General features: G+C 33.7%; 2 protein-coding genes across 2 annotated transcripts; one reads left to right on the top strand and one right to left on the bottom strand.

Moving 5' to 3' along the window:
- Nucleotides 1–1247: 1247 nt before the first annotated feature.
- On the bottom strand, nt 1248–2057 carry LOC111899896 (uncharacterized). The gene has a single exon (XM_023895793.2). It carries the CDS (start codon nt 2055–2057, stop codon nt 1248–1250), a length of 810 nt encoding a protein of 269 aa, XP_023751561.2.
- Nucleotides 2058–41735: 39678 nt separating this feature from the next.
- Nucleotides 41736–43892, top strand: LOC111899847 (extensin-2). Its single transcript, XM_052768619.1, has one exon. It carries the CDS (start codon nt 41782–41784, stop codon nt 43597–43599), a length of 1818 nt encoding a protein of 605 aa, XP_052624579.1. The 5' UTR covers nt 41736–41781; the 3' UTR covers nt 43600–43892.
- Nucleotides 43893–72089: the final 28197 nt, after the last annotated feature.

Below are 72089 nucleotides of genomic sequence, written 5' to 3'. Positions count from 1 at the left end.
TGAATCTGAACAGGTTTACAATATGAATCTGAACTGAAATATATATATATATATATATATATATATATATATATATATATATATATATATAAACATGAATATGAATCTAAGTTTAAAAAGTGCAAAAAATATGAATTTTGATATATTTATTAATTTTTTTCTATAAAAAATAGACCTTAACTTTTTTCATTAAAGAAAATGAAATGAGTTTTTTTCGAAAAAAAAATCGTTTTTTATATATCATCGTGGATCTCTATGGAAAGATGACGAAAAATCGTGAACAACGGTATATTCGGTTTTTTTTTTGATAAAAAACATGTCCTAAAAAAAATTTTAAAGTGGTGAGTTTTTTTTGTAAATGGTAGATTTTTTGGTATAATCCGGTGTGTGTGCGTCCAATGTAAAAGTATACATCTATTTCCTTGGCCGTTGATCGTTATGATTTACGATGCTCATGATTGGTTCCTTGGTTAATTATGGTTCTCTATTGAACCTCACCCTATATATATATATATATATATATATATATATATATATATATATATATATATATATATATATATATATATATATAGGTGTAAAACTCGTGGGACCCACGGTTGATTAATTTAAATAGAATCATAATTTTTATTACATAATAAATGAAGATACCATAGTTAAGAAAAAAAGGATAAATACATAATAGTATATTTATTTTATTAAGATTGTCATTTGTAAGTATTTAAAATTTATAAATTTTAAGCAATAATGAATTTTTAATTATAAAAATTTATTTAAAGTAATGTAATTAACATGAATAAAGCAAAAACAATAAAATATTATAAGTTAATTAACATGAATAAATCAAATACAATATATTAATATAATTAAATCAAGTTATATAATTTAATTAATTAATACTAAAAATAAATAAAAGATGATACAAAATAATTGATTATAAATTACCAAAAACTTCCTTATAAACAACATTGGAAGTTTTATTGGTTAGCTTATCATCCTTATCTAAAATTAACAATTTTAATCCCTCTCTGCTTTGAACTCTAGATAAGGCAACATAAAATTGCCCATGTGAAAAAACAGGATCTTTGAGGTACAAGCCAACCTTGGATAACGACTGTCCTTGACTCTTATTAATAGTCATAGCAAAACATATAGCCAATGGAAACTGTCTTCTTTTGAATTTGAATGAAATTTTTTTTTCTGATGGCGTTAAAGACATTCTTGGAATAAAAGTCCGATTTCCAATATTAGTTCCAGATAAGATATGTACGTGCCTCGATAACACGTTTGCCCAATGATATCACTTGGAGTCTTGTTCCATTACATAAGCCATTTTTTTGATCAATATTTCTTAGTAACATAACCGGAACACCGATTTTTAAAACTAACTTATGATTTGGTAGACCCGAAACTTTGAGACCATTTAAAACATCCGGTGAGTATAAATCTGCATCAAACTGATCATGGACAAATTCAGATTGGCATACACTATCTGAACTTAAATATTCAACCTCATCTCCTGGAAACTTCAATAGCAAACGATCATTTATTTCCTGAACCGCTTCATTCTTTGGAGCTAGTATTGCTCTTTCTTGAAAATAACTTGTATTGTTGTAATTATCCAAAATCGAAGGATATACAAACTCAATTAATGAACCTATAGGATCATTTGGATCACTAATGAGAATATCATCCGAAATATCAATAACCGTTTCGCCGTCATTCTGACCACCAAGTTTGCCTTCTCCTATATCCAATAGCCATTCTGCAAAATCTCTTATTTTTTCTACAACAGACTGATCCCTTCCAACCGTTAGCCTCATGTTTTTTGTTAACTTGTGGATTTTGCAATGTTGCCATAAATATGAAGAGCTTAAAGAAGCATTAACAATGTTTTGTCTGCTGCCACCCGGAATAACATGCAAAATTTGTCTGAAATCTCCTCCAAAAACAATAACTTTCCCTCCAAATGGAATATTCGACTCGGTAGAATTTTCAGACCTCAATACATCTTTTGAACTTCGATCTAAAGCTTCAAATGCATGCTTATGGACCATAGGTGCTTCATCCCAAATTATCAAAGATGTTTTTCTCAATAAGCGAGCTCACTACTTCGATTAATTTTACATACACTCCTCAGTAAGTTCAAATGGAATTATAAATCGAGAGTGGGTTGTTCTACCTCCGGGCAATAATAACGAAGCAATTCCACTTGAAGCAACATTTAAAACGATATGACCATCACATCTAACTGCTGCAGATATTGTCTTCCATAAAAATGTTTTACCTGTTCCACCATAACCATAAACAAAGAAAACACCTCCTTTATTTTTTGTAACTGCACCCATGATATCAAGGAAAATGTCACGTTGCTCATTTGTTAATGCAAGAAACATACAGTCAAACTCAGTCTTTATAATGGAAATGTCATAATCTAGCTCCTCGGTGATAAGTCGATTGTTTGAAGAAGAAACAGAATCAATGTCCGGGTAAGGCATGTTTTTATAATTTTTGAGAGTGTTGTTGTTACGAAGTAAAATCTGTTCTATCTCGTACAGAGTTAAGTTCATAAGCCGATCTTCACTAAGAGTTAAGCCTGGAGGACAAAATATCAAATTAATTACATATATTATTAACAATATTTACTTATAATTAAAAATTTATCAAATGCATGTTATAAAATAAATAATTTAATTTTTAAATAAATAATAATAATAAAATTTTAATACCTGATAACTTTAATCTCTGTCATTGATTATAAAGAATTCCATCCACCAAATACTCCCATGTATTTTCCCAAACAACTTCTGGTTTAGACATACTGTTACACATCAACAATGTGGCAAATAAGAATCGTAGATAAAAACCAGATCCAGAATGACTTGCTTCTTTAATTGCATCGATGTATTCTTTGTCATCATCCAAGAGCCCAAGAGCATAACAAGCATCTCTAAAAGACAAATATTCTTCACCATTTACTGTGCGAATCTCTTCAAATGATCTTGGACCTTTCACCTTATTTAAAAGAATCCTTAAGAAATAAGCTTCCTCTAGATTAGGTGAAACCAAATGAATTCTACCAATGCACTTTCCTACTTCCCTAGGCTTCCAAAACCTATCCTTACGATTCCAAACAAACTTTGTAGGAAACTCAACATATGTAAGTTTTCGTGCATCACGAGAAATTACATTACACTCCATCCAAGCTGTGAACATTGAAGCAGCAACAGAAGGTTTGTCCAAAACATCATCAATATCATCGTATTCCCCATATACAATCTGCTGTTGACCAGGAAGATGAAAAGGTAGTCTAACTACAGAAGGCTATCTGTAATGAACATCATATGTAAAAATTCGCCATGATGCTTCACATGCAGATAAATATCTACAATCGCAATATTCATTTATTTCATCGACCGCTTCATGATTATCACAATCATTATTGCTTCGTACAACGGCAATTGTAGCTCTATCAGGTCCTTTGTTTATGTATTTGAACAAATACTTTATAGATGATCCCTGATTGCACCATTCAACATTAATATGTGTTTGATATCTTTTCAATAGATATTTGTTGTAGGGGACACCATTTCTATTATCCAACTTGACACCTGATTTTTCAACAAAATGACCATTGTTTCTTCTCCTATATAAGGGAAAACCATCCTGATCAACAGTTGTATGATTGCAGAATTGCTTTGGAAAGTTTTTAGAGCACTTTTTGTCCACCATGCATGGGCAATTGATATTTTCAGCTCCACATGGACCATGAATCATGAACTCATTCACAAGTGAATACAATTCAGGATCTTCATCTTTGTTTGGTATTTCGGCGGATATTATGGGATTGATTAATTTAACAGTAGGTAGCTTGTAGTCAGAATGCATGAATAGACATATATGACTATGTGGCAAACCTCTTTTTTGAAATTCAATTGTATAAACAACTGCAAAATATTTTGCACAAAAAAAATATGGTTAGACCATAAGCAAAATGTTAAAAATATGAAATAAAAAGCATTTAATCTCATGAATTATGAAATAAGTTAATTTTAAATACCTGCTTGAACTATGCCGAAGATATGATTCTTCCTTAAGTCTTTAATAAATGCATCAAGCTTGATCCTGAACAACCTACATAGTATATCAGGTCTATCTTCTGGTTGAAGTGAAGTATCCTTAAGAAACCTTTTCACCTCTGGCCATTTGGGATTACACGTAAAGGTTATGAAGAAATCAAGATATCCAAACCATTTACATAACGACATGGCATCCAAATAGTTTTGAAGCATATAGCGTGCACCACCAGTAAATGATGAAGGTAATATCACACGTTGTCCGACGTTGGAGATACTTGTAGCTCCTTGAGCTTTTTGCTTACGTAAATTCTCATAAGACTCGCATCTAAGAACATGTTGTTGTCTGCGTATGTAATGCAATCTCTCACTTTCAATCATAGTATACGCATCTACCAGAAATTGTTGAAACAACCTTTTTGAATTAAGAGTCAGTGAAAACGAATGATCCCTGTCTTGAATTCTAAAAGCGAAAAATTCTCTCATTGTACATGTCGCCCGCTTGCTGTTGGTTGTATCTGTAAAACCTCTATGAAGAATGTCAACACTGTAACCATCATCCCCATATGGAAATAGTAGTGGATATTGGAGAGGAAGGTAAGAAGGGTGCAATTCACTGATACGTTGTAGAAAACCCGATTTTGTTTGAACAACGATATCTCTATTTTCAATCGAATCTGAAATGTCACCTACAATTAAAGCTGCAACCTCAGAAGCAGTTGGTAGGTTATATGTTCTTCCATCACGATTCCTTTTCCCGATAATTCTTAACTTTATATCAACATGAGGATTTTTTTTGAAAAGCATATCTTACCATTCTATAAGAGCTAACCAAGACATTATTTGAATCTAGCATGACCTTCAAATCTTCAATAATATCATTATCAAATGATGTATATTGATGGTTTTCCCCACTAAATGAATGGAAAATATAAATAACATGAACAATATATATATATATATATATATATATATATATATATATATATATATATATATATTAAAATAGAGTATGAATAAGAAATTTGAAAATTTACTGAAAACATCTCTGCCTATTTGAATTTTCATTATCAATATCATAAATGTATAACTGAGAGAATTTTGGTTGCGATCCTTTTGCTGGTAAAAGACTTCCAATACTATGATAATTTTGGCCACCAAGTCTGAAAATGTATGGAACATTTCCTCTATTGATTGAAGAATCAATCTTACCACCCATCAATGTAAAAGAAAACATTGAATTGTAACGTCGTATATTTTTCCTGAAGTTTTTGCTTTTACAATCGTTTCTTTCATAAGTTGGTGGTGCCTTTTTTAAATCTGGTAGTTGAACCTTGCCATAACCACAACATAATGAAAAATTTGTGCTCTTTTTTTGTTTGCCTCTAATGGATTCATTTGTCCATAACTTTGCACGACATGTTTGACATACAACAATCTGATCACCATGATCCAAATATTCTGTAAAAAAATTAAGTGTTATTAATATAATACTAACTTTATAAATATATACCATATAGGATTTGATTTGTAAAAAATAATAAAAATGGATATATTTTTGTTTACCTTTGGAAATACCAACGATTAAGTTTTTCAGATACGACCTCATGTATATTTTCTACATCTGCTGTCAGGTCAATTAATGGAATAGGAGATAAATGTTTCGATTTCCTTTTTAATTTATGACATCCTAGATTTAACATGATCGATGATGAAGATTGACATATTGTAGATGCAATTCTGGATGTCATATCTGCTGAAAGCACAGAGTAGTTACTTTTATTTGCTAACGTTGAAGTGGGGTAGTTATTGAAACCAATGTTAGCTAAAACAAATAATAGTAAATTAAAAAAAAGATTATAAATTTATTAGAACATGCATCATAGTAAATTTAAAAACAAAATTATTACCATTAGTAATGTTAGATAACGGAGTTCTAATATTTATGTATGAAGGAGAAAATTGTAAGGGCGTATTTTCATTTCCTCGAGATCTATGCGAATGAACATTTTCATTTTGAAGAACAACGCTCTTAAATTGATATGCAAAAAAATATATTATAAAAATTGAAGACATGACGTAAAAAACAAAGTAAGAAGGTAAAATTATATAAGATTATAGGGTAATAACATAAAAAGATGAGAATTTATGTATTGTATTTTTCAGCTAAAAGAAGTGTAAAACGTGGTTGATTTTAATAAGAAAATTACAGTTATCCATGTTTTTTAAGACATGTGGAGTTGATGGATTTAGAATGCTGGATCTTGTATTTGATGTCTTCAATCGCTTATTATCCAAATATAATTTTCTCCGTCTTCTATTCTCTTTTGCTTGCAAGTAGTAGATATAGTTGTTTTTTTCTGCATAAGGAATATAAGCATATGATATAAAGTTAACAATATGTAGATAATTGTATTGATATAGAATATTAATAATAGTGAAGAAATAAATGTATCTTTGTAACCTTTGTTAAAAAATATTCCAGATGATGAAGATTCAACGTACAACGAAGCAGATAATATATTTGCTTTTTCTTGTAATATTAATACGGGTTGGTGTTAGAATAATACATTTTTTTATGTTATTAAAAAATATACAAAGAACTTAAAAAATATGTAAAAATAAAATTATAATAATGGTAAATGATAAACATACCGTTGTTAATTGAAGAAAGAACACTAGTAGCGGTTGAAGATTGTTGGATTGATGTAGCAGACAAATTAACGTGTTGTCTATTTTCTAAGTAAAAAGTATTTAATTTTCTAGTCTTTTTAGAATTAACTGACTTCATGATCTGCTTGCGTTCTGAACAATTAACACCATTTAGTTAATATAATAAATGCTATGCACATAATTAATAAAACAACACAACCGGATTTATTATTTAAAATTAGAAGATAGCCATGGAAAAAAATAATTAAAGTAAATATAATATAAGTGGGACCATAGTTGTAATGTAGTTACAATTTAATATTTTTATGTCAAGAAAACATAAATATAAAATAATGACAATACCACTAAATCATTTGTCTTAAAAATAATTTGTACATCAATATTATATACATCAATACCACTAATTTTTTTAAATTATAAATTGTAATATAGAATTGCAGTTTAGTATTGTCATTATAGTCATAGAGTTATTATATGTTAATAATTTTTTTACTTTATACACTTTGAATTGTATAATTTATCATTAAGATCCCCTATTTTCAAATATTGGCAGCCACGTATGAAACCCCCCTAACCTCCCAAACCTAACGTACGAATCTACATTTCTACATTTCTAGGTAATCGAAAAAGAAAGAAATGATGAATGGATGGGTACAATTAAACGTAGCCTTAAACATATCTATCCAATTGACTACAAATCTCGTATGGGGCGTACAAAAAATGAAATGGAGCTATTATTCAGAATGTGTATGTAGGTCAGAACCTTGACGATTAAACAACATAGAACGATTTGTCTCGATATTCTCCAAAATTAGGAAATCATAAGGATGCGATTACTTACATATCATCGTGTGTTTTGAAATGGAATGTGGAACGATTAGGAAGAGGATATCGTCACCGACATGAGTCAACATAAGCAATGATGAATCAGAATAAAGTATGAAGGCGAAGAAATGATGAATCAGAGGAAGTTGTCAACGTTCTACAAGTTTGTCCATTTCTATCGATGAAGGAAGTGACGAAGGTAAGAGATGTCGAAGAGAAACTTACAACCAAAGTCGATGTTGAACTCAGAGAGTTACATCAATTAATAGTCGATGTCGAACTCAGAGACTGAAGAAACGAAAAATTGGGGGTTGAAGACAGCAAGATTGAAGGTAAGAGATGGTCAAGTGTTTGTTAATCTTAAGTTTTATTAACAACACATACATTAATGGGAAGAAATTCACCTGATTTTGTTTTTGCAGAAATCTTGTTTATAAAGATATTAGCGAAAACTGAAGAAGTTCAAAAGAATACCTCGAAATCGATTAAGAATGGAAACACAATCAGGTATCTTTCAATTTGCTAAAAGTTTTGAATTTCAGATTGTGTGAGTATTATTTTCAAATTTTGAAATTTGAATTTGTTAAACATTAGGCTTAATTTTGTGCAAAATTATTCACTGATTTATATTAATATGAGTAAATAAAAGAATACCTTGAAGTTTCATTTTTTTGTGATATTTGTTAATATTATTCAATTAAAATTGTATTTTAAAATTTTATTTGTACAAAAATAATTTCATATTAAAAAAAAATCACCGTGTGTTGAAAACAATATATATATATATATATATATATATATATATATATATATATATATATATATATATATTTAGTATTATGTATAATTCTTGTATTTGGAAACTAAAACTTATTAATTTGTTTATTGTACCTTACATTTTTCTTATTTAGTCAAAACAAAAGAACCTAAAAAACTAATTATTATGTTATCATATTTGATTCAAAAGTAGATACAGAAATCTCAAAAGTAATTATATGCTCAATAAATTAATTGTTTTAATCCTGAATAGGAAAATTATGATCAGATACCAGAAAGGGATATCCAAAACTCTTAGCTTTTACTTTCAAATATAATAATCTTATAAATCACAATGAACAAACAACTGTCAACCATCTTTTGTTTAACCTATTAAACCCTATTGATGTGTTGATTGAAAAAGATTACAAACCATTGAGCTGGTGTTTCTCCTAGATAGACTATTTTGCCCTTTTGGTTTTGCTATAAGTTGGAATGTTTTTCCCTTTTGTGTTGGGTGGCTTCATTTATGTTGTTTACTACTTGATTTTGTTGTCTTTTTCTTGCTAGACCCTGGTATACTTGGTTTCGGATGTCTGCTGATTCTTGCTTCCTTCATATGAGGTTTATTGGCCTTTTTGCCCTTGTTGATGCTCCTGGTATGTTTTATGTCGCTTTATAGTTGATTGCCTTTTTTTGGTTCATTCCTATCAGTCCATTGCCCTTTATGTCGCTTTATATGAAAAGTAGGCCGCTCTATTATGAAATAAGTTATTTGGTAAAACGGTCCATATAAAAGGGCAGAATTGTCCTTTTCTATTAAAAAGAAATAATGATAGTATTTTTAGTATACGACCTAAACAGAAAAACAAACAATGATAGGAACAAGGCAAGATTAATAGGAAAGGGCATAATTGTACTTTTCTATTAAATAGAAAGAATAATATATTTTTATTTTTATTTTTATATTTTACACGACTTTGAATTTTTGCCATTTGGCTAAAAAATTGCAATAATGAAAAGTAAATAGCCATGGAATGTATATGAATCCATGGAAAGTCACCTGTGTTAGGAAAATAATGAAAAAAGGTTGTTGTAAAGAACTGTTACATAAATAGTGAATATGGCTATTGTTTTAACACAAACGATCCTTTTGGTGATAAAATGTGTAAGAATGTTACATGTGGAATGAACATGAAAAAAACCAACCAATGATAGGAAAGGGCAATATTAATAAGAAAAGGGCATAATTGTATCTTTATATAAATAATAAATAATAACAATTTTATCTATCCTTTTATAGAGTTTTGTCATTTGGGTAAAAAACTGTCATTAACGATAAGTTAATTGTCATGGAATGTATATGAATCCATTGAATGTCAACTGTGTTAGGAAATTATTGAAAAAAAAGGTTCCTTTAAGGAAATGTTACAGAAGTAGTCTATATGGAAATTGTTTTTACACTAATGGTCCTTTTGGTGATAAACTGTGTAAGAATGGTCCCTATGGAATGAACTCTATGACGAATTATAGAACACAAGTAGAATAAACAGGAAAAATATATGTTCTTCAACTTTTTCCTCTAATATTTTATTTCATGTTTCTATTAAAGTTGAAAGATTCATGTTATGTTGTGTGTAGAATTTACATTGAATTTATATATGCCTTATACCGTTTAAAGAATTAAACGGTCAAAGCTAATTTAACACTGAATTTCAATGGTTTTAGTTATTTTAATATACTTCTTATTACTTGCAATGTAAAAAATATTCGTTATGCCCTTGTACACAAATACATTGCTTGTTTTGAATTTAAATTTAACTGTTTTTAAACATACTATGTTGAAAGATTAATTTCAGTGTACTATTTCATCTTCATAATAGGTACGTGTATGTCTACAATAAAACGTTTCTCGTGCTATGAGGAGTGGAAGCATCAATGAGGTCAAAAAGTTGAAGACAAATATCATACATGCATCATATCATTTACTGGTATTATTACTATTTCAAATTTCAAATTACATTTTTGCATGTTTTTACATAGGTATGGATGCAATAAATAGCAAATCACTTTGAATAATTCAAGCAATTTTAGAAATGTAATTGTGATACAAACAAATTTTAAAGCGAAAGTGTCAAATAAGTGAAAATGTACTGTTAAGCCACTTCAAATAAACAAAACAAACGTATAAAAAGAAACGCAAGTCCCCAAAATACTTGAACGAAACAACGAAATAGTCTTTAAAACAAAACAAAAGTTAATAATTGTTTTTAAAAACCATAATCAACTCACTTCTCCACTTTTGGCACCAAAACTGGAGTATCTTCACCCAAAGATTCCCTATTTGATTTTATAGAATTTGCATCACCATCATCTTCTACATCATAAACGTCATCACCAAAACAACTCACTTTTCCACTTTTGGAACTAAAAGTGGATTTCCCTCTCCCATTGATTTTCCTTTAGATTTTATTGAACTCAAATCACCTCCACCATCAATATCATAAATGTCATGGAGGTTGCGCTTCAAATTACCTGATATTTTCAATGGACTTGTTGCGGATGATTTATCAATTGTTGAGGGAGTAAAACTCTCATCCGTTTGTGATATGACATCTTAAATTAAAAAAACATAAGTTGACAAGCGATCTAATTAAATATAAATAAAAGTTAATATGAGAATATAACATACCTTTTGAACATTTTGAACGACATCATCTGATTCCAGGGGTACTTCATTTAAGGACACTCGTTGAACACTCTAGAAAATAATATGGAAATATGTAAAACGTTATGTATGTAAATAAAAAACAAATATAAATATTGAACATTAAAACATTATGTACCATAAGTTCTAGTTTACTTTCCAATTCTAAAACAACGGACTCATCTTCTGTAAGTTTGACAATGGTGTAGATATTGTTATAGTTGGTGACATTGTAGGATGTAATATCTACAAGAAACGCAAATTTTCGGTTTTTCAAGACGTTCATTTGATTTGGATATAGTTCCAAACTGTTGCCAGCCTGTAAGAAGATTGTTTAATATATTAAAACAAATAAAATGTTATTTGATAGAAAAATATGAATAAAATATTATACCACTTCATGTATTTTTTTCAACTCGAATGCACTTATATCCAACAACCTTTTTGCTTCCCTATCAAAAAGAGTAAATCCGATGGTGCCAGTATGATCTTGTACGTTGATTGGAATTATATACCTAAAAAATATTAGATTATTAGTAATTTTGTTGAAGGATTGAAATGATTAATATAAATGGAGGTATGTGTATACTTTATAACAATATGAAAATTCGAATCGTTGCAAGCTGCATTTTACACTTAATTACAACACTATCTTCCATCTTGCGAGGGCGGTATAGGAAAGATTGGTTTTGGGCACATTGTTTATCCTTCTTCCACATTTGTAGTACGCATCATAATACCAAGGTAGATTCTGTCTTATATTGACGATGGAACCAACTAATAGAAATTTCATTTCCTATATCAAATAAAATGTAAAATTAAAAAAAAAATACAATGTTCAAATAAAAGTAAAGGATATAAAGTAAAGAACATATACCTTAAGTGGTTCTGTGATCTCACAAACAGTTTTTAAAGGGAAATCGCCTTTAAAATCATCTATATAAGAGGAAGAGTAGCTTGCGAGTGTAGTAATGCTTTTTTCAGACATACCTCCTTTTTTATTAGCCTTCAATCTGCAATGTTTAAAATTAATTTATTAAATATAAGAAATTGTATTCATTTAAATAAATATAATAACATAAAATAAGTTTAAATAAAAAAAATACTAACTCTTTCTTAAACTTGTTAATTTCAACAATGTCTGAATTAATGAACATTTTGGTTACATCAAAATGACTTTGGGCTTGACCAATTCCTGTAAAAACAGATTAGTCAATAAAAGTAGATTGGAAAACAAATCCTCCCTAATAAATAAAGAAGTTTTTGCCACTTGTCACACTCTCATTGATTTTGGCACATGTCATTTTGTGGTTATTTTCAATTAAAATTTTTCCACATGGCATTTTATGGTTGTTTCATTTTTATTAAATGTATTAATGCAATAAATATAATAATAAATGTATTTCAATTTCATTAATTGATTTTCCTTCTAATTTCAAAATTTCTAAATTAAAGCCCAATAATTTTTTTTGTTTATTTATCTAAATTATTTGTTTAAATTTAAAAGAGAAAAGACACTTTAATTTAATAATTCAATATTTTTCTATTTTAGTTATAAATTCAATTTATCAAATGTTGACAATTTTATATATAAATTTTTTTTAAATGAACCCATGTAATACATGGGTTTTACACCTAGTTAAGTAATAAAATACAAACCATTCCAAACGTTAAGTTTCACGAACTGCATCACTATAACAACACAAGTAATCGTGGTGTTACTTTTCAGGTAATGTGACATCTCATGTGCCTGACTTCCAAATATAGTGACATTGAGGTGTACAGACCTAAATAAAAAATTAATTTAATTATTATGAAAAAATATGACTAAAAATAATAAATAAATGAAATAAATATCATCTCACTCTAAGTTGCTAATAGTCATCTTCATGTAATGTTTTGATGGATTAGGATTGGTTGTCTCAAGTGGCCTAAATGAGACAATTAGCCCAATAACATCTACACAATTTTAATAAAAAAAAATATATAAGATTAAGTTAAATACTAACATTTATAATTTATTCCATTTAGTTATAAAAGTGAATGAAATAAAATTAAACAACTAACCAAATAATGTGTCTCTTGGGCATTCCTCTTCGATGATAGAGTTGAAATCAGCAAACACAAAACCATTAACGGGACCCGAAAAATCATCACATTTTTTTACGATACTTTTCCAATCCAAAGTTAATGTCTGTTTCTGACAGGTAACACTAAAACCATTTTTAACACCCGCCAAGTTTGGTTTTAAAATGATATAACTTTCACCTTCCTTTAAAAGGTCACGAAATCTTGAAAAATTTTGGTGGAAAACACAAGATTGGTATTTTGAACCCTGTTAAAACAAAAACAAAAAAAATATTCTTTGAAACATATGTAATATTTAGTGGGTTTAAAAAAAGTTAACTAACCTCCTCATCCATGACGATCATTTTAATCGATAAACGTGGTTATTTTTTATAAAATTCCAAATCTTTAACACCCGTAGTTTGAGATGTGAATCATCAACAATATGTTCAATGTCTTTTAGATATAGTTTATTGCCGATATTCATTATATGCGAACAATTGATAGCATATTGAAATTAATATCAATTTTGCACTTTTCATTATAAATTGAAACAGTTAGTATTAAATGCAAACAATTATAAACATATTACATCATATATTACATCACATATATAGATGGAAAACATTATTGTTTCAAATACTGTTAAAAATACATTCACTTTGTCTAAAATATATACATTCACAAAGTTGAAATGGGTAGAAATAGGACCTAACATAATTTTGTAAACATTTGACAAGTTAGAAATAGAGCAAAAATAGTCTAAACAGAATATACACTAACCTATCAAAAAACACAAATTATATTAAAGAAAAAAAATAAAGCAGATATGGAAAGTAAGATGTACACAAAACTTAATGTATCCAATTCAGATGAATAAAGCTGAATTTCGTACATTGTTAAATTTGGAACATGTTTACAATTTTTTTTTTATGTATTTTTTTCTTATTCTTATTTCTGGAAAGTACTTTGTGTATATACTGAAAAAAAACGGTTTAGCATGACATTATGCTAATTGCTATATTATTTCCAGCAAAGTATTATGCTATTTGCTATATTATTTCAAAATAATAAAATTTGTTTTATCTTAATAAAAAACAGAATGTACATTAACCTAACAAAAAACGCTACCATCATTCAAGAAAAAAAGAAACCAAATACGGAAAGTAAAATGTACAGAAAATTGAATGTATCCAAATCAGATGAATAAAGCTGTAATTCATAAAAGTACATTGTTAAATTTTGAACGTGTTTACAATTTCTTTTTGTCTGTTTTTCTTATTATTATTTTCTGGAAAGTACTTTGTGTATATGCAAAATAAAAAAATGGTTTAGCATCACATTATGCTAATTGCTATATTATTTCCAGCAAAGTATTATTATTTCCAGCAAAGTATTATGCTATTTGCTATATTATTTCCAACAAAGAAGGATGAATTGAATGTTTAATGCTAATTGCATTAATCATTTATAGTAGAATAAAAACAAAAAAAAAACGGTTTAGCATCCCACTACAATAATAGCTATATTATTTCCAGCAAAATATGATGAATCAGAAATTCTGAGATGCATTTGATACAGAAACCATGAAGAAGATGAAGGAGAAGCAAATAAATTCAGAAATACATCACGATAGAATAAAGACTAACCTTATGCGTTGAAGTTTGATGAAGCAGAATTTCAAAGATGCAGTCGATATAGGAAGAATACGAAGCAGAAAGCATATATCCAAGTAACCGGTGAATATATAATTCAAAAACTGAAAGAATCGTGATGTTTACAATATTTAAGGTAAGATGTTCTGTTATCTTTTAAGGTGATTATACGGAATATAATTGAAAAATTCTTCCTGATTTTATGTGATTTTTAATGCAGGTTTATTGGAATAGGAAGATTTGAAATTTGAAATCCGAAAAATTAAGGTAAGATGTTTCATTATCTTTTAGGTGATTACATTTTGAGTGCTAAATTTGTATAGATTATTATTTCCGAAAAGTGATACTGATTTTATGTACAGATATATACGAAAAATAATTGTACAAATCTTCCTGATTTTATGTGATTTTTAAATATGAAATCCGTAAATTGAGTATTGAAGAATAGTTTTTTTTTTTTCAATAAAGGGCAAATAAGGAAATTAACTTTCACTTTTGAGCGGGAAAAATTGTTGGAGGGAAGCTTATTGATTGCCACATGGCGAGTTGGTACCGTTTTATTAGATTAGGAGATATATATATATATATATATATATATATATATATATATATATATATATATATATATATATATATATATATATATAAAAGAATCCTTTAATGCCACGTGTCATGTTTTAAGCCTAAAATTTTACAAAGTAAAATATCGACTTTGCCCTTTGATATGAAGTTAATTAGTTGATCTTATTTTTAATCCATTAAAATCACGTTTAAATCTATATCTATCTATCTATATATATATATATATATATATATATATATATATATATATATATATCTACATCTATATCTATATCTATCTATATCTATATATCTTATAAAGCTAGCATTTATCCTTGAACCTCATTCATTTGAAACTCCCAAGACACCACATTCATTTGAAACTCCCATGACTTTTCAATTTCTTTCTAATAATGTTGGTTAATAATGTTAAATAAATATCAAACCTAGAGTGTAATCATATATAAACTAATTCAATGTTAAAATAATATCTTTACTTTTATTAATAAACTTATGTTTTTAACTTTTAACATATTATACTTTATTTATTAATTTTAAAATGTTGTTGTTTGTAAACCATTATCATTTTAAAGCTACAACTTTTGAAAGGTTTGGATAAAATACTTAAATTGTTAATTTAAATATAACATTACATGGTCAACTTAAATACAAATTTTAGTTCAACTTACACAACACAGAGAATATTTGTAAATAGTTAAAAGTGACAAATTGTAGTGTCTTTCTAATAATGATTATAAGTTGGTTAATAAATTTAAATAAATATGAAACATAAAGTGTAATCGTAAACAAAATAAATTTTAATATTAAAATAATATCTTTACTTCTACTTATAAAGTTATATCTTTAATTTTTAACATATTATACTTAATTTATTAGATTTAATATGTTTCTATATGTAAACTATTATCTGTTTAAAGCTATAACTTTTGAACAGTTTGGATAAAATATTTAAATTGTTAATTTAAATATAACATTATATGGTCAACTTTAATATAAATTTTAATTTCACTTAAAAATCCCAAATGGTATTTTGTGAATAGTTAAAAGTTATAAATTATAGTGTTAAATGCAAAAACTAAATTGTAATCTCAATTTAACTAAAATATTTCCTAAAGATATTTTTATAATCATTAAAATTTTCAAATAAATAGCTTAAATTAACTTAAAATAACAATAGTTAAAACTAACTTTATATAAACGATTATATCATTACCTTTAAAAATAAAATAAAAAATTTTATATTAAATAATTACAACGATAGAAATAAAAACATTAAACAAAAGAATTTTAAAAAATTAATTAAAAATAACAAATAATATTAAACCATATATTATTTTATTTTCATTTGAGTAACCCGCGGGTAGAGATCAGTCAAACGATGGAAATTATGTGGTTTTAACAGATGTATATATTATAATATAATTCAAAATAATCAATATATTATATCAATTTTGTATACGAATTATTATATCAAATTTAAAAACAATGTTATTGTTATATTTAAGAAAACATATATTTGTAAAGTTTTCAACTATATAAATGTTTATGCGCAACGCGCAGGCATTCACCTAGTGATATGATAACCATAGCCGATAATTTAGGAATTTAACTCGAATTCACTTTCCAATTATGAAATGACAAATTAAAATGCAATTCGCCTATGTTCAAAGAAGGAAATCTTCTTTGATTTTGAATATATTATCGATCCTTCATATATACCCACCATAAATTATGGGATTCAAATTTTAAAGTCTTAATTTCTCATCTCTGTTTTCCTATAAAACACTTTTTCTCTTCTCTATCACCCATAATGTAGGGTTAAGATGTAAAGATTTGCGTCGCCCTTGATATTGTTGATTGATTCACTCATATTCTATGAATGGTTTTGTTGCTAAGGATTTGCACCGCAGCCTCCAACTTTTGAAGATGAAGAGCGCAATCCAAGACAAACTCCTTTTTTCTATTGCAGTTCGATGGAAACACCGGTTTAGTATGCAAATTTTTTTTTTCCAAAATATGTGTTTTATGCTCTTGTGTGTGTTGTTTCTTGTGGTTTTTTTTGACCCCATATATAAATATCAAGAGTTCTTCCGATAAACATTATTTTTAAATAAAAGTTTATGTGTTTTTTTAGAAATTCTATTCATTAGCTTTTTTATCTACTGAAACTGATATTTAATGGGGTTTGTTCTTTAATTTTGCTATGTATATGATTTTGTGTTTCATATCCATTACTACTTAGATCTTCTCCCCTCATCGGTAAGGGGTTATTGTTCTTTAAGTTTGCTATATATATTTATATTATTTGAATTCATCTATGTGATATTTCCTTATCTTCTTCTTTATCTCTTTACAAAGTGCTTCAGGTGTGTGGAATTTGAAAACAAATGTGTTTGGAATTTTATATCTTATGGAAATGTTTTGGTTATTTAGAATGAAAAATTTTATTTGAAATTTGGGCTGTTACACAATCAACATGCCATTCAACCACCTGTGATGTCAATTGTACCCACTCAACATAGTTAACAAGCAAGTCAACAAAATAGTCTACATGCTTCAAGTTCTAACACTGACAAGAAAATGAGGAAATTGGGTTTAAGAGGTCCAGGTTTCAGAGTTGGTGGCATTGCATATGTGGGAAGTTACTCAAATGAACTAACTATTCCAGGTGTTAGAAGGATGAAATTGGGTGTAAGAAGGCCAAATCTTACAAAGTCATCAACCAAATTTCAGGATGATGTCAACAACCAAGTTCCAGTTGTTAATGATATTCCAAATGATGTTGCTCAAGCTCCTGCTATTAATGATGTTCCTTTGGTGAATGGGGTGATAAAAGAGGAAGAGATTGAGGTGTTAGTGAAGGTGCTAGAGCCAGTTGTCAATGAAGTTCATTTGGTCAATGAGGCTAATGACATTATGGTGCTAGAAGAAGAAGCAGTTGATGTTCCAGTAAAGGTTTCCCAAGATCTAAAAGAGAGTCTTGATGAAGTTGGAGATGCAATTGATCAAATTCTTGGTTCTGGAAATGCATCATATGCATATGATGTTCCGTTGGTGAATGAAGGTGGTGCAGAACCTGAATTCACTGAAGGACATGCATCAAATGTTCTACTAGAAAAAATCAAGATAAGTGTAGAAGGAATAACAAATTTACTTGAAGCGAGATATTCCATGTCTGAAATAGAAAGCATGGGGAGGTTGGAAATTGAACTTGATGACACTTCACCAGTTGAGATGGTAATTTATTAGCCTTGTAATTTTAAATATATGTTTTTTCCCTTTATATAGGTTTGTTATTGCTTGCATCAGGACTTAAATGAGGATGAGCCTGATCTTGATGAAGGTGAAGTTGACTTTGTAAATGATGTTCTAAATGATGAAGGTGAAGGTGTTGAAAATGAAGTTAATGGTGATGTGATTAAAGGTTAATGTGAAGGTGTTAATGATGGGAATGAGGTTGATGATTATGTTCTAAATAATGACGTTGCTGATGATGGGAATGAGGCTGGTAATGAAGGCCATTTGATAGTGCCTAAGACAAGGAAAAGAAAGTCATTAGAGAGGATCACTAAACTGAAGCTTAAAAAGGTAATTTTTGATAAAGATTGGGGGTTGTCCCACATGTTCAAATCCAGTGAATATGGAGTAGTTAGCTATGTATATGGGGGATTTAGATGGGGATGGTATACTTGGGCATTTGCGTTGGAAGACCTTTTTGGTACATTTTGTACATCTTAGTTTACACACCCTCTAAGTGCACCTTTCATCCAGTTTTTCTCATGTACCTTTTAGGTTGCCTTTTTGGGATATATTTTAGGCAATTTTGTCACACCCCCGAACTAGACGGCGGAAACGTCTGAGGGCTCGCATGACTTAAATTGAAATATCATCACAATGAATATACATGAAACATAACATAAACATTACCATGCATTAATATATTACAACTAACCTTGTTCACATCAAGTACATTGTCTAAATATTACATTTTCATAGCATAAATTGTTTGAGAGTTTTCAAAACATAACATCCTAACACACTTGTTATTGTTCTTCAGTTTATCTGTTACCTGAGAATACAAGTTATTTTGAAAACGTCAACATATACAATGCTGGTGAGTTCATTAGCAGGTTTGATATGAAAACGTTTTGTGTAGTTTATAAAACCCAGAAAATCCGATATTTTCTAAACCGGCAATTGTTTATACAAAAAGTGTGAAGATCCATAGGTATATGCATGAATGATTTCAAAATGTGTATAAATGAGAAGTTTTGCATTATAGTTATTGGAAGTACAAATGAATAATGTTGATTTCCCCTGAAAAACCTAATGTCTTCTGATAAATAGTATGATCTTTTTGTATTATTATATCGTCACAACGAATAAATATGATTTCTCCTGATTACTTAGATGGTATTGGATTTTTATGTGAGTCGTTATAACCACGCATGATAATGACTAGTTCGTCTCTCTCTTAGAAGGTAAGCCTAACAGACAAGGAGAAGAGGACCACGAGGTCCTACAAATCACGTATGTTATTTAAGGCTGTTGAGTATACGAAGGGCACATTGGCCTACTTCGCATATAATATATTTGGACCTTACTAGCAATGTCAGTGGGCCACTGAGGCCCAACAGCATGTAAAAGCCATTGAGGGCCCCTTAAGCATGTAATTGGGTCACATGAGGCCCAATAAACATGTATTATTATTGTTAGGCCCAAAAGTCATATTAATGGGTCACGAAGGCCCAATAAGCATGATTATAATCTTTCAAGCCCAAAAATTTGAATATTTACTTCTTTTAGGTATAGTATAAATGTCGGAAAGTCTGATTGAACAATTGTTAAATCGCAAAGGCACGAAGTTTGTCGATTGTTTTATAACGATATTTAAATTTATGAAATATATGTATATTTTTCATTCTAAATTCATAAATTATAATTTGGTATTTTTAACCCAATATCTTAATAATAAAATAATTGACTCAAAAATATAGGTTTGACCTATTCAACTCTTCATTAATAAAAATGACAATTTTAGTCCCTTTTTATAAAAAAAAGACATTTTAGGTCCTTAAACTATTTTTCTTGACATTTTGACCCAAAGACTTATTTAAATAATGTTTTCAGCCCAATGTTTACTTTTTGGCAGTTTCAGCCCCTTTAGTAAAAAGATTTTCATTTATAATCCAAACTTTTTGCAACTTTTACAAATTTGACCCAAAATCCTTAAACTTTACATTTTTAATCCCTTTTGGCAAATAAGGTCATTTTAACCCCTAAAATAGATTTATTTACTTTTCTACCCATTGTTTTGAGAAATTTACCATTTCAGCCCCTTAAAAACCATATTTTTCGCAATTTGGGCCTATGGGCCGAAAAGCCCAAAAATTTAGCCCAATAGGCTACAATTTACATTTTTAGTCCTTTGGAAAGCATAATGTTCATAAAAAACTTCTATTATAACAGTTATGACCTTTTGAGCCTTGTAAAATCCGTAAATGACAACTTTTCCCCCAACTCTTGTTTATTTGACAAAAATAGTCCAATAATGAGTTTTATGTTCTACATGCTTATTATAACCCTCATATGATAGTTTTGCTTTAACTTGTTAAGTGTAATACATCCTAGATCACGTATGTTTCCTCCTTGAACTATAGATCTCAAAATATCTTTCATTTTTGGTACATATTTACCACATAAACACAAGAAATCACACATAACATACAAATACATATAGATCTACACATTTTACTTGTATTCTCCCCCATAAAACATGCGAAAACCGAAAATAGAGGGGGTATGAACTCACCTTGGGTTTAATGTTCATGGTTTGGAAGAAGAAAGGATGAAAATGATGAGATCTTTCAGCCTAACAAGCTTCTTTAGAAGTCTTTGGGCTTAGATTGCTTCTAAGGAGTATGATCATGAATTTGAATGTGTTAAAAGATGATTTTTGATGAGATATAGAAGTTAAAATTTGGATTTAAGTAAAAACTTACCAAAGATTTGTGTTATGAGCGAAAGATCTTCTTGGCATGTAAGCAAGTCTCGAAATTTTGAAGGAAGAATGGAGATGTTATTAAGAGAATTTGATAGTATTGGAATGAAGTTTGGTATGTGTCTGTGTGTGTTACTACCTTCGGTCGTGAGTGATAAGAAGAGAAGGGAGAGAAGAGAAAGGATTGAAGTGACAAATATGGATGTATGTTGGACCATGAATGTTTATTTGGTGTATAATAAGAAGGTGGCACATAAAAGTCAACCCTTCTTATTCTTTATTTTATTTTATTTTATTTTATTTGGGTCGAGAGGGAGAGAGAAGAGAAAGGATTTGGGCCTTTAGTGCTTGAGTCCCTTAATGTGAAGCCCAAATTGATGGTTTTCGGCCCATTGGACCCTTAAGAGGTTTTACGGCCCAATTTGCATCAAAGAATGAGTTTTATGGCCCATTAGGGCTTATTGGATTTGTTATGGCCCAATAAGGCCTATTTAGGTAAACTAATCCATTTTAGATCCACTATGGCCCAAAATGTTAAGTTTTATGAAAGTGGGTCCAGTTAGGGCCCATTTAAGGGTCCTAAGCCCAAAATAGTCAAATTGGAAGCTTATTGGTCCACTAGGCCCAATAAGGAAATCCTATTCCATAATGGATTTAAACCAGGATTTTTAGGGTTTCCAATCTTTTATTGACCATTTGAAGTGTTTGTACAGGGTGTTTGAGGAAATTTTGTTTTCATTAAATAAGCATTATACATGCTTTCAAGTTTCAGTACAATGTTAGCCTTGTTAAGTGTTTACAAAGCATTAGAATTCCTAGTTGTGACAAATTTGGTACAAATGGATGGTTGATACATATCAGTTGATCTTTTGTAATATTTTATAATGGTACATGAATATGATGTAATGAATCCCCCTATTATAGCTATAATATGTTTGTTATGGATCAATATGTTTGTTATGTTTATATTATGTTTTTTTTGATCCATGCCATTTGCATCTATATTATGTACCATTTGTAACTACATTTAGCCAATTTCAACATTGTACTTTACTATTTAGCTAATTTTAGCATTGTACTTTACCATTTGCATCTATATTATGTACCATTTGTAACTACATTTAGCCAATTTCAACATTGTACTTTACTATTTAGCTAATTTTAGCATTGTACTTTACCATTTGCATCTATATTATGTACCATATGTTTTTTATGTACCATGTCATCATTGTACTTTACCATTTGCGTTTCACAAATAATTTACAACTAAAATCTTTATCCACAACAACAGTTATATAAGCATAAACACTTTTACATAGCCAATCCAAAAGTCGATCCAAACATTCTACCAAAAAGTCAATCCAAAATGATTTACATCTTCAAAACAACTATTGTCAATATTACAAATATAAGAACTAAGCGCCCTACAATTATTTCTACCAAAGTCTTCAACTGTCCATGCCCTTCCCCTGCCCCTGCCCCTGCTTTGTGTCAGTTGGGTCGATAATGTGGCCATCTTCTTCATTATACCATTTGAAAAAACCAAAATCCTCTATTTCCACCTAGAAAAAACAAAAATTGGTATAAATTACATATATTTTTTCAGGATTTCTCAAGAAATTTAAAAATTACGGCAAATTGTTTACTTGGTAATTAGGGCACCCATAAAACCTTTTTTCCATAGTTCTCAGGTGTTCGAGCAAAAAATACCTTACACACATCTCCACAGCCACATCTAACTATTCTTTTTTTTTTTCTCGATCTTGGACCACCTTGGAAGCTTGATTTGGCAGATGAAGTCGAACATTTTACAGAGACAGAGGGTAGAAGACGGGGGAGAGGATAGAAGACGGGGGAAAGACTTTGGATCAATGTTAACGGAAGGCGATGATGTTTGAGGGTTAAAAAGGGGGGATGTAACCGATTGGTAAAGGGGAACCAGTGAAAAACGTTAAATGAAACATGAGGGGAAAATGTGAGACATCTGTGACAAAAAAATCGATTTGAGAATAACCGTTTTTTAATGTAAATTCAAGGGTTTTTATGACAAAAACCTTTATTTGACATATGTATGAGGTTTAGATTTTACTCTTAGAAGCTTGTAGTGGGTGGTTAATTCCTTTTTTGCCTTTTCAATCGGCTTGTGCAGTGTAGTATTAGGTGAGGACGGATGTTCATAGTTATGTTTACAAATACCTTATTCCATCACATTCAACTTTTTTCTCATTATACCTTGTAAATTCGACAAAAATTTACCTATTATAACAAAAAAAAACTTGTGTTTATTTGCATGCCATTGATCTAATGGGAAAATAAATGTACATACCAGTGGATGCGATAATCAAATCTTCCTGTTCTAATAAAACAACAGTTTCATTCTCCTATTAACAAATGTCATAGTATTATAACTCCTTATTAATATTAATTGTCAACTATCATGCCACTTGTCAACATATTAATTGTCCATTTCAAATTTCAAATTTAAAATTTCTCACACTAATTAAATTAAATTAATAATTGATTCTCTATTATAAATTTCAAATTTCAAATTTTCTCACTCTAATTATATTAAATTAATAAAATTAGATTAAGAAATAAAATAAAACTAATACAGATTATAAGGTGATATAAATTCACGTATTTATTTAAATCAACGATTATAATTTTATATAACTAAAAATATATCCCTTAAGTAATAATTATTTAAAATATTTATTAATAATTTTGATTTTTCAATATGAAAGTTTAATTAATTTAATAACCGTGATTCTCACAGGGTATAAACTAGTATTAAATAAGAGTATGTTGTTATTCGTGCATGTACTAACATTTCTTCCAAAATACATTGTGTTTATCAGCAAAATTATCATTTATGATCGTCATAAAACACGTGATACCCATATCTAAGTAAATATAATTTTGAATTTAAACTCTAACTCATTCAAAGTAACTGGGCAAAGTCAAATACCAACTAATATTTAAGTTTAATCGAGTCATTGGAAGTATAAAATGGAATAAAAAGCTTTATGGAACTTTTGCGATTTTGGAACTAATAACCATTTGGTACTGCTAATTGAAATTTAAAGCTATAAGTTATTAACGGCTATAACTTTATTCATTAATTTTTTTTTTGGGTAAGGAACTAAAATGGTGTTGGAGGAATGTCTTTTTCTTCATTTATTTTTTAGTACATTACACGAATGATCCCTATGGTTTGGGGTAATTTGCACGTTTGGTCCATAACTTATTTTTTTTAACTTGGAAGGTCCCTACAGTTTGTTTTTGTTGCACGCTTGGTTCCTTTCTTACCTAAAAGACTATTTTGTCCTTGGTCCTTATGGTTTGGGCCACATGTCATTGTTGGATAGATGCTCCCTCTATGAGACATGGTGATGTGGCACCACAACAATCCAAAACATGGCTCGCTAAAATCATGACACGTGGCGATCTTCTAGAAGGGGTGACGTGGCCCCATAGGGTTGCGAGACATAGGGTTGCGAGACGTGTCATCATGATTTTTGTGATTGGCTATAAATTCTATGTTTTTCTTGCTCATTTGTCACACATTCCTCTCTAAATCTCCCTTCTTCTCTAATTTCCACTTTAAGGGTTTTAGGGGTCTGCATCGAATCCTTGGAAACATCAGATAGCCCGACATAATAGAAGCTTTTGGTTTTGGAGTTCTGTCTGCACGTTTTACCAGTTTTCGCTAAAGTTCCTGTAAGTTAAGCTACGCTTACTAGGATTTTAAGTGTAACATATATTTATAGTCATAGTCGTTATTATGAACCTATAAATAAGATTTATTAGTAATTCCAGTTATAATACGGATTGATCTACTTACGAAAAAAGTGTCTAGAATGGTCATGTTGGCTTGGTTGTTGGATTTTAGAAAAGGCTATACGTCAAAATAGTCATGCCTCCTAACTGACCGGCCTGGTTGATCCTTATTTGATATAACTCTCAATATTCATTGGGATTAGTGAAAGATCTAGTTTCATTACCAAATCATCATAGAAATTAATAGGCTAAAGTATTATAGGTTAATACTCGTTAGGCGCGTTGACCGCTAGTAGGATAACCCAGAAAGTTGTTAATCTTCTGAGAAACTATCCTGGTGAGTTATCTCACTATACCATGTAGTAAAATATTTTATATATATATATATATATATATATATATATATATATATATATATATATATATATATATATATATATATGTTAGGAGAGCTAGTAGAGTAGAAAGTATAATTGTGCTTGTATTAGTAGAATCTAAAGTGCAACCTCTATATGCATAATTGTTGTGATATTAGACTTCGGTAGGGGTTGATGAGGGAACGGATAAAGAGGTTGGGAACCTATAGACCCATGTAGCTTTAGTTAAGGGATGATGGTGGAACGGTTAAAGAGGTCAGGAACCTACATGCCCACACATTCTAAAATACACACCTTATTGGCAGATCATGAGCCATTATATGTATGCATGTATATGTATTATGGTATATGGTATTTTAGGGAACTCACTAAGCCTCGTGCTTATCCGGTTGTTATTAAATGTTTTTTCAAGAGCTTTAGTGATTCTTTAGAAGGACAAGTCTTGACTGTACACACGCGCATTTGCAACATGTTTCCGCATAATACACTCTGATATATTTTATATAAAAATGAAAAATTTTCTTTGAATTTAGGGACGTTACATGTTTTCAACATACAGTTCAACAAAGAACTGGCTCTTAAGATGTCTGCATTAACTAAAAAAATAAACATATGTATATAATACTTATAGTTTATTAAGTGCATAATGTAAAAAGAAAAAAAAATAACCATAATTATCCTTGATTTTGATTCTCAATGCAAAAACACCAATTTACCCTTAATTATTTTACCAATTTAGCCACATAAGTATTTTTTGCAGTCATTAAAACCATCATACTTGTATACTTCCATTCCTTGTTCTCATACATTATTTTTCTTGTGATCGTGTTGTAATGTAGTGTGGACATTGTTATAGCTTGGTATTTATTTCCATGTACCATGTTTTAATGTAAAGAGATGAAAGTATGATGCTATGAAAAACAAATCAATGGAAGTAAGTTGTTTTTTTCTTGCATTTAACCCTTAATTATAATATACTAGGCGAATGCCCACGCGTTGCACAGAAACACCTATATAGTTGAAGCTAACAATATAATCATTTATATAGAGTTGTTTTTAACTGTTGTTATTGTAAGTTATTTTAAGCTACTTTTTTGGAAACTTTTAACGATTATAAAAATATATTTAAGAAATATTTTAGTTAAATTGAGATTACAATTTAGTTTTTTTTTTATCACTATAATTGATCACTTTTACCTATTTACAAAATATTCTTTAGTTTTTTAAATTGAACAGAAATTTATATTTGAGTTGACATTGTAATGCGTATAAACACTTATATAGTTGAAGTCTTTATAAATATATATTTTAAAATATAACACTAACGTTGTTGATAAATTTGATATAATAATTTGTATATTAATTTGATATAATATATTGATTATTTTGAATTATATGATAATATATACATCTATTATAACGTCATAATCTCAATCGTTTGAATGACTTCTACTCGCGACTTACACATCAATAAAATTAAATATTATATATGATTTAATATATTTATAGTTGTTGTTATTTTTAACTAATTTTTTAAAATTTATTTGCTTAATGTTTTAATTTCTATCGTTATAATTATTTAAAACATCAAACGTTATTTTTTGATTTTAAAGGTAACAATATAATCATTTATATAGAGTTATTTTTAACTATTGTTATTATAAGTTATTTTAAGCTACTTATTTGAAATTTTTTAACAATTATATAAATATATTTATGAAATATTTTAGTTAAACTGATATTATAATTTAGTTTTAACATTTATCACTATAATTTATTACTTTTAACTATTTACAAAATATTATTTGGTTTTTTAGTGGAACTGAAATTTATATTTAAGTTGACACTGTAATGTTATAGTTAAATTAACAATTTAAATATTTTGTCCAAACTGTTTAAAAGTTGTAGTTTTAAACTGATAATGGTTTACATGCAACAACATTTTAAATCAAATAAATTAAGTATAATATATTAAAATTTAAAGACATAAATTGATAAATAGAAGTAAAAATATTATTTTAAAATTGAAATTTAGTCTATTTATGATTACACTTTAGGTTTGATATTTATTTAACCTTATTAACCAACTTATAATCATTATTAGAAAGACACTACAATTTATCACTTTTAACTATTTATAAAATAATCTTTGGGTTGTTTAAGTTAAATAAATTTTATATTTAAGTTGAGCCTATACTGTTATATTTTAAATAATAATTTAAGTAATTTATACAAATTGTTCAAAAATTACACATTTAAAATGATAATGGTTTACATCCAATAATATATTAAAACTAATAAATTAAGTATAATATGTTAAAAGTTAAAAAACATAATTTTATAAGTAGAATCAAAGATATTATTTTAATATTGAAATTTAGTTTATATATGATTACACTTTAGATTTGATATTTATTTAACCTAATTACCAAATTATAATAATTATTATAAAGAAATTGAAAAGTCATGGGAGTTTCAAATGAATGTGGTGAAAGGAAAAAAGAATGGAGGTTTCAAATGCATGAGATTCAAGAAAAAATGTTAGCTTTATAAGTATGTATGATTTAATTCGATGCTCACAAGAAAAAGATCCAATATGAAAAAGAAAAGAATAAAGATAACAAACGGTACCTTGGATGGTTCTATTCTGGCAAGATAATCCTTTTTCAACATACAAAGCCAATGTAGTTTGACTTTTTTTGTGGTCTATCACATGGAGTGGTTGTGTGAAGGGGTATTTTATTTCAATCCAAATTTATTATTCATTCTTTTTGGATTAAAAAAACTTCCAATTTTACTCTCTCAAGGACCTTCATGTCTTAACACAATTGGTTTTCTGTTAATTACAAGTGATTGGTAATGACACTGATGAAATTTTACATAAATGTTGGTGTTTGACTGGTAAGAAAGTTCATTTCAGTCAGAATCAACTTACTTTATAGCAACACCAGCAAAGTTTCTAATTGCTACTAATTATACACAAGTTTTGGTTTTTACTGCATTCTTTTTAGATGACAACATATCTGAAATTACTAATGTTCTATTAGTATCCATCATTGCTTTCTAATTCTCCTTTAGTATCCATTAGTTTAAGATCAACTAATATGGTGTCTTGTGTAAGGAAGATGAGTGTAATTTATAGACTAAATAGATTACATGTTGGGGTATGACATGCATGTCGGACTAGAGCCATTCAAGAAGGGGGGGGGGGGGGGGGGGGGAATGGAGAAGAAGAAAAAGAAGGATAAAGGAATGGTAAAAGCTAATTTATAGTTGATTATATATCATGTTTTTTTGTATAATGTAGCACCATTTTGCATGTTACACTCCCAACATCGATGTACCATGTCTACCTAAGAATGTTATAAAAATCTATGTTTGTGTTATTATAATCCTAGAAATGTCATGATATTTACAAATTACGACCAAGTCTCCACATATTTCGCTAATTTTATTCCAACATGTGACATTGCGCGAGATTTTTACTAGTTGTTAATAATGCTCATAAACTCTTTTTATACATGAAAATATTTTGTTGATATAATGTAACATTCCTTTAAAGAGTTGTATTTTGTGTTGTGTTGATGATTTTAGTGTCACCATGTCATTTTAGTATAACATAATTTACAAATTATCAATGGAATTTAAATATTGAATTTAGACAAGTTAGAATATGTGAATTCTACACTTGTATAAAGAGACATGACGCTTTCATCAAAAGTCATCTATAATAAGAAATGAAGATCTTAGTCATATTAAGTCAACTAAATCAAACTATGTTCACAATATTGATGTTCTATCAACTCACCTTTATGTGTAATTTTTACCATAAAGCTCCCTTAATTATTGGAAGATTAATCAACACCTAGAATGGCTACATACACATAATATCATTGTGTTACCAATCATAAGCTAATAATTAAGGTTACATATAAATCATTTAGTCTCATCAAATCACCGAAAGCAGAAAATAATCACTGAACTTAAAACAGACAAGATAGTTATTTATTACTCACTTAGACAATTACACAACTTGTTTGAATTCTTCCTAGCAAAATACATGTCCATGTACTTGCCCATTAGCTCACCTTACGAGTCAAAATCTCAAAAACAATCTCCAAACACATTTACATAGTTCTTAACTTGAATATAATTTGTCTTCATAGTCGGGACACAAATTCTAATGGTTTTTTACATTTGTCTGAATCACTCAAGAGGTGCAATCATCTTCTATGTATAATGAAATGTCCCAAAAGTTTCAACTAACAATATTTATTAAGCATGCCTTATAAATTAAGGTTTTACATACTCTTAACTATTACAAATATCCAATATATCTCATGTTTTACCTCTACTCTCAAATATATGAATACAATTCCATAATAGCATACTGCAATATGGTGATGGGATATTTTATATCTTGTTTTTGTAGGATGCAAGAATGTACAGAATGTATCCGTAAATATAATGACATTGACGAACACTCTTAACCTTACTTCTCATTTTCCAATTTCAATGTAAAGTTTGACTTTCCTAAGTCAAACTTGTCAAATCCCAATAAGGAGCATCTTACCGTACTAAGTCTAGGATGCTTTCAATTTCTCTCCCGAAATAATCCAAATTTTTTACTTAAAGGAGTTTATTCCAATATTAGTTCTTAATTATAAAATTTAAAAGATTTAACTTCAACTTTGATCTAAACGATTATAACTAAAGTTGAATGTAGTTATTTTTATATCAGTTAACTTTAAAAATTTTAACTCCATTATTTTTAATTATTTTTTGATTAATATATTTTATATAGAAAAACTGCAATAAAGTCTTTATATATTGGCCTCATAATCGATTTAGTCCATATATATATTTTTTTTATTCAATTAAGTTCCAAATATCGGTAATCGTATTCAATTTAACCATTTGACCCGGTCAACAAGTCATCCAACTTTCAAAAATTATATTTTTGGCCTAGATTTCAAAATTTATTACAAATTTGGTCCAAAATTTACACTTTTGGCCCAGATTTTAATTTTTTTTTTACAAATTTGGTCCAAAATTCACCCTTTTTGCCCAAATTTTAGAACTTTATTATGAATTCATCATAACTTTAGTTTTTTACAACTTTTTTTTTTCAAAAAATTGTTTCTAATATGTTTTTTTTCTTTTTAAACTCATATTTATACAAAAAAAAAACATATTTTCACATAAAAATCTTATTTTTTCTATATAAAAACTTTTTTAAAATTTTTTTGTATATAAAATATCTAGTTATAAAAATAGGTTTGGATTATTTGTGTGATATCTTAAAAAATCAATTAAGAAATTAAAAGTAACCCTAAATTATAAAAACAAGTTTGGATTATATGTTCTTTAATCATATTTATATGAAAGTTTAAACTAGTTACATTATATATGAAAGTTTAAAATATATATAATATAATAATATCATATTTTATTCGTAAGAATTTTTTTAAGAAAAAAGTTAAAATCATAACTTTGATATATTTTTTATAACTTTTTAATAACTATATTATCTAAATAAAACATATCCATTCATGGCACGTGTCCGATCTAGGTTGTGATTTTTTTTATTGTCAATCAACCTATTCTTACTTGGATTATTTATAATCTTGTATTTCCTATATTTTTTAATGTCTGTTATACAGAATACCGGTTGCAATTTATTATCGATAAACATGTTTTTAGGGGAGTGAGAAATGACCAAAAATACAATAGCAACATAAATATATAAAATATTATAACTATCAATAACACAATAAAATACTTTAACTAATGTTCTAAACAATTTACACATGAGTTTGGTTAAAAAAAATCACTCAAACACCTGAAATATGCTTGAGTTGAGCTTCACAAGGAAAGTATCATAACCTACTCAAAAACATGATTTCGGAATTTTTTTAATAAAATGGTTTTTTTCTATGAACTACAATTAAGAATTGACATTATTTGTCCTATAAATGTGATTAAAAAACAAATAAATAATATTAAAATGAGTGTAGCTAGTTTTTGACAAACTATAATTTGATAGTATAATTTAGGGTTACTTTTAATTTCTTAATTGTTTTTTTAAGAGAAATCACACAAATAATCCAAACCTATTTTTATAAGTAGAAATTTCATATACAAAAACTTTTTAAAAAAAGTTTTTATATAGAAAAAATAAGATTTTTATATGTAAATATGTTTTTTTGTATAAATATGAGTTTATAAAGAAAAAACATATTAGAAACAAATTTTTGAGAAAAAAAGTTGTAAAAAAAACTAAAGTTATGATGAATTCATAATAAAATTCTAAAATTTGGGCAAAAAAAGGTAAATTTTGGACCAAATTTGTAAAAAACATAGAATAAAATTTAGGCCAAAAGTGTAAATTTTGGACCACATTTGTAATAAATTTTAAAATATGGGCCAAAAATATAAATTTTAAAAGTTGGATGACCTGTTGACCGGGTCAAAGGGTTAAATTAAATACGATTACCGGTATTTGGGACTTAATTGAATAAAAAATATATATAAGGACTAAGGCTCCGCTTGATAGTTGCTGACTAAGAAAGGTCTGTCTGAGTAATAAATTCTGACTGAGGAAGAAACCATTCCGTTTGATTGTACATCTGACTAAATGTGCTGACCGATGCAAAATGACCATTTTACCCTGATGCTCTAGTTATGGATAATAATAATAATAATAATAATAATAATAATAATAATAATAATAATAATAATAATAATAATAATAATAATTGATTATAAAAGTTCAGGGTCCAACTAGTAATTTCCATAAATTAGTTATGCAAGACAATTTAAAGTTGTGGTAGATTTGGTCAAGATGGGTATCTTCAAGGACCAAAACTGTTTAATTTCAATTTTGAGTTGTCTTCTTCCCCTGATCAAATGCAACCTTTGTTCGTGTATCTTTTTTTTGTGCGCCTGTGTTCTAGTTTCCTTTTCCCTTTCTAGGTATTAAATTGATGGTTGAGGAATGAGGATGGGGGTGGTGCAGGGGCAATGGTGGAATGAATTTCAATCAGATTCAGTCAACAATTGTTTTGGGTATGAGCGAGTCAGACATTGTTGACCGGGTCAGATGCAAAGCTAAGGCATATCAAACACATGGAGCTAACCGAGCCAAACATTTTTGTCTGGTCTGACTCAATCAGATCAAAATCAAACAGGGCCTAAATCGATTATGAGGCCAATATGTAGGGACTTTATTGTGGTTTTTCTTTATATATATATATATATATATATATATATATATATATATATATATATATGTGTGAGAAAAGTGAATATACACTTAAGAGTATATAAGCTTAGGTACCCAAACTCACCATATTAAGTCGTTTTGTATCATATAATTCATTCTTATTGTCAAATGTTCTTATAATTTAACTTCTAACTTGATTTACTTTCAAGATTTTTATAAATTACACATTTATCTTCCTCTTACATAATTTTCATTTTCAACTATAATATATATAGCCTAGTAGGTGTTCGGCAAAAAGATCTTATGCAAGAGAAAGATAATAGTGAAATTTCAAATATCTTGAAAGTAAATTAAGTTAAGGTTGAAGTTTAAGAATATCAAACAAAACGATGTATTATGGTGTTTTTGGGTACGTAAGCTTATATACCTTTAAGGATATATTCACTTCTCTCTCTCTCTCTCTCTCTCTCTCTATATATATATATATATATATATATATATATATATATATATATATATATATATATATATATGGCTAGGTTATAATATGGATGAACAACTATTGTACGGACGTATGTACAATAATATTCTATGAGAATTACTAAAAAAATAAGTTGTTTAGTAATGTGAATACGTTCAACCTCACACAATTATTGTCATTTCCATGCATTCTCACTAATTCTTATTTATTTTTGTTTTCACGCATCATTTTTCACTAATTTTCATTCTTACAGAATACGACTTAATAAACATCCTGACAACATTCTGACGGAATGAGAATAATAAAAAAAAATCTATAATAACCTTATACACGATTTAATTTGTGAGAATGTCTAATAATGAAAATAGTTATGTAAATTTAACGTATTCACATTATCAAACAACATATTTTCTTTGTCATTCTCACAGAATAAAATTGTCCACATGTTCGTACAATAGATGTCAATCCACATCTGAACCTAACTCTCTCTCTCTCTCTCTCTCTCTCTATATATATATATATATATATATATATATATATATATATATATATATATATATATATATAGAGAGAGAGAGAGAGAGAGAAATTCCCTTAAGGTTTGAAAAAAATAGATTGTGTTACATAATCTAACATAATGATTTCATAAAATACTTGAATCAAAGTTCACAAGATAAACCCTAATATTGATATCTAATGATTTAGCCACACACGACCACTAAATTATCGACAAAGTTGCAAGTTTGGTCCCTGTGGTATGTCAAAAATTGGATGTTTGGTCCAAAAAGTTTTGGGGTTGCACCAGTGGTCCAAAAGCTTTGATTTGTTGTGGAATTGGTCCAAAGGCTTAACAGCCGTCTACCCCCTCCGTCTGTGTGAGGGTATTTTTGTCAATTCACGCCCATTCCATTGATATCTTATTAAATTAAACCCCCCTAACTAACGTCTACTCTCCTTATTAATAGATCGGACGTTTGTTCCATCTTTTCCCTAAATCGAAATCTCCTCCTCATCTTTTCCCTAAAATCAAAATCGTGTCTTCCAAACTCAAAATCAACAATGGTGAGGTGTTTCTGTGGTCAAATGGCGATAGTGCGAACGGCTTGGACTGATAAGAACCCTGGTCGACGTTTTTGGGGTTGCCCTAAAGAGGTTAGTATTCATGTGGTTGGTTATGAAGATTTTTCATGATCACTCAATTCCTTCTTATATTTTGCTAGGATTCGACATGTGGGTTTGTGGTATGGATCGACCCTCAAATGTGTGAACGATCAAAATCAATAATACCTGGGTTGCTGAGATCAATCAACAAGCTAAAGACTGAAGTTGGAAAATTGAAGGAAGAAAATCAAATGTTCAAGCATGATATTGGAAAAATAAAGGAAGAAAAATCAAAACTAAAGTTGTACCTGATATGTAGCTGGGTTTTTTTTGGGTTTGTATTTGTTCTGATGAAGTAGTTCGTCCATGTTTTAGTGGTTTATTTTGTGGTAGATTTGGAAAAATTGCTATGTTTGTGAATGTACTCTTTTGGACATGCAAGTGAATGTATTGTTATGGTTAGTGGGTAATGAAGATATTTGTTTCAAACATCTAAATATTTTGGTTCAACTAGACATAGCAGTGATGGGACAAACTATTAATGCTTAACATAACCTAATAGTAACATAAAGATGCTAAAAAGTAAAGGACAGTGATGCATAAACAAAAGAACATCCAAAGTTAATAACCATTGTTTGCACATACCAAATTCTTGTTACATGACCAAAAAAACATCATTCTAAACGGAGGGTAAAGTTGTCCAAAAAACATCAAAACCATAAAACAGACACCCAAAAGAACATCACAATGGTTCCCATAAGTAACACATTACATAGTCTTAATCCAACAAGACAACACATCAATTTCCTCCTTGCCCCTTACATGTTCTTGCATTATGTCCCTTGTTTTTACACTTGCTACAAGTGACAGTAATGAACTTCCTTGTGAGTTTTCCACTGCCCCCTGGACCATGACCATCTATACCACTAGCACCAAATGTTTGACTTTGACTTTGAGTTTGGCTATGACTTTGAGCCTGACTTTGAGATTTTTCCTCCATGGATCTTTGCCTCTTCTTCTTGGGCCTACCAGGCTGATTACGATGTCGAGGAGGGCTGATCTTTATTGGACAATCACTAACAGGCCACATGATATGACCTTTGATTGGTTCTACCTTGTAGGAATAAGCCTCTTTCCAGGTTTCAAGCCAATGCACCTTGTGTACATAAGTGTAAAGTTCACCCACATCCTCACCATTGTCAGCTTTATCAAATAGGACTGCAATCACATGCCTACAAGGAATTCCTGTTAATTCCCATTTCCTACAGCTGCATACCCTTTGGCCCATGTCAACAACATGTTGATCTTGCCATGGTCCTTGTACTTCATACTTGTCTGAGGAATTCCACCTGGCTATGTAGTTAGAAGCATTTGTTGTGTTTGTTTCCATGATCTTTGTTGCTGTTGGAGTCAATGGACCTACACACTTCTATTGAACCTTTATCACATTGCAAATCCTCTTCATCATGTACTCCCAAATGTACTCTAAGCATGTGATTATTGTTTTATCCCTACCTTCTATCAGTTTACTGTTAAACACTTCACATAGGTTATTCAAAAGCATGTCTGTGATTGGTCTACCTGCAAGACAATTGTAATTTAGAACAGCATACAACAAATTTGTGTAACTTAGCACTGAATTGAGAGTTGTCTACCTGTGAAATGGCTTCTAGCCCAGTGTTGTGGTGGGATCTTCTTCAACCATTCATAAGCTTCTATGTCATATTCACTAAACTCTTTCATCAAACGATTGAATTCTTGCACTATTGTTGCTTTGGCACAGTTCCATAACTTTTCTTTGTACTCAGTAGTTCTCCATCTCTTCCTCATGTTTTCATAGATATGTCTAAGACAGAATCTGTGTTCAGCAATAGGGAACAACTGTGCAATGGCTGGAATTAAGCTCTGCAAAGTCATTAAACTGTGGTTAGTATTATACAAGTGTAATAAGAAAACTAAAATACATCAAGGAAATCTATTACCTTTTGTCTATCACTTATGAAAGTGAAGTTTGAAAGTTGTGACAGGTCCAAATCATCTCCCAGGTACTCTAGAAACCATTTCCAACTTTGTGTGTTCTCAGACTCAACAATGGCGTATGCCACTGGGTATATACCATTGTTAGAATCTAAGCCAACTGCAGTCAAGATCTGTCCTGGGTAAGCTCCTTTCATGAAGGCCCCATCTAAACCAATAAAATCCCTTAAGCATGCTTTGAACCCCTTCTTCATTCCACCCAAGCAAATATAAATTCTCTGAAAACATCTTGAAGTTGCATTTACAAGATTTGGTTGTTGAACCAGTTCCAGTTTCACAGTTGTGTCAGGATTTGTGGACTGCAACTCTAATATGTAATCTCTCAGCACATCATATTGTTTTGTGTAATCTCCCATCACATGTTTTTTGGCATCTGTTATAGCCCTAAATACCTTGTCTTTGGAGAAGCTCACCTGATATCTTTTCTGAAGTAGTTCTTGTACAGCTTTGATTGGCACGGTTGGGTTAGATTCCACTAGATCCATAATCTGTTTAGAGATGAAGTTTGTTGTGGCCGTTCTTACCTTTCTTGTATTGAGACATGAATGCTCAGGTTGGTAGGTTTTCACACACCAACTTTTTTCCTCACTTTTCCTAGATGCTTGTAAAACCCACTGACAAGACAGTTCAGTACTTGTATTTGTCTTTTTACTTTTGCCTTTACTTTTCTTCCCAGTGGTAGGTCCATCCACTTGCCCCTCATTGAATACTACTTTTCCTTTGCATGTGGCCCGCAACCTAAGTTTATCATTTTTCTTAATAAAAAGATTCTTCCTGGTTTCCAAGGCATGAAGGGCAATTTTGTCTTTCAACTCTTTTTTACTTTTATATTTTTTTCCTATACGAAATGTTGGTTTATGAACTTCTCCTAAAGAACACCTTTTTTCCTTACCTAATTCTATAATAACCTGTCTTCTCTTCTTGCCCATCTCAGAATCATCATCTGTTGAATCCCATTCATCATTGTCAATAACATCCAACTCCATATCCTCATGCTCCTGATTTCTATCTTTCTCCATGCTATTTCTTAGTCTTTTCTCAAAAAACTCTGCTTCAATGTCAATGCTCATGTGGAAATCCCTCATATCCACTTCAACTTCAGGAATGATATTCTCCTCATCCACCCAATCACTATCCTCACTATCCTCACTGTCATCTTCCTCATCATAGTGACTACCCTCTCCCCTATCAGATATGCTCCCATCTTCTCCATCAGATTTGCTCCCATTATCATGCTCCATTTCAGTCTCCATGTAATCATCCATGTTGTTTTCTATGTAATTATCCATGTAATTATCTAAGTTATCTTCCATGGGAGCCTCATGTCCATGATCCAGTTCCACTTCATCTTGTACATTTTCTTCTACTTCTACTTGTGCATGTTCTTCTACTTCATCTTGAACATGTTCTTCCACTTCTACTTGTACATGTTCATGAACATCTGCATTTGATTCTAATATCTTTTGATACAAACCAATATCAAATTATGTAGCTGCCTCCATAAAGTCATTGGCAATAAGGTCTTTTTGTCTATCATGAACCTCGACATGTAATGGTTGTACCTCAACCTCAACAGGGGATAATCTAGGTGGGCTTGGTAAATCTTGTACCTCAGCTGTGGGGTTTTTATTGTCATCATTTTCATCTATTTCATCCATTTGTACAATAGTTACCTTCCTAACAGGTTTAGGATTCATAAAGAAGGTAAGTAACTTTGTCTCACCATGTTCAGTATATACCCTCATGATTTTGTGATCATACACATATTGGGCAAAAGTTCGTAAATCATCATCATTGCCTAAGGGTTTAAGACCAAAGTGGAAATCTCCACCAGGCACAAGAAAGTGATAGTAAATCACAGGAGGAACACCGTACCTGAACCCTTTCATGATAGCATCCAACTCATGAACTGAAAACGTGTCTATATCCACCATGTCAACATAGTTCACACTTCCGTCAATGTATTGAACATCAGGAAACTTGGTGAACTCACCTCCATGGTATAGCTTGATGGTAAATAATGTTGGGTGGCCATCTTCAAACCAACAACAAAAATAAGTTCAGAAGCATGATTTCACATACAAAACATGTAATGTATAGAGTAATTACAAAATCCTTACCATAAGCCACCTTTGCGTTGAACGGTTTATCTAAGAGCCTTATATTCCATATTGGTATGTTCATACACTGAAATAACAACGATCACAATAAAAAACTCAACTTGGAGGTTAGGGCTTCTGGGTAACGAATGAAGATGAAAGTGACATGAGAGTCAATCGACGAAATGCATAAAGGATTTGGCGGTAGGTATCAATTAATTAGGAGGATGAGGTTTAATTTAATAAGATATCAATGGAATGGGCGTGAATTGACAAAAATACCCTCACACAGACGGAAGGGGTAGACGGCTGTTAAGCCTTTGGACCAATTCAACAACAAATCAAAGCTTTTGGACCATCAGTGCAACCCTAAAACTTTTTGGACCAAACATCCAATTTTTGACATACCACAGGGACCAAACTTGCAATTTTGTCCTAAATTATCGTTACAAACAACATTAAAACAATAAAACGTGATCCAAATATCTTATAATAATCAAAACTAAAATTTTTTAGTTAAGAGTTCATCTCTTGTGGTAGATAGTCATGTCATAGGTTTTGAAAGTGATTCCTCCTATATTACCCCCAAAATAGCACTTAAAACCAAAAACAAAAAAATATTAAGCTGAAAGACAGTTAACAAGGCCGTACATATATTGTCATACCTATGAAAAGACGCGCTCTTGTCACTCAAAATTATGACAATATACTTTTGACATGAGAGTGTCATGTAAATGCTACAATGTGACATGGTGGTGACACTACAAATTATGTCGTCCTTTCCCTGATTTTCAAGTAGATGGCCACCTTAAATATAACATGGTACTGCTAAATCCTTTTCCAAGTTTTCTCCACTTACTTTCTAACTTTTGCTTAGCTTTCCTCTAATCCTTTGTCCATCATTTTGCTTCAAATCCTTTAATCATAAGCCTTATTCATCGCATTGCACACCTATCATTAAACAATTCACACAAAGTAACTCATAACAAGATTTCAAGTATAATCCTGACTCCCGAGCATATGATGCAATGCATGATTATTAATTGAATATGTACAAAGAATGATACAAAATGATATATAAAACGTAATAACAAATGCTTATAATGCAAAACTAACACAGGACACTAGAATATATAAAGAAAAAAAAAAATACAAATCTATCGGTCAAATATTAAGCTAGTGTGATGTGGTGGTATTATCGTCCAATACAAAATTATCCAAACGACCAAACGTGTGTCTTAAAACCCATAATTAACGTAGTAAACTACACCATAATTATCACTAAAAATTATTACCTAGAACCTCATTCTATTATATCAGCTAGATACAAGTTGGGTTAGCTCACTTAGTTAATATAGAAATTTTAAACTAACAACTAGTTAGGTGGTCATGGATTTAATCCCTAACAGATGAGAAAAAAAAATTATTTGTCATTCCAAAAAGAAAATAAAAAAGATGGAAAATCCTTGCGCTTACTTTACACAAACACGTCCAATAACGATTCATCTTTTTATTAATTTTAATTCTAAAATGCTTATAGTGGTATAAAAAAAATCCAAGCATTGACTTAGTCATAAACATTACTCTAATCATTTTTCTAATAAAATCTAATAGAAAACATGTTTCAGTTTTAGGGTTACCATTTCCCCCCATAAACGCGTTTATTACATATATAGTGCAATTTAAAACACAGTGACTTGCAGGTAGCCTGGCATCACCAACTCCTCTTTGACTTTCTTGATCTGGACATCTTTGACATATTAGTTTATGAGTAAATTACAGTTATCGTCGCTGTAGTTTACATCCATATGCATTTTTAGTCCATGTTTTCAATTTTTGCCATGGCTGGTCTTTATGGTTCTTAAAAATTGCATGCGTGGTCCTTGAGGTTTAGGGGTGCAAACGAGCTAAGCTACTCGTGAGCTACTCGAGATCGGATCGTTAAAAGCTTGACTCGAAACTGATTTTAAACGAGCCCGAGCCGAGCTCGAGCTTAATATTAAGCTTGTTTATTAAACGAGCTCGAGCTCAAGCCTATGTCACAAAGCTCGATTAGGCTCGCGAGCCTAAACGAGCCTTTATATAATATTATTTATTATTATTTATATATACTAAAATAAAAATATATCAGGGAAATTATGAATTTCGGGTATTAGTAAACGAGCTTTTTAACGAGCTTGATCCGAGCTTAAGCTTATTTAGGCACGCCCGATAAAAACGAGTCGAGCCCGAGCCCGAGCCGAGCTTGTATAACTCTTTACGAGCTCGAGCCGAGCTCAGTAAAAGAAAGCTCGATTCGAGCCGAGCTCGAGCTCAAGCCTCATATAACTTAAACGAGCCCGAGCCGAGCTTGACCAGACTCGGGCTCGGCTCGGCTCGTTTGCACCCCTATTGAGGTTGTTACCGTTTAAAAGCTCGATAAATGCATATTAAATGACGAATTTGCCATCATTGTTGTCTTTTTTTTTTCTCATTATTTTTTAAATAAAATGACCACCAATGAATGGAATTCATTAAAAACAACATAAAAGACAAAGTAAGAGTAACTTATTCATTTAATAGGCAATGAATGGAATTCATTAAAAAAAAAAGACAAAGTAAGTTTAACTTAATCATTTAATTGGCAATGAACAGAATTCATTAGACCATAACAATCTCAGGGACCGAATATATAATTTTAGAAACTACATGGACAATTCGATCTTGAAAATCAAAATGTTTAAATAAAACTGCAAAATGAATATAAACAAAAGACAAAGAAAGTAATTTACTCCTGGTTTATTAATGGCAAAACGTGGGAAGTGGGAACCCATTAATTCCCATTTTCGGAAAAAATGTGCTTCTATGATTGAATACTAGATTTGGATTTCCAAATGTATACGGAGACTTTCTGAATAAAACAAAAAGATAAAATATGATGAAATTCATTTTTGTTTAAAATACATTTACTTATTTACTCATCTTATGATGTGCAGAAACTTATAATGAGCTGTTTATTGTACAGTATGTTACCATCGTCAATTGGGTGAATTTTTTCCGTAAATGTAGATCTATAACTATTGCTTGCTTATGTATTTGCGAAATATTAATTAAAAAGACATGTATAAAAAAGCTCTAGCACACAAATTAAAATATATAAAATCAATCTAATATATCAGACGAAACTAAGTGGGGGGTTTCCTATTAATCTATAAAAAAAAATAATAATAAATTAGCAATACTATGACAACCTGTTTTATATATTAAAAATATATACGACGTCTATAAAAAGGTTCAAATCAAACCATTTTAGCACAACAAAACAAGTCTTAATCTTGTAAAGGAAGAGGGTATCTTAATATGGGAAGCCTTGGGGTGTTGAGGCGTTGGCCTCAACTAGTTTATGCTTTTGCTTTCTTCTTGTTAGCCACAATTATCATTGCTGATAAACCTTATGCTTACAATTCACCATTGCCCAAAAATTTTAAAGTGACACCACCGGTGAAGGATCCATGGAAAAAATCACCTTATGTTTACAAGTCTCCACCACCGGTGAAAAAAACATGGCCGCATCTACCTTATCTTCACAAATCTCCTCCCCCTTCATATATCTACAAGTCTCCACCACCACCTAGCTACATTTACAAATCTCCACCACCTCCTCCTAAGTACATTTACAAGTCTCCACCACCACCTAGGTACATTTACAAGTCTCCACCACCTCCATATGTTTATAAATCTCCACCACCACCTTCTCCATCACCACCACCTCCATATGTCTACAAGTCTCCGCCACCACCACCACCATCCCCACCTCCTCCTTATATCTACAAGTCTCCTCCGCCACCATCACCATCACCACCACCTCCATATGTATACAAGTCTCCACCTCCTCCATCACCTTCTCCACCACCTCCTTATGTTTACAAGTCTCCACCTCCTCCATCACCATCTCCACCACCTCCATATGTTTACAAGTCTCCACCTCCTCCATCACCATCTCCTCCACCTCCATATGTGTACAAGTCCCCACCTCCACCATCACCATCTCCTCCACCTCCATACATTTACAAATCTCCACCTCCTCCATCACCATCTCCACCACCTCCTTATGTGTACAAGTCTCCACCTCCTCCATCACCATCTCCACCACCTCCATATGTATATAAGTCTCCACCCCCACCATCACCATCTCCACCACCTCCATACGTTTACAAATCTCCACCACCGCCATCACCATCTCCTCCACCTCCATACATTTACAAATCTCCGCCTCCTCCGTCACCATCTCCACCACCTCCTTATGTGTATAAGTCTCCGCCACCACCATCACCATCTCCTCCACCACCATATGTTTACAAGTCTCCACCTCCTCCATCACCATCTCCACCACCTCCTTACGTCTACAAGTCTCCGCCTCCACCATCACCATCACCACCACCTCCTTACGTCTACAAGTCTCCGCCTCCACCATCACCATCACCACCACCTCCTTACGTCTACAAGTCTCCGCCTCCACCATCACCATCACCACCACCTCCTTACGTCTACAAGTCTCCGCCTCCACCATCACCATCACCACCACCTCCTTACGTCTACAAGTCTCCGCCCCCACCATCACCATCTCCACCACCTCCATACGTTTACAAATCCCCACCACCACCATCACCATCTCCTCCACCTCCATACGTTTACAAATCTCCTCCTCCTCCTTCACCATCTCCACCACCTCCTTATGTGTATAAGTCTCCGCCACCACCATCACCATCTCCTCCACCTCCATATGTTTACAAGTCTCCACCTCCTCCATCACCATCTCCACCACCTCCATATGTTTACAAGTCCCCACCTCCTCCATCACCATCTCCACCACCTCCTTATGTGTACAAGTCTCCACCTTCACCATCACCATCACCACCACCTCCTTACGTCTACAAGTCTCCTCCCCCACCATCACCATCTCCGCGTCCTATTTATGTCTACAAATCTCCTCCTCCACCATCACCATCCCCACCACCTCCATACAGCTACAAATCACCCCCACCACCATCACCATCTCATCCCCATCCATACATTTACAAGTCTCCTCCCCTACCATCACATTTACTCCCACGTCCGTATTACTATAAATCACCACCCCCACCGTCAAAGTCTCCCGGAACACCAAAGCATTATTAAAGCACAAAGTTTTTAAACGAACCAGAATGAGACTCATTGCATTATCAAATCTGAATTTGTCTTCTTTATTTGTTTATCTTATTCTTATTCAAATGTATTCGTGAATCAGCATGGTCCCAACATGCAATGACTATTGGGCCTTGCTTATTTATGTTCTACAAGTCGTTTCTGTTTATTCTTTGTATTAATTATGAAAACAAATGTTTCATAGTTATATGTTTCCTTTTCACATGATAAGGTTACTTGTTTAATCGAATCTGTAGTTTGATAAATATTTGAATTGTCTTCTTTTATATTGCTTTTTTCCTTTTGGATGAGACATTTATACATGTTTTTCCTTTTATAATAATTTAGTTAAATATGTTGTAATAATTCTACATAGTCACAGTAAACTCTTTTCATCATTGATTTTTAATTGTAAATAATGATAGTTTTTTGCTTGAAAATAAAGATTAGCAAAGATAACAATGTTGTTGTTATTCCTACTGTTAATATTTATGAAAACTTTTAACATAAAATTTTTAAGGGCTTAACTCCAAATGCTCACAATTTTTTTTCATAGTAATAACATAAGATTAACGTGCATGCATGTACCTTAAACTATTATGATAACTATCTCTTTGCAGTAGAAAGGTGGCATTGACTTACTAATCATGTCTTTGCATATAAACAAAATAAATGAATAAACCAAAGCCTTACTGGCAGTCGCAAACTCTTGTCGAATTTCTTTTTGACTTTTTTGAAGGAACATCTTTGACCTTTTCCATTGTCGCCACAATCACGTCCTCCTACATACACGTAATACGAAACAAAACAAGAAAAGAGCAACAAGATTGCTGGTGGAAATGTTGGGAGGGGTAATGTGAGGGTTTCGTTTCTTTTCTTTTATTTTTTTATTATTATTTTATTTTGGTAAAAATTGGGTTATTTTATTATAAAATATTTCTAAATAGAGTAGCTTGAGGATTTAGAATTTGAGACTGATTTATAATAATAGGCTTGTTTTTGAAATTGATCTCACATTTTCATCCAAGATGGTTTAAATGTTACTAATGTGCTATTTAACCATTTAAATTGCATCTTATTTTTATTTGCATTCTAACAAAACAAAACAATTGTTATTTATATGAATATTATATTTTATGTACAAAAATTCCTTTTATAAGAGTATATAGTAAAAATTTAAGAATAAACTTTAAGTAATTATATACTTAAAAAAATTAAAACATACATATATAAAGAACAAAAAATATATAATTTTATGCATTAATTATCAATTATAAACATCATAAAAACAAGAGTAAATTACTGAAATCGTCCCTATGGTTTGATCAAAATTACACGTTTGGTCCCTAATCTTTTTTTTGCACTCGGATCATCCCTATGGTTCGATTTTGTTGCGTTTTTCATCCCTATGGTTTGGTCAAAATTGCACATTTAGTCCCTACATTTATATATATAAGGGACGAAAAACGCAACAAAATCAGACCATAGGGACGATCCGAGTGCAAAAATAATATTAGGGACCAAACATGTAATTTTTACCAAACCATAGGACGATTTCAGTAAGTTACTCTAAAAACAATTGTCATTATTATCTGAAAATCTAAAAAAATTGGTTGCATGTGGTTTACTTCTTGTTGCTTAAACTCTATTTTCTTTTTTGTCAATTTTAAAATGTATTCATTGTAATAAAAAACATAAATCACGGTAATTAGTGCTAGCCGTTTACTCACTTCAAGCGGTGGGTGTGAATAGTTTTTTTCATAAATTATTTTCTAGAGGCGATTAGTTATTGTACGCAAATAGTTTAAAAAAGAAAATATTGTTATGAATTAAAAATACTTGTACATTCGACTTTTTATATGAATGTACATTTTTTTATTACAAACCCGATTAAATCTTCGTTTTTCAGTATAATTATGATTTATGTTGTTTTTGCTACAACAGATGAGTAATGGATAAACCGACGCCTAGGTGGAGACCCTTAATTGGTCTAGGCGGTGGACTGAGATCAACTGACTAATTGATTCCTAGACGGAGATTCTTAAATTTATTTATTAAAAAGCTATTCAAATATTTAAATATTCTAATAAAATAAATATATGGAATTTTGAGATTTTGGATGCAATATTTAAAATTTTGAAATTTTAAATTTAAAAATAAAAACTTTAGACTATTAAATAAGGGTTGATAGTTTAATCCAAGAGTACTACCATGAAAAAAGGTTTCTACATACTTTCTTGCAATTAGACGATAAAAATAGAAAAGAAAGTAAGATGCTATAATAACCAATTTTATAAAAGTGCCTTGTTTTTTTTTGTTTATTATAACATAGTACTTTCAAGTTTTTCGATTAACACATACTTTTCACATCAAAAGTATGTTATTATTTCTTGCAGTTAGCCATAATAAAAAAATGAAAGTAAGATGCTAACATAAACAGTTAACTGAAAGTACATTGGTATAATTTGCAATTAGCTAAAACCAAGATGTTGTGAAAATAAGATGAATCGTTATCAAGCAAATGGAAAAAATAACAAAAAATACAAAGAATACCAACATATTTTGATCTCGCTACTAATTTGGTAATGTACTTTAACTTTTACCCATTATAGCAACATACTTCAATCATTTTACTAATTACACAAACGCCACATAATTTTTCCCTATAAACACAACCAAATACACAGTAAAGAATCACATGCAACCAAACACATAGCCATTAAAGGTATAATATTACAATAAAAAGAAGTATACTGCTATTTCTTGAAATTATTTAGAAAAAAACATAAAATGAAATTCAATGGAGTAAAATATGTACCTTAGTTCTTTCATCATTTGTTTCAATAGTTGCTAATAATGATGGTATTAAACAAGAGAGTGAACCATAGGACTACATAATTTCCTTAACATAACCTTCACTCGAAACCAAGTTCTTCTTATCAGAACTTGGTTTTACAAAAAAAAAAAAAAAAAAAAAAAACAACGTCCTTAGAAGAGGCACCTATCAAAATGCAGGAAATGGTTATTATTAACTTGTCTTAAACAAAATATTTTTAAAAAATGTTAAATTTTAGAGCTGGTAGTTAGATGCTACAATGCTAAATGCAAGATACAACAATGCACTTTGATTTGTTTGTCTAATCTAACATCATACTTTCAGTTACAGTTCTTAATGTTTTCAAAATTTAATTTTTTTTCCCTATTAAACCATTGTACTTCTAAAATACAAATAAGAAAAGAAAAGAAAAAAAATTAGAATTAGAAATAAAAGTTAGATGTTATAATAAGTAAAAAAATGAAGTACATTTCTATTCTTGCATTTACATCAATCAGAAGGTAAATGCAAGATATAGCAACGTACTTCCATTTGTTTGTCTCATATAACATCATACCTTAATTAAAAATTGTTAACTTTAAAAAAAATCCCATGTAACAAATAGACTATTGTCTACTGAAGCTACAAAGACAGAAAACGAAAAAAAAATCACGAAAAATCATGGAAAAAGGCCACCTACATTGTTTCTTTATCTTGGCCATGACCACCATTCCAATATGAAGAAGCTGAGCCTGTTTTATCAGAATTTTCCTTGGATGATGTAAACTGCCATTTTTTACGCTGCATTCTGGGAGTATAAATGTGAATCAGATATATCCAACTCAGCTTTAACAATAATTTGTGTATTCAAATGCTAAAATCACAATTACACCCTTTCAGTTTTGACTATTCTTTACTATTTGGCACAACCATAAGTTTTAATTTCCAAGGAAACTTCATAATATTTTGTGTGCTCAAGTGTTAAATTTTTTAGGAATGATATTAAACAAATAATGAAAAGAAAAAACAAAAAACCATCATACTACAATGTTAATAATGGTGTTTAAAAAGGATATTACATTCGTCTATACAAATCAGGGAAGATTGGGTGTAACGTCCCAAAAATACTGATTAAAATTTTCATTTTAATTAAGTCAAAACCATTCATACATTATCCCAGAAGACGATCAAAGTAAAAGTATTCTCAAATTATCATAGTAAAATCATAAACAATCATTACAAAATAAATCTTCAGGGGATGCAGTGCGATCAAGCAAGACTCTTCTTTTTAAAACTGGAAGTACCTGAAAATGTTTAAACCACAAAACCGTAAGCATAAAATTTAGTGAGTTCTCCCTAAAATACCACATACAACATATATATTGCACTACGTAGCTGTGTCGGGTCCATATCAACCCCGAGTTCATAATGACTCTATATAACATCATGTAGTTGTGTTGGGTCCGTAAGAACCCCCATTTCCAAATCAACCCTGAGTTTATAATGACTCCATATAACACCATTTAGCTATCTCGGGTCTGTAAGAACCCCCATTTCCAAATCAACCCCGAGTCCATAATGACTCTCTACATCACCAACCACTTTGTCAGAAGGATCCTCGTCGATGGAGGATCCTTGGTCAACATCATACTCCTAGACACATTGAAAAGAATGAACATCCTGGAGCCTGAGATAGCTGCAAGACCCTCAGTGTTGATCGGATTCAGCGGTGAAACCAAGCACACCATCGGCGAAATAAAGCTACCAATCTATATAGAGGGGGTAAATTTTGTACAACGTTTTTGTGTCATTGATACATTATCCTCTTATAATGTCATTCTAAGTAGACCATGGATCCACAAAATGAAGGTCGTTCCATCGACATATCATCAATACGTAAAGATGCCCACCCCATGGGGGACAGTGAAGATTATAAGAGACCAATAAGAATCTAAGGAATGCTACAAGAATTCGATGAAATCCTCAAAAATACCACGACAAACATAGCAACTAAGGCAGGGGGCACGATACATGCTAGAAGCAAGAAAGCATGATATAAAAGAAGTGCCCCTGAACCTTGTGGATCGTGAAGCCAAAGTCCTCATAGGATCCTCAATGCCTGACAAGTTGAACATGATCTCATAAAGTTCCTCAAGGCTAGAAGCAAGACGTTTACATGGAAGCATGAGAACATGCCAGGTATTGACATAAGCATAATAACCCATAAACTTAACATTGACCCATCTTTCAGGCCGATACACCAAAAGAGAAGGAAATTTGCACCAGAAAGAAACCAAGTTATACAAGAGGAAGTAGAAAAACTTCTCAAAATGGCATGATCAAGGAGGTGAAATTCCTAAGATGGCTAGCTAATGTGGTCGTGGTAAAAAAGAAGAACGGTAAATGGAGAGTATGTGTTGATTACACGGATCTTAAAAAGGCTTGTCCCAAGGATCCTTTCCCTCTACCACACATCGACTCCATCATATATGAAACGACAAGTCATGAATTACAAACATTCATGGACACATCAACAACATTCTAACAGATCCAGATGGAACCGTCTGACCAAGAAGACACAACATTTACAACTCTAATAGGTATCTATTGTTACACTGCCATGCCATTTGGTCTTAAAAATGCAGGTACGACGTACCAAAGACTGATCAACAAGATGTTCAAAGAGAAATGGGGGGGGGACAAGATGGAAGTCTACATCGATGACATGGTGGTCAACTCCAAAAAAGTTGAGGATCACCTCAAGGATCTCGAAGAAGCCTTTGACATCCTGGACCAATATAACATGAAGTTGAATCCCTCCAAGTGCCACTTTGGGATGAGATCGGGTAAGTTCATGGGATACATGGTGACCAAAAGAGGAATCGAGGCAAGCCCAGAGAAAATCAAGGTCATCCTTGATCTAAGATCACCATCTGTGATAAAAGATATTTAGAGACTAATAAGAAGAGTGGCATCCCTGAACAGGTTTATCTCAAGATCCTTAGAAAGATGCAAGCCTTTCTACGACATATTGAAGAAAAACAAAAGATTCGAGTCGACCCAGGAACACGAGGATGCTTTCTAAAAGCTTAAAAGATAACTACTCCTTCTTTACCTCTCGGTATCCTCAAATGCGGTAAGCACATTATTAGATAAGGATCTCAATGGGGACCAAGATCCCATATATTATGTAAGTAAAAGTCTCATGGATCCTGAGACCAGGTATTCCCACCTTGAAAAACTTATACTTGCATTAGTAACAACTTCTACTAAATTAAGACATTATTTCGAAACACACCCTATAACTATGAGAACTAACTACCCAATTAAGAATGTTATGAGAAAAATGTCAGGAAGAATGGCAAAGTGGTCCGTGAAGTTAAGCACACACTACATAAATTACGAACCAAGATCCGCCATAAAGTCCCATGTATTCGCAGATTTTGTAGCTGACTTTAGTGATGACCTAAATGTCGAAGTCGAAGTAGAAGCCAAAAAACTTCTAGAATAAGAGAACATGGGAAGATGGACGTTTTTCACAGATGGAGCATCAAACTAAAGAGGAACTGGCTTGGGGATCATACTAGAATCGCCACAGGGGGGCATCCTACCCCAAGCAATCAGCTGTGAGTTCAATGCAACCAACAACAAAGCAGAATACAAGGCACTAATCATGGGGCTGCAACTAGCGAAAGATCTTCAAATCAAGGATCTTTAGGTATTTATCGATTCTTTATTATTAACTAACCATTTTAATGGATCGTATGCAGTAAAAGGATAGAAGCTAGTGTTATATATCCAGATCCTCAATAACTTGGCCTCGGAATTCGAAACATTTAGCCTAAACTAGGTTCCTATAGAAGACAATGCTGAAGCAGACGCTTTGGCCAATCTAGGATTTTACCTAAGGATCCCGCCAGAAACCAGGATCTCTATAACCCACATATTGATCCTGGCAATTGAGGATCCTGCCAAGAAACTGAAGGATCCCGACAATCACATGGAAACTACTAACATCGCCACAATCAAAGATCCCGATTCGACAATTCAGCATCAGGATCCCAACATCAAGGATCCCTCTCTAGCTTCAGGATCCTGGATCCAACCCATTATGGAATACCTCCATAATGGCACGATCCTTAAGGAAGAGAAAAACAAAAGGGCATTCAGAACAAGGATTTCAAGGTTTGTTATAATCCAAGGTAAGTTATACAAAAAATCTTTAGCAGGTCCATACCTTAGGTTCCTAGAAGATCATGAAGCTGCAGAGGTCCTAAAGGATATACACGAAGGAGACTGCGGCAACCACACTGGGGGCATATCCTTATGCGCCAAAGTGTTGAGGACGGGATACTACTGGCCAACCATGAAGAAAGATTCCTTCCTTCATGCCTAGAAATGTGATGCTTGTCAAAGACATATCAACATCCTACATCAACCAACAGAACCTCTACATCCCATCATCTCCCCTTGGCCATTTATGAAATGGGGGATGGATATAGTGGGTAAACTGCTAGTAGCCCCTAGAGGAAAGGTCTTCATGCTAGTGATGACTAACTACTTCTCAAAATGGATAGAAGTTGAAGCCTACGTCCAAGTAAGGGACAAAGAGGTAGTTTCCTTCATCAAACGTAACATATTGACCAGGTTCGGGATCCCTGCAGAAATTATATGCGACAATGGATCCCAATTCATAAGCAAAAGGACAAGGGACTTTTACATAAGTTGGGGAATCAAGATGGTGATGTCTACTCCTGCCCACCCTCAAGCCAACGGCCAAGCATAATCCAACAATAAAATTATAGTCAACAACTTGAAGAAAAAGGTTGGATGAGAAAAAAAGAAGATGGGCAGAAGAACTTCCTTTTGTACTATGGGTAGACAGGACCACTTCCAGGTAGCTATAGGCCAAAACCCGTACTCATTAGTGTTTCGAACGAAAGAAATGATTCCCACTGAAGTGGTGATCCCAATAGAAAGATACCTACTTCAAAACCAAGAGGACAACAATAGGATCTTGGCCCAGGATCTTGACACTATAGATGAACTTAGGGATTTTGCCAAAATTCATATTGCTGCTCATCAACAGAGGATCACCAAGGCGTACAATAAAAATATAAAAGTCAGAAGATTACAGATATGAGACTTGGTACTAAGAAAAACATTCCAAAATACCAAGGATCCTAGTGTAGGTAAACTGGCACCTAAATGGGAAGGGCAGCAGGAAAGGGGCATATTGGTTGGCCACCCTAGATGTAAATATTCTGCCAAAATCCTAGAATGTTATACATATTAACGCCTAATTCATGTAAGTAATATTATTTGTTTCGCAACACACTCGAGGTACACATGTTATTTACCTTTTATCCTTCATTTTTCATTATTTATTCCCTTCAAATATCATTACTAACTTAAGCACCGGAGGGGCATTAGCTAGGCTAACATCCAACCCTAGCTAACATTTGTTGCACACATGGACTGAAGGATCTTGACACTTTGGGATCTTCACCTCTAAGGATCCTGACGCTTACGGATCCTGACGCTTAAGGATCCTGAACTCTAAGGATCCTAACACTTAAGGATCCAAACACTTAAGGATCCCGATACTTAAGGATCCTGACACTTAAGGATCCTAACCTCTAAGGATCTTATCATATGAATGTTTAAGGATCATGATATTCAAAGGACCACTATCACATAACAGTCCCATGACTGCAAACATCCTCCAATTCACAATATGAATCTCCCAAGAATAGAGACTGATCATCTCTCCTACGAATAAGCGTACTTAATCCCCTATAAGTTTTAAAGAGTTAATTACCTATTTCACACGAGTTAAGGTTTATACACCTCGCTTGGACGCACGTTATCTGACTATGGGATGTGAATAAGGGGATCATTTTACGCTTTAGTGACCTGGAAACCCTCTAATTTTTGGAACATAAGTTAAGATCCTAAATTTTAAATCTAAGGTTAATAACATTTACATGTTATCTTAAGTTGGGATCTTCCCTAGAAAACTCCTAATGTTTATAACATTAACATGTTATCTCATGTTAGGATCTCCCCCCCCCCCCCACCCAAAAAAAAACGTAAGGCTTATAACATTTTTATGTTATCATACAGTTTGGGATTTTCCCCAGTAATTCATTAAGGTTTGTAACATTAATGTGTTACTTTGAATTGGGATTTTCCCCAGAAACTTGCTATAAATTCATAACATTAGCATGTTACCCGAAGATGGGACACTCCCCACAAAGTAAACTAGATTTATAGCATCATCATACAAATACTTTCCTTAAGTTGAAGATAGTTTTAATAAGGGATCTTTCCTGAAGTTTGCTAAGATAAAGTCAAATAAGGATCCTTCCCAACCGACTTCTAAAGCAAAGATCCTTTCGCATGATAGCATCAGTATGATACGAAGTTAGGGAAGTCATAACTTCAAATTTTTCCTAAGATCACCAGGTTTCATTTATCCTTATTTTTGAAAAACTTTAAAACTTTTTCTAACTAAAGTCTGAGGATCCCAAACTTTTGAAGATCCTAGACGAATATTATTCGATTATCAAACCACCAATCTTTAAGTTGACTTTAAAAGGTTACTTATTGAAGATGGTTTGTTACTTACGGAAAGAGTTTTACCTTGAGACTTTTTACAGGAACCAAGTTTTTCAAGATCTTATTTATTTAAGGATCCTAGTACCATAACAGTCATGCAGGATAACCAAGAAAAAAATATGAAAGAGAAATACAACCATTGCATTAAAAAGGGTTGCATACCAACCCAACAAAAAGTTAATTGTTTTACATTGCAGGAGAAACAAAAAACTACTTAAACTAATTTCTTGCATGCCTAGACCTTAACATGGTCATCATTGGCCGCATCCTTCTCCTTCTCCTCCTTTACAAGATTCGACCCAGGATCCTTAGTAGCAGTGACAGGCTTACCAGTTATTTTGGCTAGTACCTCGCGCCATCCAACTACATTCCAAGATCCTGAGTTCTCAAGATCCTCCGCCAGCTTAATCTTGGCCTCCCAAATAGCCACCACAACACTTGAGTTTACATCAACGATAACCCCATCGATCTCTAGGATGTGCTCCTCCTCCTTCCCAACTTTCTGTTTGCTTAACAACTCCACCCTCCGAAGAAGATTCTCGTTGGTTTTCTTCCAGAACTTCTCTTGCTCCTTTAGAGCATGTTCAGCTCTTTCAGCACGGATCCTAAGATCAGTGGCGAACTGAGAAACATGAGCGAAGACCTAAAAGAAGCACAACATCAGTGAAGGTAAAGGAAAGAACAAGTAAAAAGCTAAGTATATAAGTAAATTAACTTACAGACTGAGAAAAGGAAGTCAATTTCACAAGAGAATCTTCAATGTTGAGGTTCTCAAGGCACATATCTGTAGCCTCAGAGGTCTTTATCGTTCGAGATCCCAAAGTCTTCACAGTCAGATTAAGTGGAGTCTTTTTTGAAGGAAGGAAAGTAGAAGCCTTTTCCTGCTTGGCCGTAATTAAGTCGATGGTCATGTCATCTTCAATGTCCCCCAAAGCGAAACGAGCACCGGATCGAGTGGTCTTGGAACCTATATAAATGTGAAGATCCCTCTAAGATCAAAGATCATAAAACCAACTGGAAGAAGAGATGAGGAATTATAGTTGGATTAGGTGTCTAAGCCCATAATTATAATTGGTATGTACTTAACCCGAGAGTAGCATGGTCCATTTGGGTTTCCTTCACAGAGTAATTTGATAGGATGGACTTTTGAGAAGAGGTTATTTATGATTTATTAATATACTACAAGTATAATATATTAATATGAAATCATATTATTTAATTAGTATTGATCAAGAATTAATTTGGAATTAATTTAGTGATCAAAAAAGATTAATTAAATTAATGGGGACTAAATGTGTAAATTAGTTATATATATGGTTTGGGCTTATGGACTAAGTTTATGTAAGGATCCATAAAGAGTTAGTCCACATGGATCATGGATCATGGATAATAAGCCCAAGTGTATGGATTAGGGTTTACACCCTTGGATTCCTACACTATATATATCACACCCCTTTGACATAAAATTAGTGGAACATGTATACTTGGAGAAGCATAGCCGAATTTTAGTGCTCCATATTCTCTCTCAAAAGTACTTCATTTGTTCATGGTGTTTGTGAAGCATTTGAAGCATCACATTTGAGGTGCTAAGTTCTTAAAGGCCAAAACTACAAGCTACAACAAAAAGGTAATTCTATAACCCACTTTTATGTTGTTTATGTCAATTGTATGCTAGTTGTAGGCTTTATGCTTTGGAAACAATATTGCATGTATAATTAGAGAAAACATAGATCCAAATCATTTAGGGTTGTATGTGCACCATAGGATGTTGTAGTATACAAAACCCATCAGTTGTATCAGAGTCTAGGTTTGTTTTCTGTTATATTTGATGCATGACTTATTTTTTCAAAGTTGAAAAACTGTTCTGACAGCACCTACTCGACAAGTAGATGTTTGGACTCGACGAGTAGGCTGTTTTTTGTCTTGAACTCGACGAGTCCATTGTTAGGCTTGACGAGTTGGATGATCAGACAACAGTTTTTAGGGATTTTTGGCCTTTTTTGGATTAAGATCATTACCACAAAATGTTTTAGGTTATAAAATTTGATTTTGTTGGTATGGTAATGATTATCCTCGTCCAATTAAAAGATAATTGTCAACATTTTAAGATTTGTATTAGTTTAAATGATAGGCTAATTTCTTGTAAATTGTTGATATGAATTGTCTTGACTTATGAGTTTAACTAGATCATAGATAAATTATATGATAATTTTTTATTTGTTAAAATATTGATCTAAATGTTCTTTAAAGTCCTCCATAACTTGTCCACAAGTTATGGAACATGAAAAGTTTTTCCATAAAAACCACATTAAACTCATAAGTTATGGAAATCAATGGTTTTTCAAGAGTTACAAAACTTGACCTCAAGTTTTGGTATTTGAAAAGTCTCAAATTAAGAAACTCTTGTAATTAAAAAGATGTAACTCTTGGGTTCATAAATTAAAAAATTAATTAAATAGGTTTTAATTTTGAATTTTTATATTTAGAACCTTGAAGTATTTGAGTAGTTCAAATTGTACCTTATGGACTTTATTAAATTAATTAAAGCATTTAATAAAAGAGAATTAATAATTCCATAATAACATGGTTTAAATTTAATTAAATTAGGAGTATAATTTATTAATAGATTAAACCATCTAGTATTTTTAAAGTTTAAAATACACCCTTATATTATATAAAATTAAAAGTTTAATAATTATATATGTATAAGTTAAAGAGTCAGTCTTACCGTGAGTAGACCTCATTCACGAAGCCGGTCTATAAAATGGCGGTTTAATGGATGTCCACTCTCACCCACCGCTTCCTTGACTGGTGGAGAGTCGTTAGCCGAACGGGTAGGATAGGACATTAATTTTCATTAAAAGTATAATGAAAATACCAAGTAACTAAACACTTATAAATTCTCAATCTTAGTTACTTAGGAAAAATGTGAATTTGGTGCTAACCCATGAAATTGCACTTTGCACATTGTTAAGTCGTTAGTGGAGCGTCTGTGGTTAACCGGCACACTAATCTGGGACTGACAGTGTGTGGCAAAGGGTAGCTTGATGTTAATCATAGATCAATGGAGCGTGTGTGGTTAACCGGCACATTGATTAGGTGATCTGTAACATTAAGAGTACCAAGCACATTTGCATGGTTATTAACACCTTGTTTGTGATCCTCGGCATCCCAGTCACAAACTTGAAGGACACGATCGAGATTTAAACATGTCATTGAAAAGTTCAATGAATCTCAAAGAATCTAGGAATTTCAATTCATTTAAAACTTAATAATCAATTTCGTTTTTCATGGTGGAAATTGGTAATTCGTCATTTACCTACCTTCAAATATTTTGCAATTGGATTACGACATCCATCTTCCGAATTGTAATATATTGTGTTGGGTCCTAGCCTTAATATTTCATTTTGGGTGTTATATTAAGGACTTAAATCAACTAAACTTGAATTTCTCCCTTATAGATGTCTAGTTCTGACAACTATGGTCTACCTTATCCTTTTGGAAAAAGTTTTCCTCATAAAGATGATATTCCACAAGACGATCAAGGTGAAAGATTAATCCCTTCTTCGTGCTGTAGTGGAATTTCACTACCTCCACCTCCTCCAATAGTTCTCCCTAACCCACAAGTTCAAAGACTTGAAAAGTTTAAGGTCACTCAAGCCTTATTGGAAAGCCAACATCAAGATGGAAGGTATGTGTGTGCACATGTCTTGGAGGTGAAGTCACTCATTGACAGACTGAGAATGTTAGGAGTCATTGTGTCAAGGAAGTTGGATGTTGACTTGGTTCTTCATTCACTTCCCGAGTCGTATAGTCAGTTTGTTAAAGATTACTATATGACAGACCGCGAGATGTCCTTTATCGATCTTACCTATTTGCTATTGAATCAGAAATGATTTGGCGCACTGGTAAAGAAAATTTGATTGGAAGGTCTACTTCCCAAACTTCCATGGACAATGACAATGGAAACATTGGAAGTCCATAAAAGATTTCTCCTTCCATGGGAAAGGGAAAGGCTAAGTCTGAGATTGTCTAGTGTACCATTCCCAAATAGTCCTTATATTTCTATTGCCAAGAGAAGGGGCACTGGTTGTGAAGCTGCCATATTTATCTGAAAGATCACAAGGATGGTAGAGTCAAAAAGTTTGACTTCGCTTCAGGTAAGTCCATTATCTAACTGTATTAAGTTCCTATTTGGATATTATTAATACATGATGTAATGTAATTAAATTTTGATGTTTTGTAGTATCAAAGAAATGAAAGGAAACTTAAAGGAAGAGTAAGCTGATTCCGATCGTGAAGAATGGATTTCGATCGCATGGTTCGATGATCAGAATTTTGAGCTGCAGCTTAAGAGTTATGATAGATTACTTAGGAATAGATAACAACATAGTTTTCATATGTATTTGCATTGTAAGGATAAGTTTTCCATAATTTTTATAAATAAAGAAATTTTTTGAAATTTATCTTATTTTAAGTTTCCTTACAATGGCATTTGTGAAAATTGTTGCTTATATGTTTCAATTGATAGCAATATTGGAAAATGGATTTGATTCTTTCGTTTGTGGTAGTGTCATAATTTACCAAATAAGGAAAGATTCTCATCACCCAAGTTTCAGTTGGATAGAAACTTGGAATCATGAAACTTGTATTGTGTGATGAATGAGAACTTCATCTTTAGGAAATTAAGACTAATTCCTTGTTCACATGTAAATGTGAGTCAAGTAAAGGACTAGGAGATCGGGTGTACTCTGTAGTGCGCTGATCAAGTCTACCACAAAGAATGATAAGAAAATTCGTTATGATTTACTAAAGTTTAGTAAATATGGTTATACTTACAAGATTAAGTGTAATTCTAAACCATTGGGAAAGTTTCAATGTATAGTAGAACAAATAAAAAGAATCAAATTAGGCAGAAAGATAAAAGTTTCTCCAAATTTGGAAAGAAGGGAGAGTACTTGAGTATCGTGTTTTATGATTATCTTAGTGATTATGAAACCATATCACAATTGATCCTCTAAGGACATCTTAGTGCATTTGTATGGATAAGAAGAGGAATCGTGAATTGTTAAAATGGTTAAGTCAAAAGGTGAATTGTACTTCCAAAATCAAATCTTAGAGTCACACTCCAAGATTGAGCCTTGAGTGATATAATCTTAAGAAATGTTTATAACACTTATCAAATGTAGAGTAAAATGTTTTCTACTCTTGTACATTTGAAATTCATAAGTTGAGGTGTTTCGGACAAAATGAAGACCAACTAAGGCCAATTGTATGAAATGTTTGTCTTGATAAGAAACCGCACTAACTCTTGAATATTTGTTTGTCAAGTAAGGTTTCTTGACAAAGAGAATCCTATATGTCAAGAGGTCAGTGGAAGTCTTAAAGATCTTGAAAAGTTTCAAGAACTAATCAAGAGTAAACCTATTGTTAATCACTAGCGCACAACTTGAGGTTTGTAACCTATCATGTTGACATGTTCTTGTTTCCATGCCCATTCTAGTTGAAGTTGACAATGCATGTGAGTTAAATGAGTGCACAATTGTTTGCATAACAACTTGGAAGTAATGGTAGGCCCTTGTGCTGCCAGGTGGCAAGAAATTAAGATTGAACAAGTTCAGTCCATATGAGTTTGGATTTGTCACTAACCTTGTCTTGTGATTATGGTTATGACAAATTCACATGGATAAGAACACATACACTATAAAAATCCAAGTGTCATAAGGTTTTTCTCCAATTCATGAAAATGATTGTGAGGAAACGTTTTCACTAAGTAGATTTTAAGGAGATAGCAATTGTGATATTTGCATTCTCAAATTCGATTATGATCACGACATCCTTCTTCATAGTTCGAATTGTGAGAAATGGCAAAGGTCTAAACATTTGAAACTTATTGTTGTAAGTTCTAAAATTGTTTTGACACACATGTGAGCTATCTAAGGAAAGGTGTATGAGTTTGAGAATCCTAGATAAAGTCTTATCGAAGCATCTTATATCATAAATCTGAACTTTGGTAAGGAAGTCAACAAGTATTGATTTCTAGAAATCCAGCTGATTTCTAGGTACATGTCAAAGATAGTGGGAGCATAAGTGTTATGCCAATAAGGTAATAATTATTATGCTAGTGGGAGTATAATTATTATGGTAAGTGTTGTGAGTTATCAATGTTAATTATAGAAAACAAAAGTTTCAAAAAGTTGCAGGATTTGAAAAAGTTGTTTTGCTATAATTAAGGGAGAGGAATTCATACTTCATTTCAAATCTAAAAGTTTAGATTGAGTTTTTAATCAAATTTAGTCAAGAACATATATGAATGTTATGTTGAAATGATTCAACATAAGGATATTCTATATGTAGAAATATTATAGCAAGAGAAAAGTAAAGTGTCATGTTTTGATGTGAAACATTATGTATCGTATCCCATATGCTTTGGGTATAGGATTGATTACATATGCTATAATATTAATTTGTTCTAATTTTCCTAATGCCTGGAGCATTAAGAGGGAAAAGGGACTAGAACAAGATATGACTAAAATGGTTAAGCAATTGTCAAGGACAATCTGAGGTTTACCAAAGATTGGTTGCCCATGGACAGTTGGAAGTATAGTGTAAATTTTGGAAGGACCATGTTGACATTTGTTTAGAAGTGATAGTCAAAATGGAAATATGGAAATTTTTCCATAGGTGGAAGTTACTCTTTAAATCTGTGTAAGATTAGAAAACTTAATGCAAGAAGGATGTTCAAAGGAATGTACTTTGAATGTGAGCCTTCGTTTCCATGGAATTGCTCTCCATTGGAATACTTTGTAATGTCTATTGCCAAGTCACTATGACTTTTATGCATAGTCATTACAAGAGGATCATTGCATATAAGTTTAGAATCTAACAGATTACAGTAAATTGCGAGAATTTGGTATTCTTACATTTATGGCAAGGATTTGGAATTGTGAAATGAGTTTCATTGAAGATGTGTTCAATTGATCTATTTCACAAAGAAAGGACCATAGGCAAACATAGTGTGCATGCTTGGAGAATGGGATAACTATTGTTTTAATTCAAGTATTAAGTTGATTAATCGAAACATTATACAACGAATAATGTGTAATCAATATGGTGATTAAATAACAGGTGTTTTATTTATATTCAAAATTTTGAGACCATATTCGATTCAATTATTCTTGTGTTTCACTTTGCATATTTTGACTTCCCAAATAACTAGGTTATTCAAAACCATCCACAGTCGATCATACTTTGGAAGTAGGTATTGAGGCAAGTCTGTCATGAATCTGACTGTAGATTGTCTAGGTGTTTTAGACATAGCACAAGTTTGCTGCAATGTTCATGAGTACTCCTGGAATAAGATTCGAGTATTGGATTAAACCCACGCTCATCCGAATCACTTCATGGATTTTATCACGAGTGATTATGAGACGATAATATCTTATATTCTTAAAACAGAGACATGTGAGTTGTAGTTTACAAGTCGGTTGCACATTGACATATATAAACACACCACTAACTTGCTGTTATAAAACATATTTGTAACAGCCCGAAATCTCAGGTATTGTTTAATTATGTTTTTGGGGTGAGTTGAGAGGGGACTCGGCGAGTTGGAGCCTAGACTTGCCGAGTAGGATCGCAGACTTGGTCGCAGGTCCGCGACTGGACTTGACGAGTCCAGATATGGACTCGGCGAGTCGACGCTGTTCAGCAGAAACCCTAACCGTTCGGTTTTGGATCGTATATAATGCTCTTATAGGCCGTCATTGTCCGTCTTTAGTCGATTGAGAGGAACCCTAAACGGCTGTGGGCATCTAGAGCAAGATTGGAGGATATTAGGGCTTGAAGAAATTGTTGGGCAAGGAGGAGAGGGGTTTTGGCTAAAGGAACAGCAAGGGATTCGAGTTCTGCGGTTTGGAGACACAGAGAGGGCATATTCCAGGTAATATTTCGGATTCCCTTCTGTTATTTGATGTGTATATGAATCTAGGGTTTATGAAACCCATTTAGTGATTAGATGGGTTATTATGTTATTACCCAGACGTTTATACCCCCAGTAATGAGATGTTTAGAAGTCCAGAAAGTCCCATGATTGTATATCTTGGGACCATACGTAATTCAGGAAGCAGTTGCTCGTCTGCATGGCATGGACTCGCCGAGTTGTTCTTCAGACTCGGCGAGTAGCTTGAAGATTTACTGGGACTCGCCGAGTTGTTCTTCAGACTCGGCGAGTGGAGTTGGGGTGGCCCCGCGATTCTCCCAGGAGTAACTCGTCGGGTCGAGGAGGATACTCGACGAGTAGATAAGGAATCCCAGAAGGATGGAGGACGTCTAGACTCGCCGAGTCGCCATGGTACTCGCCGAGTCCGGTCGAGTTGACCGTTGACCGTTGACCAGAGTTGACCTAAGTCGGACTTCTTAGGGATAGTCACACTTAGAAGATATAAGTATTAATGAGATATGTGATGTTATAGGGAGGTTGTGGCTCGTCGGTTGTGCACGAGTCATTTCGGGATTTGCTAGCGTTCAGCTTTTACGAGGTGAGTCTTCTCACTATACTGTACCCGGAAGGGTTTGACTGTGTGGCCGGAAGGTCGGATATGATATGTGATATGTATGCTATATGTGGTAAGTTATTTGTTATATGTGCTATGTATGTTATGGGCCGGAAGGCGATTATATTATGGGCCGGAAGGCAATATGTTATGGGCCGGAAGGCGATATGTTGTGTGATGGACCGGAAGGTCGGCGTGGGTAGGACCGGAAGGTTTACCCAGCAGGGACGGAAGTCCCCTAAGACACATGGACCGGAAGGTCGGGCCTGGAAAGGCGTATGTGCGTAAGTTGTATATTGGGGAACTCACTAAGCATTTATGCTTACAGTTGTTGTGCATGTATTTCAGGTACTAGCGAGGACCGTGGGAAGGCGCCGGCATGATCGATACACACTGAAGACTGCTTTTATGATCTTGGGATTTTGACTATTTGTATTTGACAGAATATTTACACTAATTATGTCTTGAAATGAATGGAAATAAATATATTTTTAAAAAGAAAAATTTGTTTGAAAATTTGAGTTGTTACAATTGGTATCAGAGCCTTGGTTTGAGGGATTCGGGTGCACCTTCGGGGGTAACTGAACTCAAACCGAGGATTTGAGGAAACTTTTCAAATAAAGGCATAAACTTTTGTAAATGGTTTTGTGGTAAGCAAGAAAGAAGTAGTGTGTACGATCAGTCAGCGCCCGAACGGTAAAGATCCCCAAAATACCTTACAATATTATATGATATGAATTGTTATGCATGCTAGAAGACTAGGTATTCATGATAGGACTAGAGTGGCCTGATTTCTGATGCCTTAGTCTAAGGAAGTTTGCCTATATGAGATGCTTTGCTAGTATGCGGGTAGATAGTGCATATCAGAAGTAGAGTACTCACTATCCGGAGTTTGGGGAGGAAGACTTGGGATGAACGCTGATGCGGTGTGGTCGGTAGTATTGGGCCCGTACTACCGAGGACACCGGGTCAGTGGGAGACCCAAGTAAGAATCCCTGGATATCGGGGACTGAGTAGGGTTGCGTATCGAGTACAATTGTACACGGTAGAATCTCTGATAGTTTTATGTTGTATTTCAGAGATATCATGGTTAGACCGCGTCACGGAGCGAGTACGAGCGGTGTGAGTGACGAGGATATTCGTCAGATGATTCACGAGGAGGTGGCGGCCGCGATCCGGGCTGAGATCCCGGAGATGTTTGGGTCTATTAAGACCACCCTGATGGAGACATTCGATGAGCGGTACGCCGCGTTGACTGAGGCTGCAACCGCTGCAGCTACCGCAGCTGTGGCCGCTGCTAGGCCACAGGGAGGTGACTCGTTGCTGTTCCGAGAGTTCAGCAACACGAAGCCACCAGAGTTCGATGGGACGCAGGATCCGATTGCTGCGATGAGGTGGATCGCGGATATAGAGGGGTGCTTCTACACTTGTTCATGCCCGGAGCACCTGAGGGTACAGTTCGCATTGAACCAGCTCCGTCTGGGAGCGAAGGACTGGTGGAAGTTCGTGACGGCGAACTTCACCTTGGCAGAGACTACAGCGGTGACATGGGAGGGGTTTACTGCCATGTTCAGGGATGAGTACGTTCCCCCGGTGGAGAGGGAACGATTGGTGCAGGAGTTCTTAACCCTCAAGCAGGGTACTGATTCTGTTGCGGTGATTACGCGGAAGTTTCATGAGAGGGCGATGTTCTGCCCCGAGCTGGTGTCCACTGATCAGGCTCGGATGAGCCGGTACTTGGGAGTTTTGAGGAGGGATATCCGGGAGTTTGTATCGAACTCCACCTACCATAATTTTGCTGAGCTTCAGGCGAATGCCAGGAAGCGCGAGATCGAGTTGGAGACCCAGGCTAGGGAGGAGGCTGAGTCTCAGCGGGTGGACCGGCGACCGGCTCAGTTCCAGCCGGCAGCCAAGCGAACCAAGTCCGCCGATTCGAGGACAGGAGGTTCGAAGGGTCGCACTTGCGGGAAGTGCGGCAAGAGTCATGATGGAGTATGTCGATCTGGTGCTTGCTACAAGTGTGGCAAGGAGGGGCACATTGCTAGGGAGTGCCCCAAGGGATTTACGGTTTGCTTTCATTGCAACCAGACTGGCCATAGGAAGGCCGAGTGCCCTCAGCTTCTTCAGGGATCTGCACCTGCTACCGGAGCTATTGCGACCCGACCGGTGAAGGCCGAGGCCCCGAGGGCTCGGGGAAGAGCCTTTCAGCTGACTGCGGAGGAGGTCCGCGCTGCGCCCGATGTCGTGGCAGGTATGTTGTAATTCATGTATTTATTTTAATGTCGAGATGTTATGCTTATGTTATTATATGCGTAGGTACTTTCCTTGTGAACTCTGTGCCTGCCTTAGTGTTATTTGACTCGGGTGCGAGTAGGTCCTTTGTGTCCTTAGCATTTAGTCAGCATATCGGCGTTAGTTGTGAGTCGTTGAGTCGACCTTTGAGAGTTCCTATAGCTGACGAGAAAGTGATTTGTGCCACGAAGGTTCTTCGGGGATGTGTACTAGAGATTTTCGGGGTTGAATTCCCAATTGACCTGATCCCTATTGCGATGGGTGATGTCTGTGTCATCGTAGGCATGGACTGGTTGAGCCGATTCGGCGCTGTCATCGACTGTGAGCGTCAGCTGGTGACCATACGAGACCATAGTGGGGGAGTCCTTTCGGTGTATGGCGAGGGTACCCGATCGGGATCAGCTTTTTGTTCGGCCGCTAGGGCGAGGCAGTGTCTACAGCAGGGCTGTAAGGGTTTTGTGGCGTATGTGATGGATACGCGGGAGGTTGCCGAGAGACCGAAATCAGTTGAGGAAGTTCCTGTGGTGCGCGAGTTTTCAGATGTTTTTCCCGAGGAGTTGCCGGGAGTACCTCCTGTGAGGCAAGTAGAGTTTGGTATCGATCTAATTCCGGGGGCCGCGCCTATTGCTAAAGTGCCTTATCGTCTTGCACCTCCAGAGATGCAAGAGTTGTCCTCGCAACTCCAGGAGTTGCTGGGGAAGGGATTCATTCGGCCGAGCAGCTCGCCATGGGGAGCACCTATTCTGTTCGTCAAGAAGAAGGATGGTTCACACCGGATGTGCATTGATTACCGGGAGTTGAACAAGTTAACGGTCAAGAACCGTTACCCGTTGCCGAGGATCGATGATTTATTCGATCAGTTGTAGGGAGCATCTTGGTTTTCCAAGATCGATCTGAGGTCAGGATACCATCAGGTGAGAGTACGGGATGAGGACGTCCAGAAGACAGCGTTTAGGACGCGATATGGGCATTATGAGTTTGTGGTGATGCCTTTTGGACTCACCAATGCCCCGGCTGTGTTCATGGATCTCATGAACAGGGTATGCAGGCCGATGTTGGATCGGTCAGTGATTGTGTTTATCGACGACATTCTGGTGTATTCAAGATCTAGAGAGCAGCATGAGGAGCATTTGAGGGAGGTCCTTGAGGTATTGAGGTCGGAGAAGCTTTATGCAAAGTTCTCCAAATGTGACTTCTGGTTGCGGGAGGTCCAATTTCTAGGACATGTGGTTAATCAGAAAGGAATATTGGTCGATCCGGCCAAGGTTGAGGCGGTGATGAGTTGGGAGGTGCCGAAGTCACCCTCTGAGATCAGAAGTTTCCTTGGGTTGGCAGGGTATTATCGGAGATTCATCAAGGATTTCTCCAAGATCGCAGTGCCACTCACCAGATTGACCCGGAAGGGTGTTGCATTCTCATGGGGGCCCAAGCAGCAGACCTCCTTTGAGACACTTCGCCAGAGGTTGTGCGAAGCCCCGGTATTAGCTCTTCCAGAAGGGATGGAAGATTTTGTGGTATATTGCGACGCATCGATTTCGGGACTGGGTGCAGTGTTGATGCAGAGGGGTCATGTGATAGCTTATGCGTCGAGGCAGCTGATGCCTCATGAGGCGAGATATCCCACGCATGATTTAGAGTTGGGGGCAGTAGTGTTCGCTCTCAAGATTTGGCGTCACTACTTGTATGGGGTTCGATGTACGATATACACGGACCATAAGAGTTTGAAGTATTTGATGGATCAGCCCAACCTAAATATGCGTCAGAGGAGGTGGTTGGATGTGGTCAAGGATTATGATTGTGAGATCCTGTACCACCCAGGCAAGGCTAATGTGGTAGCCGATGCATTGAGCCGCAGGGCGGAGAGCACTCCATTGCGAGACGTATGCTTGAGACTGACTGTGATGACTCCTGTATTGGATGATATTCGTAGGGCACAGGCTGAAGCTGTGCGACCGGAAATGCAGAAGAAAGAGCGGGTTGTGGGGTTAATTTCAGAGTTCGTTAAGGATGGACGAGGGCTTATGACGTTTCAGGGTCGGATTTGGGTACCGTTTGTGGGCGGTACGCGTATTACTTTGATGGAAGAGGCTCATAGGTCGAGATTCTCGATCCATCCCGGAGCTACGAAGATGTATTTGGACTTGAGGAAAGAGTATTGGTGGCCCTGTATGAAGAGGGATGTGGCATGGTTCGTTGAGAGGTGCTTGACCTGCCGTAGGGTTAAGGCTGAGCACCAGAGACCGCATGGCAAGTTACAGCCATTGGAGATCCCCGAGTGGAAGTGGGAACAGATCACTATGGATTTTATCACCAAATTGCCAAGGACTGCTAGGGGAGTTGACGCAATTTGGGTGATTGTGGATAGGTTGACGAAGAGTGCACACTTCCTTGCCATCAGTGAGAGTTCTTCAGCGGAGAAGTTGGCGGAGATATATGTGAGAGAGGTGGTATCTCGGCACGGGGTGCCGATCTCGATTGTGTCAGACCGTGATGTGCGCTTTACTTCCAGATTCTGGAAGAAATTCCATGAGGAGCTGGGTACTAAATTGCATTTTAGTACCGCATACCATCCCCAGACAGATGGTCAGAGCGAGCGGACGATTCAGACGCTGGAGGACATGCTCCGAGCGTGTGTGTTAGACTTTGGGGGTAGTTGGGATGCGTATTTACCATTGGCAGAGTTTTCCTACAACAACAGCCATCATTCAAGCATTGGTATGCCACCTTTTGAGCTGTTGTATGGTAGGAGGTGTCGGACCCCCATTTGCTGGGGAGAGGTGGGACAGAGAGTGATGGGCAGCACGGAGATCGTGCTCCAGACGACAGAGCAAATTCAGCAAGTGAGACAAAGGTTATTGACTGCCCAGAGCCGACAGAAGAGTTATGCAGACAGGCGCCGATCCGAGCTTGAATTTCAGGTCGGCGACTTCGTTCTCCTGAAGGTCTCTCCTTGGAAAGGAGTGATTCGATTCAGGAAGAGGGGCAAATTGGGGCCCCAGTATATTGGACCATTTCGTGTGATTGCAAGGATAGGCCGGGTAGCTTATCGGTTGGAGTTGCCAGCGGAGTTGGGTCAGATCCATGACACTTTTCATGTGTCGCAGTTGAGGAAGTGCATAGCCGATGAGTCGGCAGTGGTTCCATTGGAGGATATCCAGGTGGATGCGAGCATGAATTACGCGGAGAGACCAGTGGCTATCAGAGATCGGAAGATCAAGGTTCTGAGGAACAAGGAGGTACCTTTGGTGTTGGTTCAATGGCAACACCGTAAGGGATCAGAAATGACTTGGGAACCGGAACACGAGATGCGGGAGCAGCATCCGGAACTATTTGCAGAGTGAGACTTCGAGGGCAAAGTCTAATCCAAGTGGGGGAGAGTTGTAACAGCCCGAAATCTCAGGTATTGTTTAATTATGTTTTTGGGGTGAGTTGAGAGGGGACTCGGCGAGTTGGAGCCTAGACTCGCCGAGTAGGATCGCAGACTTGGTCGCGGGTCCGCGACTGGACTCGACGAGTCCAGATATGGACTCGGCGAGTCGACGCTGTTCAGCAGAAACCCTAACCGTTGGGTTTTGGATCGTATATAATGCTCTTATAGGCCGTCATTGTCCGTCTTTAGTCGATTGAGAGGAACCCTAAACGGCTGTGGGCATCTAGAGCAAGATTGGAGGATATTAGGGCTTGAAGAAATTGTTGGGCAAGGAGGAGAGGGGTTTTGGCTAAAGGAACAACAAGGGATTCGAGTTCTGCGGTTTGGAGACACAGAGAGGGCATATTCCAGGTAATATTTCGGATTCCCTTCTGTTATTTGATGTGTATATGAATCTAGGGTTTATGAAACCCATTTAGTGATTAGATGGGTTATTATGTTATTACCCAGACGTTTATACCCCCAGTAATGAGATGTTTAGAAGTCCAGAAAGTCCCATGATTGTATATCTCGGGACCATACGTAATTCAGGAAGCAGTTGCTCGTCTGCATGGCATGGACTCGCCGAGTTGTTCTTCAGACTCGGCGAGTAGCTTGAAGATTTACTGGGACTCGCCGAGTTGTTCTTCAGACTCGGCGAGTGGAGTTGGGGTGGCCCCGCGATTCTCCCAGGAGTAACTCGTCGGGTCGAGGAGGATACTCGACGAGTAGATAAGGAATCCCAGAAGGATGGAGGACGTCTAGACTCGCCGAGTCGCCATGGTACTCGCCGAGTCCGGTCGAGTTGACCGTTGACCGTTGACCAGAGTTGACCTAAGTCGGACTTCTTAGGGATAGTCACACTTAGAAGATATAAGTATTAATGAGATATGTGATGTTATAGGGAGGTTGTGGCTCGTTGGTTGTGCACGAGTCATTTCGGGATTTGCTAGCGTTCAGCTTTTACGAGGTGAGTCTTCTCACTATACTGTACCCGGAAGGGTTTGACTGTGTGGCCGGAAGGTCGGATATGATATGTGATATGTATGCTATATGTGGTAAGTTATTTGTTATATGTGCTATGTATGTTATGGGCCGGAAGGCGATTATATTATGGGCCGGAAGGCAATATGTTATGGGCCGGAAGGCGATATGTTGTGTGATGGACCGGAAGGTCGGCGTGGGTAGGACCGGAAGGTTTACCCAGCAGGGACGGAAGTCCCCTGAGACACATGGACCGGAAGGTCGGGCCTGGAAAGGCATATGTGCGTAAGTTGTATATTGGGGAACTCACTAAGCATTTATGCTTACAGTTGTTGTGCATGTATTTCAGGTACTAGTGAGGACCGTGGGAAGGCGCCGGCATGATCGATACACACTGAAGACTGCTTTTATGATCTTGGGATTTTGACTATTTGTATTTGACAGAATATTTACACTAGTTATGTCTTGAAATGAATGGAAATAAATATATTTTTAAAAAGAAAAATTTGTTTGAAAATTTGAGTTGTTACAATATTGTTGTGTGTGATTTGATGAGTAAGTACAAGCAAACATTTGAGTCAAATTTTATCCATTCCTTTTTCCCTTAGAGGGATAAAAGCGATATATGTGGGCACTTCGATCATTTAGTGATGACACCCTAAGCACTTGGCCAAGCATGGACTGATTTGATTTGTTCAATTAGTCGGTCATCATAAATCGGAAATCGGGAAACAACAGATGGACATAGAGAATGATTATAATCCATGTATCAGTTCATACAATATCTAGAATGGAGGAATATATGATCCCTTATCTAATGGACGCGTCATTGACTAAGTCAGAGTTCAACAACGGCTTTTAATGTCACACCCCAAACCAGAACGGCGGAAACGTTCGGGGGCAGATGACTTCTTGGGCAGTATCATAACAATGAATATAATAGCGAAGGAAGCAAACACAACCATCATAAATATAATTTAAAAGGTTACATCATTGTACGAGTTACATGTTTCCAAATAAGTTACATCATGATGACAAAATGAGTTTTAAACTTAACGCCATAGCGTCCTGTCCTCAAAAGCAGTTCATTACCTGTTCATCGATTTCCTGAGAATACAAGTGGTTTTGAAAAGTGTCAACAATTAAGTTGGTGAGTTCATAAGAGTTTTATTTGAGAAATAAGTCGTTTCCTTATAAAAGCGATATAGTATGGTCCCAGAAAATCCAATATTTTCTTTAAAAAAAAGTGATATGAAAGCTCCTGTGAAATAATGTACCCTAGAAAGACCTATAGTTTCCTTCTATAATCTCCAAGTGTATATAAGTTGTATAAAATTAAAGTTAAATACACCGTCGAATGTAATGGGTCTGCCCTCGGCCCACAACCAAACAAGGAACAGGAAATCAGGCGGGCCCACCAATTCTAAGTTGATCACGACTAAATTTTATATAACTCTAGCATATACACTTAGTAATTATAGTTGAAAACTAACAATTCTAGATGGAATGTAGTCTTAAAACCAAAGACCAAAAATGTACTAGTGTTTTCCATACTAATAATAATATAAGTAAGTTTAAATAAATGAAATCCCCGTAAATCCTATGTTTTGTTAATACTCCATGTGAGTTTTTATAACCATGCTATAACCTAGATGGCCTGTGCCGACATTCCTCAGGCGTCGGAAATGTTATGACATTTGTCACCCGTAGACCTCGAGGTCCTGCTGCAACTAACAGCAAGGTGTGGGGTGTCAATCCCAATATAGATCTATACACAACTATCACGCTCTCCCTACAAGAGACTCTGGTTACAATACAGGACTTAAATGCATTACCTGAAAAGTACCGTGAAGTGATGTCTCACAAATTAGTCATTAACGGATTTACGTGTAGTGAAATGAAAACCCTTTCTTGTATTGAACTGAAACATAAACTATACCTATTATAGTTTATCAAAATGTTTGTTGTGATGAAAACCCTTTTTGTGTAAATCAAACCTTTAGTACTGAGTTTGTAGCATAAATGAATCATAAACTATACCTATTATAGTTTATCAAATAGTGGTAGTGGTAGTTGAACATAAACTATACCTATTATAGTTTATCAAAACGTTTAAATGCAATGGATATAACTTTGTTTATTATAGTTAACTACTATATTTGTAAAGGTAAAAACCCTTTTTGTTTTCTGATATATATACCTTTTACTAAGGTGAAATAATATGTAATATAACAACATATATTTACATAAAAGTACACACCTTGCTCAACAAGTTAAAAGGTGTAAAGGAAGTTGTTAACTATTTTTCAAGTTTTAGCTTTTATGTTCCTATTCTTAGAAAAATTATAGAAAAATAATGGAAAGTCAAAATTAGAATCCGCAAATTCTGAGAGTTTAGAAAATGTGTCTAGTTTGTTCATAAATTTTATTATGGTTTTTAGTGACCACCAACTTGTGTGAAAACGTCCATATTCACAAACTGGTCCGGATTTGTTTATGAAATGATAGGCTATTTTGTAAAAATCACCATAAATTGTTGAAAAATCGTATGGAGATGTGAAAGTAGTCATTTTAAAGGTATGAACCTGAGCTATTTGAACCTAAAATATTTTTGAAAACTAAAATGTTTAAGTTGCCCAAAATAGTATGTGAATGGAGTTAAACTTTTCTAATCAAAGTTGATGGATGAGTTTAGTTGTGTTCTTGGTGTTTTAACTTGTATTCCCCCCCCCCCCCCCCCCCCTTAAAACTTAAGAAAAACATGAAATTATAGGGTTATGAACTCACATTGATTGATTTCAGTAGATGGATGTGTTGGGTTTTAAGCATTCTAACACTTCCTAAGTGTACATGCAACCCTAATAACCTTGGATCTATGTTTTCTCTATTATACATGCAAATAAGAACTTCCAAGGTATTATCCTAATCTAGCATACAAAACAATGAATGTAACAAGATAGAATACATACCTCTTGATGTAGAAAGTCTTCATGAAGTTTGAGTGCTTAGTGCCCCAAGTGTGACACCTCAAATGGAATCACAATCATCAAAACACTTAGAATGACTTGAGAGAATTCTACACTCACCAAAATCGGCTAGCCCTTTCTTCACACACACTAGTGGCCGATTTTTCCTCAATAATAAGATGCTTATATAGTTACACAATTAGGGTAAACTCTTAATTGTCATGGCTTTCCATTTCCTTGGATCCATGGGTACAAATACACCATGGAGCATCCATGGACCATCCTATGGGTTTTAGCCCAACTTGATTATCCATGGAGCATTAGCCCACTATACAAGTATGGATGATTTACACAATCAACCCATATATTTAATTAGTCTTCTTTTGATCACTTAATTAATCCTAGATTAATTCTTGATCAATACTAATTAAATAATCTTATTATTCTTATTATTAATATACTAGAACTTATAATATATTAATAACCATAAGTGTCTTATTTCTCTCATTCAAGTGCATGATGGTATGCAACCCAAATGGACCATGCCGGGTCGGGTCAAGTCTTACCAAATATAGTTATGGACTTAGACATTAATCCAACAGGATGATGAAGAAAAGAAGTTTTCAACTCAAGAACACTTGGGAGATGCTTCAAGATTCGAAGATCTAACAACAAATATGACGATATTTGTGTAAGGAACCCTTGATTTGAGTAAAGAAGTGTAAGTAAAACAATTGAGGGATGAAATATTTTACCAAAGGTGGATGAGAAGCCTTAGAAATCCTGGAGAATTCGAGATTGGAGAGAAGAGTAAGAGAGAAAAGTGTATTTTGCTAAAAGTT

This window comes from Lactuca sativa, chromosome 2, assembly GCF_002870075.4.
Source record: "Lactuca sativa cultivar Salinas chromosome 2, Lsat_Salinas_v11, whole genome shotgun sequence".
Classification (NCBI taxonomy): Eukaryota; Viridiplantae; Streptophyta; class Magnoliopsida; order Asterales; family Asteraceae; genus Lactuca; species Lactuca sativa.
This window is presented reverse-complemented; position numbering and strand designations above follow the sequence as displayed.

Excerpts from the sequence above, each read along its gene's own strand:
- LOC111899896 (XM_023895793.2), bottom strand. The coding sequence starts at position 2,057 with ATGGTCCATAAGCATGCATTTGAAGCTTTAGATCGAAGTTCAAAAGAT.
- LOC111899847 (XM_052768619.1), top strand. The coding sequence starts at position 41,782 with ATGGGAAGCCTTGGGGTGTTGAGGCGTTGGCCTCAACTAGTTTATGCT.